The sequence below is a fragment of the Equus caballus genome, chromosome 2 (assembly GCF_041296265.1).
Source record: "Equus caballus isolate H_3958 breed thoroughbred chromosome 2, TB-T2T, whole genome shotgun sequence".
Classification (NCBI taxonomy): domain Eukaryota; kingdom Metazoa; phylum Chordata; class Mammalia; order Perissodactyla; family Equidae; genus Equus; species Equus caballus.
In genome coordinates this window covers 71,575,468-71,647,556 of record NC_091685.1, presented here as the reverse complement: position 1 = coordinate 71,647,556, position 72,089 = coordinate 71,575,468, and the positions used below count along the sequence as shown (strand labels likewise).

The window sequence follows — 72,089 nt, the reverse complement described above, 5'->3', positions numbered from 1 at the left end:
AATAATAGGTAATTCAAAAGCCATTTTTATCAGGTTTAGGAAATGAGTGAGAGGCCCCCAGAATAAGTATAAACTTTTTCATAACATTTTACATTTCCCACACTGTGTTACTAACAATATTTCTGTTGGTGACTCATGCTGAATTGTGCAGTAGGAATATAAAGCCCTGGATTTCCTCAGATAATCCACAGAGCAGAAAATCGATTTTATGACAAACAAGGTCTGAATGAAAAGAAAAATCAGAGTGTAAATAATTATTACCATCTAATTCATTTCATCGTCTGCAGAACTCGCTTTGGAAGGTATTGATATATCTCCATGTTCTATACCTGCAGACCTCCATTATATATCTCCACATTATGCATAACATGGTTACATACCACCATTTTATTTGTGAGGAAACTAATGGTACAGAGAGGCTTAGTAACTTGCACAAAGCCACACAACTAGTAAATTGGCAAAGCCATGACTTGAAACTAAATCCGACCCTCTCTACTGTACTTCACTGGTTCCGCCAAGTCAGAGCTGAAAGGGATCTGAAGATGACTTAATCACGTGACTGCACGTAGCTGATGAGGACCCTGGGGCCAGACAGACTGTGGCACAGGTCTTGGTCACACCAAGCTGGTTACTGGCAGAGTTGGAGCCAGAGTTGGCAGTCTCCTGACAATGGAACATTAATACCTCAAGACATTGAATGGGACCAGAACTAAGGAAATGGGAGTGCAGGTCCTGGAAATGAGATGGAAAAATACTCCACACTTTACGGAGCCAGCCTGGTGGCTCAGTGGTTAAGTTTACACGTTGTACTTCCGTGGCCTGGGATTTGCTGGTTTGGATCCCAGGTGCAGACCTATGCACCACTTGTCAAGCCATGCTGTGGCAGGCATCCCATGTATAAAGCAGAGAAACATGGGCACGGATGTTAGCTCAGGGCCACTCTTCCTCAGCAAAAAAAGGAGGATTGGCAGCAGATGTTAGCTCGGGGCTAATCTTCCTAAAAAAAATACTCCACACTTTATTCACTGAAGTACTAGCTGCAAAGGAGTCACAGATTTGCATTTTAAAAATATTTCTCTAGGGCTGGCCTTGTGGCTTTGTGGTTAAGTTGACGTGCTCCACTTGGGTGGCCTGGGGTTTGCAGTTTCGGATCCTGGGCTTGGACCCAGCACTGCTCGTCAAGCCACGCTGTGTCGGCATGCCACATAAAACGGAGGAAGACTGGCACTGATGTTAGCTCAGTGACGATCTTTCTCAAGCAAAAAGACGAAGAATGTCAACAGATGTTAGTTCAGGACCAAGCTTCCTCATAAAAGAAAAGAAAATATTTCTCTAGCATGGTATAAAGCATGGACTTGAGAGGATCAAATAGATGAGAAATGATAACGGTGTGTCCTAAGCTGGTGACATGGGGAGCAAAGATAAAAGGGATGGACTAATGAGATATCTTTAAAATATTCTTTAACAAGTGGAGAAGAGGATGTGTGGCTGAAGGCCAACCTGGCATTAAAAATTGGATCTTCCTAGCTGTGCGTAGTGGCATTGTCAGCAGCACGTCTTACACTTTACTGTGTGGCTTGTCTAATGTTCTGGCTTCTCAGATGGACTGGACGTTCCATCCATCTTGCTCACAATTATAACTTTAGCCTTCTGCAGAATGCTTGACACACAGTAAGCACTTAAATACTGTTCAATGAATTAAATGAATATTTCAATCTTCCAAAATGGAAGGAGAATGAGGCAGTCTGTGGATATTTAATCCTTTAGTGTTAAAGCTTCATCCTTCAACTCTTTTTGAATGGGATGATAGCTAAAAATATATATTATTCAAACTCAGGGTCTTATAAACACTATACTGACTAGAAACTTTTGTTCCTACATGATTCTTACACATCCAGTTGTTTGGGTCCTTTCATTTTCTTGGGTTGTTAGATCCTTGGGAGCAGCAACATGCTACATTTGTCAGATAAACAAGATAATGCTATTCTACCAAGACTGTTGCCAACCTCCTAGTTAAGAATAGGTCACGTAATTCCAGCAGCCTCAGAAAGACAAGATGTAAAGAAATGTTTCTGCAGCATGCAAACCGAAGCCTCATTTTTAGAATAATTCTAAGGAACAGAGAGTTCAACTCTTTAGGTTTGATAGAAAGTATTCAGCAATTCTGGGTAATTCAAGAAAGGTCCACAGAAGAAAATGGTTCTTGTTCTCAGGTACCATATTAATATGTCTTATCTGAAATATATATTTTGCTATTATAAAATCTGTGGTCTGAAAACAGATCGACGGATGCTGGAAAGAATAATTTACAAGATGAAGATAGGGGTAAAGGGCAAGAAATATTGATCAAAGAGAAAGTGTTACAAACAAAAGGATTTTCCTGAATAAAAAAAAAAGATGGCATTTAAACTCAACGACTAACCAATGGTTTGGTCTAGTAGCAAACCTTTATTTTCCACTGCATTAGATGCTAAAATCAATCTTGGGAAAGCATCGTTGTTTGCACAGTCATTTATTATAATTTAATTGTTCCTTATTACATGCTCAAAAGTACTTTAGAAATTGCAGCTATTACAGAAAATTCATTATATCTCTTTGAGTCAAGCGAGGAATAGATTTAATATATTTTTTTGAAACATTAAAGAGCAAGAGCAGTAAGAGTAATATAAACGTTGTGTTTTGTTTTGTTTTTTTTGGTGAGGAAGAATGGCCCTGAGCTAACATCTGTGCCCATCTTCCTCTATTTTGTGTGTGGGATGCCCCATGGCTTGATGAGTGGTGTAGATCTGCACCCGGGATCCGCTCCCGAATCCCGACCCCAGAAGCTGAGCATGCTGAATTTAACCACTATGCCACCAGGCCATCTCTAATTTAAATGTGTTTTAATGAACTGGAGAGCTAAATGTGAACCAGAAGAATGGATGTAAGCATAGGATTAGCACATCTAGTGCTTGTCCCTGACTTTATTTAGGACTGCCTGCATCTGTATCATCTCAGACTGAAGGGTATCAACGTTATGTTTAAAGACTCTGAAGGGAAAAGATTGCCCTGTGTCCACAGTGTTTTCAGTCTAGTAAAAGTGAAGTGATTGTGCGAGACTGTTAGAGACGACACGGCTGAGGCATAGGGGATCCTCAGGCTTATCAGGCTTATCCTCAGGCTTGGTACCTCCCTGTCTTAGTCCGTTCAGGCTGCTATAACAGAATTCCATATACTGCGTGGCTTATGAACAACCAAAGTTTATTTCTCACACTTCCAGAGGCTGGGAAGTTCAAGAGTAAGGCACCAGCAGATACCTGGTGAGAGCCCACTCACTGTGTCTTCACACGGTGGAAGGGGTGAGGGAGCTCTCTGGGGCCTCTTTTAGAAGAGCGCTAATCCCATTCATGAGGGCTCCACTCTCATGACCCAATCACCTCCCAAAGGCTCCACTTCCAAATACCATCACCTTGGGGATTAGGTTTCAACATGGGAATTTTGAGGGGACTCAAATACTCAGTCTGTGGTACTCCCATAATGAAGAAGGATGTGTGTGAGTCTGCGTGTGTGAGTGTCTGAGTGTATGTGTATGTGTTTAACTCAGGCCCATGCCCCTGTCCAGAGAGCTGACTGGATTAGGATTAACAGCTCTGTACTACAGAGTTACCATTAACAAAGGCTGAGATAATGACAGAGGCTTGGAATTCTCTAAAGTGAATAAACTAAAACTGCCCACACGCTGAGGACGCATGAATGTCTTACAGGAATAATAGCTGGCTGTCACTATGGGCTTCATACCGTTCTATGCAATTAACGTGTATGACCCCATTTCATTCTTATGAGACCCCTAATGAAGTTGGTATCACCTGCCTGTGAAAAGAAACAAAACTGAGGCAAAGATAAGTTGAATAACTTTCCTGAGACTCTGCAGTAAAGCCAAGTTTGAACCAGAATAGACTGGCTTTAGAGTTTTTAGGTTCTGAGACACTGCTTTATCTGTCTCCCAGGAACTCTCTGAAGAATTAAACCAAAGAGCATTTGCGAAACAACAGTGGGTAGAATACTAGAAAGGGGTCATGATAATTTGGTGTCCCAGGATCCAGCTGTAAATCTGGGAGCCGGCTAGAGGGTACCTCGCTGATTTTGAGCACGTTCACAGAGTTGATGGCACATGAGGAAGAAGACGTCAGCTGTGAGGAAGCCTATGCAATTTACTTGGGGAAGACGTATAGAGCCACTTCCAATTTCTTTTTTTTTTTTAAAGATTTGCACCTAGGCTAACATCTGTTGCCAATCTTTTTTTTTTCCCTTCTTCTTCTCAAAGCCCCCCAGTACATAGTGGTATATTCTAGTTGCAGGTCCTTCTGGTTGTGCTAGGTGGGATGCCACCTAAGTGTGGCCTGATGAGTGTTGCCATGTCCGCACCCAGAATCCGAACAGGTGAAACCCTGGGCCGCCAAAGCAGAGTGCACGAACTTAACCACTCGGCCATGGGGCCAGCCCCTCCAATTTCTTTATTGGTAATGAGATATAATATGTTTTAAGATTCTATGAGCATGGGGCGGGAGACAAAACTTCACCAAAACACTACTTATATTTCTGTTCTTAGCTTAGAAAATGCATTTTATAATGTGCAAGACTTTGTTGACTTTGCTAACTTAGCTGTGAAGTTTTAAATATGATCACTCTATCATTTATGTTGTATCCCATATGTGGAAAGTATTTTTCTAGTTTTCAATTTTGAAAAAAATGTATATTTCATCCATCATTTTAGATATTTTGGCATTTTTTTCTCTTCTCTGTTCTTAAAAACACTTTTTGAGATTGCTCTTGAATAAAGATAATTCATGTCTTATAAATATCATTCAAATAATTAGTATTTCAGGTGTCAAGTAATATCCTAGGGACTATACAATCACAGGTCTCAAATGTGTTTGGGTTAGACTATGATAAAGAATATAGTGTTGTGGAAATAGCACTCTGCTCCAAAGGATATTTTGATTAGATATAGCTGTTTTATTTCTTGCCCATAATAACTGGTGTTGAAAATATCTAACTGGAAGATAATAGTTGGTGATGAAAAGTTTAAGTAGTAAATTTTGGTTCTGTCAGTTTTCCCTGGGATGAGGCCTCTACCTCCTATATTGTGGTAGTTACTTATAAAGAAAAGTCTTTAAAGTGGATCCAGAAAATAAGCATGTCCTGTTTAAAATACAGATGGCCTGTTGGTAAGCTACCTTGCCGTTCTGACATCTAGAGCTGTTTGCAAAAATTGCAAACTTCTTATCTCTTATGGTTAGTGAAAGGGATTTTTAATTAGTGAATAAAATATTCTGGTTAATATTTACTCTGTTTTAAGTATGGTTTGCTCTTTTTAACTGTTAACAATCACTAATAGTTCATTGCTGGTTTACATTTCTGGAAGGAAGGAAGGAAGGAAGGAAGGAAGACTTCTTTCTTTCTTCTGATGTTTCCCTCTCAGTGAAGGAAATTCCGCTCATTATAAAACTTCTCTCTTCTTCCTGCCCTCTCATTCACTTCTCCCCAGAGAGGAAAATGATTTAATCTCCTTGGTGCATTTGGAAGGAGAAAGTGGGCACATGTAACCCAGCTCTGTCCTCTCCCCCTTCCTCAGGGGAGAATCTGCCCACAGGAAGCCGACATTCTTCTCAGCTCTTCCGTGCTATCCGGACAGGCCCGAAGGATGCAGTTTTGTCTGTGATCAGACAGGTAAATGTATTGTAGGGTCCAATATGAGGAAGTCTACTTGCCTGCAGACAGAATCTATGTCCTTCAACCTAGGCTTTATCAGTAAAACATGGGCTATTCTGGCTCTCCATCAGATCTTCTGTCTTATTTCCTAACTGGTTCCGAACTCATTGTAGAAGAGAGGTTCCAGTGATCAGACCACCTCACAGACGCAAACATCACTGCTTCAACCGGCTGAGTCATAGGACGTTAACAAGAAGCGCAGCTTGTGAGCGCGTGATAAAGGCGCTCGTGCTCCTCTAGGTGCAGGCGCCAGGGGCCAAGAGGAGGAGTGGCCTTCGGTGAATCTGCAGGAATCTTAGAGGGCAGACTGCTGAGGGTGCGGTTTTTATTCCAAGCAGGCAAGGCTGAGGCAAGCATTTAATTATAGGGAAGAATCTTCCTGTATGGCCTTTAGCTATTGGGGAGCAAAAAAATGTTTACTGTTTGACAACTGCAAGGCAGCTGGTTTTTTCACTGGCTGCAAAACACTCCTGAGATTCCACCTTTAACCAACATGCCAGATCTAGGTAGGGGGCGTGCGTTGGCTGCCCCAGTTTCTGTTCTTTCCTTGTGTTGTTTTGACTTTCTTCACAGCCAAGAGAGGGAATGACTGATATTGAATTCATGTGGCTTGTCCACAGCAAAAGAAGCCAGGCACAAAAATATATACCGTCTGATTCCATTTATATGAAGTTCAAAAACCAGGCATAACTAATTTATGATGATAGATATCAAAATATTTGGTATCTTTAGGGGTTAACAGCTGATTGGGGGCTCAAAGGAGCCTTCTGGAGGGTTGGAAATGTTCCATATCTTGATCTAGGTATTGGATACTTGGGTATAAACATATATAAAAATTCATTAAGGTGTGTACTTATAAGTTGTGCACTTTATTATTTCTCAATTTTAAAAGAAAGCATTATCTGGACACAGATGCACACACTTCTCAGTGCAAACAACTTAGCAGCACGTTCCCAGTCGGAAGTATTTCCTCTTTTGGTTCCTTAGTTCCCAGAAGATGCACAGACTATTGGGGGAAAGATCCTGTTAGGTTCTATAACACCCCACTGTTTCCAAGTTTACATTTGAATGTTTATTTGTTTATTTATATTTGATGCTTTCCTAGTCCCTCTCAGCTGCTCTGGAGACTCGCCAGGTGTAAGTGGATAAGAGACTCACCAGGTATAGGGGGATGACCCTCGCATGCTCCTGGGTGTTTACCATGCAATTCGGTGAATCCAGGGTCAGTGCTATAGGTGTCCCATCCTCTACTAGGGTGTGTCCTCTGTCCAGCCTGAGGTCTATTCCTGCACCTGATATAAAATATATGTGCTATATTGAAAATTCCTGTCCATATACAACAATCATCTAAATCAGATCTTGGCAAACCTTTCTGTCTAGGATCGGATAGTCAATATTTTATGCTTTGTGGGTTACATGAACTGAACTCTTCATGAAAGCAGATATAGACAGTATATAAACAAATGAGAGTGGCTGTGTTCCAATGGAACTTTATTTACACAATCAGGTGGTGGGCCAGATCACATCAGTCAACCCCTGGTCTGAACTAGACAATCATCCCGAAAACTTGACAAGGAAGAGTTTATTCCATCTTTTGTTTTGTTTTTTTTTTTGCAAATCAGGAGACTGAGCCTTGGTGAGTTGCATGAGCTTCCGATGTTATCCACGGAGTAGTGAGTGATTTCCAACTAGAGCTCATATGAAGAATTATATTCTTGCCATTGACATGTTAGAGTTAAGGTCTGTGAGAAGGAGGGCCATATCTAGCAGAGCTTAGCATTCAACGAGGTGCTTAATAAATATTTTCTCATTTGGGCAATTTTGTGTAACTTTAAGTCTTGAAACATCCTCCTATTCAAGCTTCTTTATGAGATTATATTCAGGCAATAGGAAGTGTATGGAAGAATAAAAAATCAGATATCAAGGCCTAGATTCTGGGCTTTTCCAAGCCAGCTGTGTGGCTCTAAGCTGTTTACTTAACCTCTCTGGATGAGGCTTCATGTAGGACTCATTCCAAGATATCCAAATTTTAAAAGAGAACACCGAAAGAAGGCAACATTCTAATTCAATTTTCAGTGGAGCCAAATGGTACACAGATGAAGGAGATAATTGAGAAGAGCACCTCAGGTCAAACCATCAGTATCCTCACCTCATTTATTAAGATGTTCATGTGACTGTAGCCACAGTAAGTGACTTGAAAGACCTGTCAATCACACCCCATCCTTGTGAAGCTAATAACAGGATAGAGAGAGTTTTTAGGCCAAGGGATAAGATTAGTCACTGTTAAATACTGTCCTACCAAAGGATGCAAATATGCATTTCCTTCCCCTCAGTGCTTCTGAGCTCTATCCAAGAATCGCTAAACACTCATGTGTTCCATATTTAGATAAAGGAACTGACAGGCAATTGTTTGACTCATTGCCTTATTGCCTTTGCTTGGATTTTATTAATTAAACCAGAATTCACAGAAAATGTCCGCCAAATCATGCTGACCTGGGGGCTGCATGCGAACAGTCCGCAGTTACTCCTTTGCTCTTGGGATGCCCTCTCAGAGTGCATGAGACGTAGCACAGGTACTCAGGAAAAAGGAAAGAGAAAATGACGTTTTTGTTGTGTAGGTTGTCTACTCTTCTCTTGCTGCAAAAATTATTTTAAATTATTTACTACCACGTTACCCTCCAATTTAAGAGAAATGCAACACCATTTGTTTTTCCATGCAGCTTGGCCAGTTTTCGCATCACAGTGTCACCCAGGATCTCCAGGGGAAAGTGAGACACAGGAAGCTGAGTGGCAGAGGGTGGCGAAAATCCACTTTGCCTTCTTCATGATTTCACTTAGGGCCTCATGCTTTCGCTTAGGGTCAGCCCTGCGAGACACAAATCTTCCTTTCTTGCATATTACGATTATGCTTTCTGGAAGCAAATTCAGTATCTTTGTTCTCTCCAGACTATTCCCTATCTAAGCGATCCTCCTCATGTATAAACTGATCATGTCAGTAAGCTACTTTAAAATCCTTCAGGTGTTCCTCATTGCCTACAGGAAAAGGTATACACTCCTGAGCTTGGCGTACAATCCTTTCATGATCTGGCTCTCCTTGACTTTTTAAAATATTCTCTTTCCACATGCATCTTGAACTGTAGCCTTTCCAAATGGGCTCTAGCTCTAAGTGTCAAACTATTTCTAGTCTCAATGTCCTTGCACATGCTGTGTCTTCTCCTTAGGATACCGTTTCTCTGCTTGTCTCCCTAAATAAGCACCCACTCTGGCTCAAATATCGCCACCTTTGGGAAAGCTTTTTGACCTTCTTAGCAGCCAGAGATAGGCATTTTCTCCCCATGACTTATTTATTTTATAACTGGAAGTTTGTATTTTTTAACCCCTTCACCCGTTTTGCTCACCCTCCACCACATGCCTCTGTAACCACCAATCTATTCTCTGTGTACAAATAGGAGCTTTTAGAGGTCAGAGACAAAATCTCATTCATCTTTGTATTTTTTATTCTAACACAGTGTCTGGTGTTAACACTTCATAAATATTTGGTGGATAAATGGAGGAGTGAGTAGTTAAATGGATAATGTGGTATAACGATCCGATAGATGCCCAGGGCTCAACCTCCATTCATCATTACTTATGACAAAAGAAACCAAGGGGGCTGTTGGCAATTTCTAAGACCCAGAGCTCCTCTCTCTTTTGATGAATGTCTAATGAGATGCCAAAGGGAGTCACAGCCATTGCTCAAAAGCTGGCTTGGGGTTAGCATAGTAAAACATGCCCTCGTGAAGTCTTAGTTTGTTCATGTGTTTATTTAACAAATATTTATTGGACCACGATTCCTAACTTGAAACTTGAGGCCAGATAAGTTTCAGAATTCAGATTTTAGAATGGTAATGTACCATATAGTATGTAAAATGGAGTCTAGGGCAGCACTATGGAATAAAGCACATTAATATTTCTGTGGAAAAGTGTGCTTACACTTACACTACGTTGTGGGATAAATGAAAACTATGAACAGGCTTATGCCAGGTCAGGTGAGGTTTTGACTTTGAGTGAGCTCAGATCAGATCAAGTTTTGCGGCCAGGTGTGTTATGAAAAACATTCTGTTTTCAGAGTGTTTTGAGTTCTGTAGCAATGTTCCTCTGAAAGAAATTTCCTCTGGAAAAAGAAATTTAGAAAAGTATCCAACAAGTGTATACTCCATCAGTGATTCTCAAGATGGTTTTGTTGAACAAATATCATCTCAAAGGATATTATTAAGGTCTGGAGAAAAAATCAATTAGAGGAATTTAAGACATAAGACAAACCTTGATATTGCATGTGTTATTCTTAACCAATGGCAAAGTAGATCTAATATGTAGGATAGAGGGCTTCTAATTTCAAAACAACTGTTACTTGCAATCTTTACTATGGGGAAAAAATTGGTGCAGGGCAGGGCAGGGGGCAGCGGTAAAGGAAGAAAAAGAAGTAGCTAAAATTAGAGGTTGTAGGTGTTCCAGGGTCTGGTAATTAAGTTTGTACTGTACCTGCAAATGCTCTAGGGTTGTTACTTTTTCCTATGATTTAACACTGGACATTCTTCTATCTGTGCAGGATGCATTTCTTTATAGCCAAAAAAAAAAAAAAAAAGAAAGAAAAGTACATACAAGGAACAGCTGCTCTGTATAAAGGGTGGGGGACAATATTCTCTCAATAAAATTTAAGCCTCATTGCCCCTATCCAGATGGTGTCTAGAGTTTTACCACTGACTGAAACTTTCATTAAAGCTGTTAAGAAAAATACATATTTCCATCAGTTGTTCTGGTTCCTAAACATCTTTAAACCGTTCATTCCTAGTCTCCAACTCTGTTAGGCTTTCTGGGGAAATTAAGATTCTATAGTTGGGCTACGTTTTGAGGAGCTTTATTAGACCCTACCAAGACATCTTGTTAAAAGTTTCACAGAGAGGAGCATGACATGCATGGAAATGCTGTGTCCTCACGTGGGTTGGGAGTATGGGACAATCTGGACGGCTCAGAGTTCATCGAGTCCTAATCTCTCCCTCTTGCTTCCCGCTTGTCCTTGTTTTTCTGTCCCAGGTTGCCCCACCCTGCTGCACCTTTCTCGGCCTGCTTGCTCCATCGTGTCAGCCTCAGGCTCTTTCTGCATTTGGTCTCTGCTTTGATCAGTAAAGGCTCACTAACACAGAGACCTTCGGATTGGCCTGGAGAATGTCTTGGATCTTTTACCGAGACAGTATTTTCCTCCTTGCACCGCCCCTGCACAGAGTTGTCAGTCTCCCTTCTGAGCTTTCTCTTGAGACCAGACATGACTGATTTTCCTTGTTTATGTTCATGTGGGGTCAACCGCGACAAGGAGAGAAGGATATTTTCCCACCACACTGACATTTAGAAGGGGCAACAGGGAAGAGAGATGCTACCACCTTTGCCTAAATATTCAGACAGAGAAGAATAAGCAGTATACTTTTTAAATTTTTGCCTCTTTAGGCTTCTACCTCCTCTTCACTTACTGTGGTGGTACTGAGACTAATTCTGAGGGAAAGAAAGGATGATCAGTGTTCATAGTGCTAGGGAAAGGGCATGTACGGAAAGGGAATTTTTACAATTTAAGCATTATCTCCAATTAAGGGATGAAGGACTTTGCCCTCATATAAAAGGATTTCAGGGATCAAAGTAGGTGGAAAATTGACTTTCACAGGGCTGGGAGATGTTGATAGAGCTACAGACGTTCATCTGTGTGTGAGGCTGGCCCCTGAGGACAGCATATCTCTGTGGGGTCTCAGCAAAAGTCATTGGTGGAAAGCATCATTTTCTTGGGAACAAGCTCATGCTCAAACTCTTTCACGGAAGGTCTCAGTCGTTATGGAGCATTTATTAAAACCTTAGGCCTCTCACAAGCAGAGACTTGAGAAATAGGCCATTTCGGAGTTATCATAGCAGCAGCCATCTATTGAGCACATACAAATGCCAGGTCTTGAGCTAGAAACTTACATGGATTCTTTAATGTCATCCCCATAACACCTCCGTGAGATGGGGACTGTTAATATCCCCCATTAGACAGATGGGGCCACTGAGGCCTATTGGAGTTCAGTAGCTAATACAAGGTCGCCTGGCTGCTAAGTGATGGGCAGGCTGGCTGGCTGCAGAGCCCCACACTCAGCCCTCTGTGTGTGTGGTGGAGGACAGTTCGGAACCACAGCTTCTCACCCCATCATGGACGAGCTGAAGGTGGACAGGAGAGGGAAGGGTGGTGGCTGGAAGAGAAGTTGACTTTGGTCTTTCGACACACTGAGGTGCTCTCAGTCTGTGTAAACAACTGTCTGATAATAAAAATATGTAGATCAGTGATAATCAAAATTTAAAATAGCCCTGCAGAGTGGACGGAGAAGTGAAGGGAATGGATGACCCTTTCTCTAGGTTTTGTTGATCGCTGTAAGCTGAGCTACCTGTTTTCAAAAAAAAAAAACCAGAAAGCCAAGGCTAAGGTGGGGCCTGAGGCCTGGAGCCTGGTACATAAAATCTGACCTAGTTTTCTTTCGACATCTTAACAAGTCTGGGAATGTAAATAGTTGAACAAGAAAAACAGGATCCAAGTCCAGGTGAGGCTGGGAGCAGCCAGTGAAGGAGGTGAAGCAGAGGTGAGAGCTAAGGCCTTCCCAGCACTGAGGGCTTTTTGTTATAGACAATGGTGCTTTTTCCATTTTATGTGAAGTGCTATCATATTGCAGTTTCTGTTGTCTCTTTCAGATAAGATTGCTGCTCCTAAGCCCTTTAGGAATCGAAATTCTGCCCTACACACGGGTTGAGGAAATTCTGGGGAAACTGAGGACTGGCAGAAACTCAGTAGGACTGGTCCTCTGAGGACAGCTGGTCAACCTGAGCTGGGAGACTCTTCCGTGGCCAGAGGGTGGAAGAAGCCTCTGCTCTGGGCGGGGCAGAAGTGATGGAAGATGGCTGGGAAGAAAACCAAGTTATTGTTCTGATTCTGCTAAAGAAAAGCAGCACAAGAAAACCAGTTCCTTGGTTTCGATTCTTTCCAAGTTTTATGCATTTCACAAATGCAGTCTATTCACGCATTTCTCGTACAATTTTCATAATTGAAGACTGAAATCCCCATTTGAGTTGGAGTCGATGTGTAGCTGTTAGGCGCTTACCTGTTACATATTTCCTGTCAGGAAGTCAACATCACTCTGGGACAGACAGTAAAGCAGTAATGAGCAAACATTTCAGTGGCTTGTGACAGAGTTGAAAGTCCGTAAACTTTGGCATCAACCTCCCTGAGCTTGGATCTTGTCTCTACAAATTACTACTTCTGTGTCTTCACAGAAGACAAATCTCTCGGAGGCTCACTTTCCTCATTTTAAAAATGGACATAAAGTCTACCTTAAGCAATTGTGACGAAGATGAAATGAGACAAATAGAAGTGCCAAAGTGTTCGATAAATACTAAGTATCGTCATCTGTGGGCAGATCTCTGACAAAAGCAATGTTTATCTACAGACTGCGACTTCTCAACCTAGAGCCAGCAGAAGGAAACAACGACATGGATATTCTAAAAATTATTTATATTTGATGAGGAATGCGTTGTACGTTTCCTCAAGCTGACTTAGCTTGCTAATTACCTGTCACTCTGACTAATATGGGAATTAGCTTGTCTTTCTCGGCAATCTCTGATGGCTTGTTTGGTAGGGACGGTGGCCCACAGCATTCTGAGTGGTTGGGAATAAATGTGTTCAGGGAATTCAGCTACAGTGAGAGGAAGGCCCCTTCTCCTCACATGGATGATCTGTATAAAAGAAATCCTTTGGAAGCTGTTTTTCTTTAGATGTTCATTGCTTACTTTTAGTCTTTCTCTCACTTCTCATGGGCTCTGTAATATTAGCAGGACCAAAATAAGTTTTCTCCCCCGACTACCGCAAATTGCAATTTGATTGTGTGTCTTTGATGTTATATAGCATATTGTGTCTCTCCCATAGGCACCTGAGATTCTGTTTTCTCAGATTTCAGTTTCTCTCTTCTTTATATCTTCCAGGAGAAAAATAAAACCATAGCAGAATGCTCCCATCGATCCAGCATCCTTTAAATGTCTTCGCTTTTGCTTCTTGGCAGTGTGACCTCTGATCTCAGCTATGTGACCCTCAGGGTTTAGAACACCATTATCATAATCAAACTAACACACTTCTAATGCTTTAGATTTTGAAAGGCACGTTGTTTGTTTTCATTTTAATTGGAAGAAATACTAGCTACATAATGCCCTTTAATCTTAATAATCAGCAAGCAAACAAATAAAGCCTGGAACGTTGCCCTGATGGCCCAGTGCTGGTTCCTTACTCTCTAACACTAGGGTTGTAAACTCTGCACAGTGCACTTGGGACACCTTGTAAATCACAGTAATGACCACAGAGCAAGCTTTTCCCCATCACTGGATTGTTCAGCACGTGCACCCCAAATAAATTGATTTTAAGTTTGTATTAGCCCTGCAAGCCCATGTTGAGTAAGTAATTTACACAACGACAAGTTGTACCTTTTAAGTAATCTTAGAAGGCCAACAAATGCTTTGTGTGGAAACAGTTCACCACCACCATAGGTGGTAACATATCTTAAGTTGAAGGGAGCCAGGGGAACTTATATTGCCATCCCTCTGTGACCAGATACCGGTGTCCTTTCTCAAGCATCAGCCTTAGGAGAGCCTTGTGCTCAAAAATGGGAGGACTTCCATTGGGTGAGTGACGGGTTTAGTGACTCTTGACATTTTGAAATTTTATAAAAGTGCTTAATTAAAGTGCTTATATTAATATCTGTTTTAAAATTAAAATAATTTGAAATCAATTATTTGAAAAATAATTCCAAATAAAATGATATGAAAATTAAAGTAAAAATATTGCAAAAATAAATATTATTTTAAAATGTTTAAAATAAAAACTATTTTCAGATGAAAATAGTGAATGTTGGGGTGTGAGGGGGCCTGAAAAAAATGCATCCCCCACGGGGCTGGCCCGGTGGTACAGTGGTTAAGTGCGTATGTTCTGCTTTGGATGCCTGGAGTTTGCTAGTTCAGATCCTGTGTGCAGACATGGCACCGTTTGGTAAGCCATGCTGTGGTAGGTGTCCCACATATAAAGTAGAGGAAGATGGGCACGGATGTTAGCTCAGGGCCAGTCTTCCTCAGCAAAAAGAGGAGGATTGGCAGCAGATGTTAGCTCAGGGCTAATCTTCCTCAAAAAAAAAAAAATCATCCCTCTTCTCAAATGGAGTTCTGACACAATAGAGAAATACGACAAAAGAGTAAGCAGGTGAAAGTTCCAAATATCAACTGATATCAGAAAATGTAGCACATGTCTGTGAAAAGTGGGCTTCATCATACTGAGCCCCATAAGGACAGACCTAACCATCCAGTCTCAGACCTAGCTCTGTAAAACTTCCCGCAGGAGGAACCGAGCCAAACCCCAGCTCTCCTGGGGCAGGGGGGCACTGGGGGTGTAGTGGCTTGGGAGGTGGCTGGGCTACACCTGGCCAGCGAGTCCTTCCACACCCACAGAGGGACTCCCTCTATTCTCCACTTAGAGGGAAGTTTCAGAACTGGAGAAAAACCCACCCCTCACCTTTTAGTGGTTAACTCCTTAATTTAAGATTTAGATGAATGGTCTATCAGGGGATGCAATTTAGTTTTTTAATTTATTCCTTTTACTTCTTAAAGAGATGAAATGTCATGTGATATTCACCAGACCTTATTTTCTGGTGCCTGGGTTTACATCCTGGCTCTCCCACTCACTAACCGTGATGTGGGGCAAACAACCTTCCTGAGCCTCAGCTTTCTCAATCGTAAGAGTTTACCCACCGTATACTTTTGTTGTGATAATATAGGAAAAGCACTCAGCCCAGTTTTCGATGCATAGTAAGTGCTCAATAAATGTTGCTTATATTATTATTGACGTTTGTTTCCAGCCTTTGTGGGTACCTGGATGAATATACAGACCAGTGCTTCTCATGCTTCGAAGCTCAGGCACATCACCTGGGCACCTTGTTCAAATGCTGATTCTGATTTAGAACACCTAGAGTGGGGCTGGAGATTCTGCCTTTCTACCACACTCCCAGGTGATGCTGAAGCTGCTGGTCCAGGTACACTTGGAGGAGCAAGGTGCTAGATGAAGTAGACTCTTCTTCGTTTTATCTTATTTAGGTAAAGTAAAATTCTTTATAGAATCAGCTGTCTCTCTCTAATTCTGCTATCCTAAATACTTTATCTAGTTAATCAACACTTAACTAGATAGTAACAGGTTTTGAGATGAGTTGGGGATCAGGCCTGCCTCTAACATTTGCAGGATTCAAGGCAAGATTTCAAATGGAGGCCCACAAGCTGTATGTCTAAATAGTTAAAAGTTACAAATCAAACTAACAAACTTAAATAAAATCTGTGCTATTTACAACAAGCGCTTGGAAAGATGCTCAACTTCACTAATCACGAGGAAAATACAAATCAAAACCACAATGAGATACCACCTCACTCCTGTTAGGATGGCACTATTAAAAAAACAGAAAATAGTGAGTGTTGGTGAGGATGTGGAGAAATCAGAACGCTTGCGTATTGTTAGTGGGAATATAAAATGGTGCAGCTGCTGTGGAAAACAGCATGGCGGTTTCTCAAAAGAATTAAAAACAGACGGGGGGCTGGCCCCGTGGCCGAGTGGTTGGGTTCGCGCGCTCCGCTGCAGGCGTCCCAGTGTTTCGTTGGTTCGAGTCCTGGGCGCGGACATGGCACTGCTCGTCAGACCACGCTGAGGCAGCGTCCCACGTGCCACAACTAGAAGAACCCACAACGAGAAATATACAACTATGTACTGTGGGGCTTTGGGGAGAAAAAGGAAAAAATAAAATCTTAAAAATAATAATAATTCTTAAAAAAAAAAAAAAGAATTAAAAACAGAATTACCATATCCAGCAATTTCACTTCTGGGTATATACCCAAAAGAATCAAATCAGAGTCTTGAAGAGATATTTGTATACCCACATTCATAACAGTATCATTTACAATAGTCAAAAGGTGGAAGCAACCCAATCGTCCATGGATGGATGACTGGATACACAAAATGCGGTACATACACACAATGGAATGCTGCAACATGCATAACCTTGAGGACGTTAGGCTAAGTGAAATAAGTCAGTCACAAAAGACAAGTGCTATATGATTCCACTTATATGAGGTACCTAGAGTAGTCAAACTCTTAGAGACAGAAAGTAGAATGCTGGCTGCCAAGGGCTGGGGGAAGGGGTAAATGGGAAGTTGTCGTGTAAGGAGTATAGAGTTTTAGCTTTGCATGATAAAAGAGTTCTAGAGGGCTGTTGGGCAACAATGGGAATGAACTTAACCCCACTGAACTGTGCACTTAAACATGGTTAAGTTGGCAAATTTTATGTTATGTGTATTTTACCACAATTTTAAAAAATGTGCTATCCTACTACCTGTACAAATACACATTGATAATAAAAAATTTAAAAATGCTCGCAAAGTTATACTTTTTATATAACTAAAAGCCAGCAAAATTTCAAAGATGATGGAATTTCAGTATTATTGCATATGTGGATATTCTATTAATGGACCAACTATGTTTGGAAGTTGGGATGAGTAGTAAAGACATCCATAATTGATAAACTATTACCTGTATATTTCATGTAACATTTTTTCCTATCTTCATTTGCTCAAAATAACTGATTATTTGGTTTTAATCAAGATTTCAGTATAATTTGTATCCTGTTGACAATGGTGCCAAATTAGACAAGCTTTCTCAGTCATTTTAGTTTTTAGGTAGCCTTTATTTTCTCATTAATTTTATTCAATTTGGAGAAACTTTGCTCTGCTGAAATGATAGCAACGTGGATTTGCCATAAAATTCTTAAGCAGTATAAATTTTACATATCATGCACAAATATTGTAATGGGCTCACATATGATAAATTATCATCACAGAAAACATTATAAAATATTTTAATTTCAACATATATTGTTATCATTTAGATTGTGATTTCCACTGCCTCTTAAAACAATGTCTAAACCAAATAGTAATGTAAAGAATTGGTACCATGCTTCATGTGTGTTTCATTTATATTTACATGTATATGTAGACAAATTTAAGAGTAATATAAGCTTTTCAATACCGCAAATGTCCCTCAGCGTCTGTGTGCAACTGATAAGCATACTGTGCTAATTCACGTATACCTCCAAAAACTACAAATTGGAACATAAAGAAAAGAACACTTGATATTCCTGGATGTGAAGATCCATGTTTATGGAAGAATGAGGAAGAATGAGAGTGGAATTTCAGGTTACAAGTTACACTGTGCCACCACTGACCCCCAGATGTTGAGTGACGGAAGTGCTGAGTGCTCTGGAATACATCAATCCATGTTGTGGGCAGGAACTGTAGGACCTCCCCACTCTTTTTGTATGTCTGTGGCATGCAGTTCCTTCTTCCCCAGGTCTAAGATTGACAATGTTGGCAATTAACTTTTTTTTTTTTCAGGTACTGTCAGGCTGCCAGGGGTGAGGTAGTCCATTAGGACAAGGAACCAAACTGAAAGTAACAGTCAAGACCCTACTCCATTGTGCATAAATACCACATCGTCCTTATCTATTCATCCCTTGATGGAATACTACTCAGCTATAAAAAAAGATGAAATCTTGCCATTGGCGACAACATAGATGGACCTTGAGGGTGTTATACTAAGTGAAATAAGTCAGACGGAGAAAGTCAAGTACCGTATGATCTCCTTCATAAGGAGAAGACAAAAACAGCAACAACAACAATAAACAAACACATAGATACATAGATTAGATTGGTGGTTACCAGAGGGGAGGAGGGGTGGGAGGAGGGTGAAGGGGCTGACAGGGCACATGTGTGTGGGGATGGATGGTGATCAGTCTTTGGGTGGTGAACATGATGTCGTCTACACAGAAATTGAACTATAATGATGTACGCCTGAAATTTATATGATGTTATAAACCGACGTTACCTCAATAAAAAAAGAATCTTTTGTAACTTGATAAAATCTATCTTTAATAAACCCTAAGGAAAACAAAAACAAACAAAGAAACAAAAAAAGACTTTACTACTGCAACTGAGCTAGCAGGAGGCAAAAAGAAGGTGCTGGCTCCCCTGTGTTCCATTTGCCCTCAAAGAACAGCTCCGAGTGAGGGTCAGGTGGCATGTGGCACAGATAGGGGGACTGTCTCCCTGCTCATGAGCCCTGAATAAAAGGATTTTGTGGAGCAGGAGGGCCAGGAGAAGGGAGAGGAGGAGGGGCTGGGAGTGGAAATGTGCCTCAGCCAAGGGCCCCCGAGAAGGAGGTCTTGCTGGAGGCACCTGGGAAGTAATAAGGAAGCCCCTAAATGGAAGCAGCTAGAATGCAGCTATGCATATAAGCTTGGCTGGACTGGGGTGGAGGAAAGAGCAGAGGGTGTCCTTAGTCTGTGACTTAGCTCCCCTCAGACAATTGCAATGCACTGGTGGTGCACCCAGTCTGGTGTGGTGAGGGCAGCCTTTCGGGTCAGCCTCGTGATGGCCCACTCAGGCCTGAAACATCACACAGGATTCTGGCCTGGAGTCAGACTCCTCGGTTACTATGTTACTGTGTTCCATGTGTTATTTCATTTCATCCACGCTATGAAGTAGACATCACCTCCATTTTCACAGATGAAGAAATGGGAGCTCAGAGTAAACAACCTGACTAATGCCACCCAGCTAATCAAGGGCAGACCAGCATTTGAATTGTCTGTTTGACAGTGAAGCCTACCCTCCTTCCTCCTGGACATGTTGTCTGGTGCAAAGTTCAGGGAGAATATTAAATTAATAAAGTATTTCCCCATCATCAAAAAAGATTATACTCTCCTTGATGAAACAGGGCATACAAATAAGTTGTAAAGAGATTAAGTTTAATTGAATACAAAAATGTCAGTCAACTGGTTTAGACTATGATTCACCTGGCAATCTCTCCTATCCTGCCACCCAATATGGTTTGTGCTGCAGAGCAGAGATCTGGCACGCCACAGCCTGGGGTCAAGTCCAGCTGTGCTTGTCTGTTCACATACCGTCCATGGCTGCTTCCTTGTTACAGTGGCAGAGGTGAGTAATTGCAAGAAAGCTTGTATGGGTCACAAAGCTGAAAATATTTACTATCTGGCCCTTTATGGAAAAAGTTTACCAATCTCTGGTATAGAGTGTAAAAAATGAACAAATAGAGAAACGAACAAATAACGAATATATAGCGGAACAAGCCATCTGCTATACCAAATATGTCCTCAGTTTAGCCTTTTACAGGAAGAACGAAATGCCTTAGTTGTTACAAAAGTTCTCTTATTTCCATTATGTGTTACCAAAATTATAAGTAAATACATATTTTAAGACTCTGGCAAAGATATATAGGTCCTAGATTGGTTTGTTTATTGATTGATGCATTTCTTGCCATTTCAAGTAGAGAGTTTCACTGAAAAGTTAAAACCAAAAAACAAAACTTCAGCATGCCTTACGCAAAATATGTCTCATTTTGATGAAATTATCAGCTAACTGCAAAATGAAGCAGGATATTGATCCTCACAGCCGGAGTCCACATCTGTTTATTTTGCACATGGGAAAATATTTGTGTATAGATTGCATTCTCTTGGCTCTTCATAAACAATGTCCTTAATTACCTGAAGGCTTTACATTCTTCAGCCTGTTGACTGGTTTTCAAATTTCATGGAATGATTAGCTTGAGTGAAAAAACAGGAAGTAAGGCAACAGTGTGACACAGAGGAAGGTGGCTCAGGGAGCCTGGAGTTCTAATGTTGGCTGTGCAGCTCCCTGGCTAAAGCAGACATTTAACCTCTCTCTGCCCTCATTTCCTGTAACCTGAGTTTGGACACCCACATCTTGTGTGTGTGGGAGTAGGGCGTCCAAACTTGACTCCTACCTACCTTCCATCTGAAAACTCATTGTACCTCTCCATAAACTTGGGATACTTAACAACAGAATTAACCCAGTTGAGTTACTAATTTCAACATCTGTTTAGAGACTGTTCTGAAAGCATATCAGCCTCTTCTTGGCAATAAAGTGAAGTATTCTAGGGGGTTGGTTGTGGTGAATCAGGAAAGAGGGAGGCCATGGTGTGTTAAGTACTAAAATCTCCACCTTGAAAGGGTCTATTATTCCCTATAGTCTGGTTAGGAAAAAGAAATATGAGGGGAACCTTTGGTCTGATCTGCAGAAGTTCTAAATTCTTTCCTGGAAGGATCTGCTCTACTCAAATGACCAACCAGAACCTGGCTTGAATGTCCAAATCACCCAAGATAGCATTTCTAAGCAAGCTTCTATCAGACGTGACTAGGCAACCTGAGGCCCATTGACTTCACTGTAGTTGTCTTCTCCACTGAGAGTCTGGAAACTTAGTTCCCTGGAGTCTGTGGGTACCTAACTCGAGACTCCCTTCTGAAGTGCTGTGGTCTCTGTTCTTTCTTTATAGTGTCAATTTGGGCTCTTGGTTTTCCCTTTACAGTTGTTTGTTAAACCCCCAGCAGGGTTTCTAGTCCTGACTTTTCCTCAGGCCCAAGGGGAAACTGGCCTCATTTGGCTGGTTCCTGTGGACTCTGGTGGTTTTTCAGTTTTCTCTCAGGAAACTTCTTCATAAAGCAGAACTTAGTCTATTCTCTACAGGGAATTATTTGGGAGTTGCTAGTTAAGTGTTTTTCAATTCTTGTATATCATTTACTTTATTGACTGCTTATATTATCTGTTGCTGAGAGAGATATATAACTTTTCTATGAGACTATGGAGTTTCCAATTTCTCTTTGTAATTCTGTCAATCTTTGCTTTGAAAAACTTGAAGCTACATATTAGATGCATATCGGTTCAGGATTGTTATATCTTCCTCGTGAAATTTTCCTTTTTAACCATGATGTTATAAATCTTTCCTTTTTTTTTTTTTTGTCCAAAAGTCTATATTTAACACTTGCCTGGTGTATCTAGTTTTTTCCCCTCTAGGTTTAATTTATTTTATTTTGCTGGTATAAAAAACATCATGGTGGCCACAGCGGAGTCCTGAGTGCTCTGCAGTGACACTAGGTGTGGATCTTTAAGACGATCAGAGAATTCCTGATCAGGAGACTGAGTGCTGTCTCTTCCCAGAGGTCAGAGTGCGAAAGCTGTGTCTTGGAGATAGTATTAAAGGCAACTTCATCTGAGTTACCCAGGGTGGCAGCAAAATACCAATGATCAGCAGTAGCCTGTTTGGCAGAGGGACAGAGACATTGCCTCTATGGGGGGAAGGGGTCAGGTGCACAAGTAGAGAGTCACAGTGCCCAGCCACTTTGCAAGGAGAGAGTAGGGTTTGCTGATTTGTTTTCCCAGTAGTCTTGTCTCAGAGAGATAATGGACACCTTGCCCGGATGATGACACCATAAATGGCAGTTGCCACTTCCTTGTGCGCATTCAAATCTAGATCAGTGAGTCACTATGGTTCCCAATAGCCAAGTTTACCTTGGAACTGGTTTGCTGGTCACCATTTCCATTTCTTGAAAGGGTGCCATCTTTAGTACCTCATCCTCAAGTAGTGGCCTTAGGAAGAAGTCAAGGAAGGAAACGGGAGAGATCTCCTCCAGGAACTTCATCACTGTGACCTTGGTCAGATGGCCCAACTTGGAGTCCAAGACCAATTTCTGGCCCTATCCTTGTCCTCTCTGCTGGTCTTAAAGACCAGCCTCATGTGTGTAGTCTTTAGCCTTTGGTGATTTCTTGGAGAAGACATAGTGTACCTTTTTCCGTCAACTTATTTTTAATCTTTCTGTATTCATGTTTTCAATGTGTCTTTTTAGCATATAACTGATTTAAAAAATTCAATATAAAAATTTCTGAATTTGAACTGCTGAATTTGTCCATTCATGTTTATTATGACTACTGGTATATTTGGCTTTATTTGTACTACGTACTGTGTGTTTTTGTTTTATCATTGCTTTATTTTTTTGGCTGGTTTTTGTTTCTCCTTTCCTTACTTCTCTTTCTTCTTTCTTTCCCTTTTTACAGTTTTGATATTATACATTCTATTTCTATTTTTATGGCAATATTTACATTTTTAACATGCATAATTGCCTTAACAAAGTCCAAAGTGGTATCTCTACCTTTCTTGAAATCTTATAATGTTTTAATTCTACTTCCCCATCCCATTTTCAATAGTATCGATGCCTAGTATTTCAGGTCTACCTCATTTTTAACTCTCCCTTCTATTTTTTATTTTTTTTAAAGAAAATACTAACCTACATTGACCTCATGTTTACCAACCACTTCGCTCACTTTTCCTTCAGCTCATTCCTTCCTTCTTGGTGCAGTTTTCTTCATCTTTCAATTCTCTCTGGAAGAATCTGAAAACGGTAAGTTCTTTCAACTTTGTTTTTCTGAAAATGTTTGATATTGCACTCTAATTCATAAATGATGGCTTTGTTGGGTCCAGAAATTTAGCATTTTGAAGATATGAATGTTGCTGTTGGGAACGAATCATCATACTTTTGCAGGTAATCTGTCTTTTGCTCTTTATTTTGGTTACTTTTAAGGTTTTTTCTTTATCTGTGATATGCTGCAGTTTCACTACCATTTGTCTGAGGATGGGTTTGCTTTTATCTATCCTGTTCTGTATTCAGAGAGCCCTTTAAATCTGATGACTTATGTCTTTCTTCAGTCCTGAGTTTTTTTCTTCTGAAACTCAAAGTTAAAAAGATCTCTCTCTCTACGTATATTTATACGTACATACATATATACACATGCATATGTATGTCTATGTGTCTCTCCAATTCTATACTCTATAATTATTAAACTCTTTTTTCATATTTTTTATAACTTCATTTTCTGTGCTGAATTCTAGCTAATTTCTTCAAATCTATCTGAGCCATTTCACTGCTCCATTAATGTCAGTGATTATGTTTTTACAAATCAGGCACTAAATAAATGTTAGCTACTCTTATCCGTCCTTTAATAGCTTTTAACATGCTCACTCTAGTCTAGTTCTAACAGTCCCTCAGGTTGTTCTAACATCTGGGGTTCTTGGAGGTGTTAATTTTCATCTGTTGCTTGCATCTGCTGACCCTCCCTCAGGGCGGATTGCCTCTTTGTGAGCTTTGTCATTTTTTAATGTTTGGCTCATTTTTAGTTAAGTGTGTTTTTATGTGGGAAATTCAAATGCTTTGAGTTTATTGAACAATTTAGGGTTTGCTTCTATTGGTTCTACTTGGGTTATCACTCGTTTGAGGTAACTTTTTTCTTTTTTTGAGGAGGATTAGCCCTGAGCTAGCATCTGTCACCAATCTTCCTCTTTTTGCTGAGGAAGAGTGGCCCTGAGCTAACATCCGTGCCCATCTTCCTCGACTTTATATGTGGGATGCCTGCCACAGCATGGCTTGACAAGTGGTGCACAGGTCCACACCCGGGATCCAAACCAGCGAACCCTGGGCCACCAAAGCAGAACATGCGCACTTAACTGCTGCGCCACTAGGCCAGCCCTGGTTTGAGGTAACTTTTTACATTAATTTCTCAACAGTGGAAGCTAGACCTACCCATGGTGCAAGACTGCGTTTTTTTACAGAACATTTTTGGCACATTGTTTTGCATTTTTTATACACACATACGTGTACACATACATATATGTGTTCATATGTGTGTGTATCTGTGTAAATAAAACATATGCAAATATATTTTATCAAGATTTCAAGATTTTGTGGGATTTGGAGTCCTTTACTCTGTATGTATGCATGGTAAATTTTAGTTTGCAGCCAACTGTTCAATATTTGGTCTTTCCTTACAATACAAACAAGACCCAGCAAACTTCCAAAACTAAAGGAAAAACTCCTTATTTTCTTTATCCTGAGGATGGTGATGCATTGGCCAAGGAGACATCATAAAAAATAAAACAAAACAAAAAAGCCTGACTACTCAGGCCAGATATAAATAATCAAGAGGCTTTCTTGCATGAGGCATTTAGCTAAGCCTTATGTTCATACACAGTGCAAACACAGTTGAATTTTTATTTTATCTGTATTTAGAGCTTTGAGGTAATGAGAATAATCTAAAATGGTAGGCTTGCTGAAAATACTTGGCACCGGGATTTACTTAGAATTTTTTTTTTATTGCTGTCAAAGTAGATGTTTCTGAATCTTTCTTAGGGATAAAAAATGCACTTACATGCAAAGATTTCTATAAATTTTCAAGGGGTCCATGGACCTCCTGGAGCCCACCCAAGGACATCAGGTTAAGACTCTTTGAATTATGTGGTATTGGGGTTACAGTTAAAGTAAATTCATCATTTTTGAGCACCCCTGTTAGAGATTCTGAGGGACTTCCAGTCAGGCACCCGTATTCTCCACCCAGTCTCTCAATAATTTGATAAATTAAAAAAAATGTGTGAAGTCTAGAAAAATCCTCTTTATTTAAATAAAGGTCAGGTTGGAGGATATGGATTAACAGGGAGCCAAATGTTTCTCCTAACTGAACCCCAGGATTAGCCTAATTTATCTACCTGGACCCTGGCAGTCTGGACCAGGGCTGATGTCTCTACCTGGGTAAGCACTAAGTACCAAGCACTTAGGGTAAGTACTAAGGCAGGGAAGCACTAATGAGTAGGAAGGCAGGGAAGATTGGAAGGCTAGGCTCCCTGTGAGAGAAAGAAAGGAGCGAAGCTAAGCTATAGATCGGATGTATTTTCCAAATGTACCAACGGCAGAGGAAGTAAGTGGTAGAGAGAAACTTGGAGAAAATCCCTCCCTTTGGAGACCAGGAGGTGGCAAAATATTTCCCCTGGGTAGCGCTGACTGCAGATGATAGGTGCTTGTGTGTATATAAGAGGGACTAGATGGCTTAAGAATTTGCTATGAAAACTCCTCAACTGGAGTCATTTATACCCAGATTACCTCCCAAGAATTATTGGTGCTGGCAGCGCAGCCTCCTTAACACAAGAGGCATTTATGGAGGCTGGTTATGAGGGGCTGGTCCCTGGTACCACTTTGTCTCCCTGGCAACACGAGTCCACCTCAACAGCTCAAAACACAAGTTTCCCAAGTCCATTGTCCTTGGAGGGGAATTTACATGCAATTTACAGAATACCTGAAGCGCTACTCTTTGTTCCCTCACGGTTACATTTTTAAGAAGTTTACAGTAAGATTCAAGAAACTGACAAAAATCACAAAAAGGTCAAGTCTGTCCATCTTAAGACATTATCCTTTTAGTTGATGCTAAATGAGGTGAATCCATTGCTTTTGGAAAAAAATCTATTCTGACTCACTTTCCTGAAATCTTAATCTTTTTCCTCATGTTTTTTGACTTGTACCCCTTTAAGTCACAAACCCGTGACCGCTTTGCACTTTGCACTACTTCTCATTGCCCCTGTGTCTTAGGTCATTCATAAACTTCAGTCCCTTTCTCCTCTTAGATTCTTTCTCATTTTCCTAGTTTAGTGAGTCGTAAAAGCCTATAAAAGATATTATTTGCCTATTAAGAATCTTTTAAGATATGGTGTTCTTATATACACACCTTTGTGTAGCTGCTATGAGTCTGCAGTCTATGGCTCTAATTTCACTTGAACTGGGATTAGTGTTTCTGGGGCCAAAACAGCTCAGCTGTCTCTGTCAGGATTCAGTGGTTACAATCCAGGCTTTGAGTCCCTCTGTCAGGATCTCTTCTGCTCATGCTCAGCAGTAAACAGTGAGTTGTTAGTATTAATACTTGCTTAGCAGGAAGCTGAATGACTTTTCTTGGATTCCAAGCCCGTCTTTTTGTTTCATTTCTGACAGACCTCTAATTTTTCTCTGATTTCTAGCGTGCTCCTCAAAGCAATACAGGAAATTAGGGAAAGATGTTAAATATAAATTGTGAGCCAGATATTGTACTCTATTTTTTTCAGTTAAGTCTTAAATAACCTTATTTACAGATGAGGAAACAGGCTTAAAAAGAAAGTGGAGGAGCCTGGATTTGAACTCAGAACCATCCAACACCAAAGCCAGTTCTTTGCACTGCTCTGCAGTGCCTTCTTGTTTTTATCTTTAACAATTCTTTGAGGCTGGGTCTCTCTTTACCTCAACACTATGTCAATCAAAGCAGGTTCTAAAAATTACATTACATAGTGCCCATATTTTTATCTGAACAAACTGTGTGGGAGATATTTGCCACCAAATGTTTCAAATCTGTTCAACTCATTTCACAAAGCCTTGTTTACTGACTTTCAGAGTCTGGGAAGGAAGCACAATTTTGGGGTTTGATTTTGTAGAAAGGACAGATTTATATTTATTTGGTTCCTATGATTCTATTTGGGAAGTTACTGTATAAAATGTAGTTATATATAACCACCGACTAAAATATGGGGTTGTTTCACTCTACAATCCTATAATAATTTTAAAAATTTGTCTTTTAAAGAAATGATTTATCATACAATCTCAATGTAAAAAATTCAACAATATGAGACATATAGAGTAAGATACAAAAGTCTCCTTTCATCACCATTCTGTTAGGTTGTATACCTATTTCCAGATGTAACCACTGAAGCAGTAAGGTATTTACCATTCCAGCCCTTTCTATACACTTGCTCAGGTTTTTATATACTTATACATGCATATATACTGTATTTATTCATTTAAGATGAAGTTAGACTTTGTCTATTGTTTTAGATTTGCTTTTTCTCACTTAATAATATGTCTTGAAGATATTTACATGTAAATTCAAATAGATCTACCTCATTCTTCTTAATGGCAACATAGTAGCCCATTCCTTATTAATACCAAAATTTCCTAAGGTGTATTCCATGGTGAAAAATTAGGCAATACAAGATTAAATGCAGTTAACTAGATTTCTTTACTATGGACTATCAGAGCCTTCAGTATGGTAATGTTCGTTGTAAATCTCCAAGAGGACTATCCAGGATGGAGCATTTAGCAAACTTAGTTTACCACTTAATTTATTTGATTTCAAAGCTTCTCCAGGGAAGATGTGCCTCTCATGGATGATGCAAATCTAGGAGGGTAGGCTCATACTAAGAATGCCAGATCTCAGTAGGCTGGACCCAGTGGGTGCTGTCAACAGGGTACAATTTAACGGGAATAAAGATGTTACACATTTCTTTTAAATATCAGCAGCACAAGTATAAAATAAGGATTAGTGATTTCTAGAAAAAGGGGAGTCTTTACAATAGTATATGAATGCAAGTTCAATATAAGCTATCAAGCAAATTTGGCTGCTTAAAAGCTAATGAAAATTTAAGATGGATAACTGGAATTATCGTGTTCAGATCAACAGAGGTAATTATTTCACTGTACTCCTGTTGACCCAGCTTCAGTCCTTCAGCTTCTCATGGGGAAAGCTCCACCTCTTAGCATCAAGAGCCAATAAAATGCCCTTGCCCTTAACCCTGACCCATCCTTGGAGGAGGAAGGGAGAGGGCAAGGAGCAAATAAAAGCCTGCAGATAAATGAGAAACCCAACGCAGTACAGTATACAGACATGTTAGAGTTCATAAAGGGTGTTCCCAAGGACTCATTTACTTCTCTCAATGCAATGCTGTGGATATTATTTCCTTCATTTCACAGAGGAAGAAATAAGCCTGAGAGGAGTTATCAAGATTAGATATATGCCTTGACACTACTTCTTTTGATGCCACGCCGAGGTTACTTCAACTACAACCCCATTGTGTTTGTATACGTGTGCTTTTGAACATTCTTTCTTGATTACCAAATGCTTCCCAGCTCCATTGTCTGAGTCTTTGCTGCTCCCCGGAATAGTCCATGTAACAACTGTGCTCATCTAAATAGAGCTAATCTGATTTCTGACTACTCATCCACCCCACACACTCTTCTTTTTTAACATAAATACTGAAGTGATTAATGGCAACTGGGTTTGAATCACTGCACTACTTTTCCAATTTATTCTTCTACTCCAACCTGGTCTTGGCTCTTTGCCCCTCCAAAGGGATTTACTGCTGTCCATTGTCCCAGATCTTGCTTTCAGAAGTCATCCCCATCACTTAGCAAAAAGTCACTCACTTACTTATCTGGGGTAGCTGAATACTTATTCTTTTTTTTTTTTTTTTCCCTTTTTCTCCCCAAAGACCCCCGGTACATAGTTGTATACTCTTCGTTGTGGGTCCTTCTAGTTGTGGCATGTGGGACGCTGCCTCAGCGTGGTTTGATGAGCAGTGCCATGTCCGCGCCCAGGATCTGAACCAACGAAACACTGGGCCGCTGGCAGAGGAGCGCGCGGACTTAACCACTCGGCCACGGGGTCAGCCCCATAAATATTTATTCTTCTGTATGCTGCTGGCTAAGGGTAGTCAACATTAAATGGTCTGGCGTGGTCTTTGGTGGTGTCCACCCAATTGTTCATGGCATGAATAGAAAATGTAAAACTTAAAATTAAATATCTGGGTAATGAAGAGTAAATTTGAAAACATCCTACTGCCAGGAGACTAAACCTGCTTCTCTATGAGATGTAGCTGTTATATAATGATCATTAAGATAATATAATGATCATTAAAAGGTTGATACAGTGCCAAGGTGGCTCTTTTTGCCTTTTTCATCTGGTTAATGGAAAACATAAAAATTTCTGGTTCACGGGGCTGCCCCGATGCCAAGTGGTTAAGTTCATGCGTTCTGCTTCGGGAGCCCAGGGTTTCATGGGTTTGGATCCTGGGTGGGGACCTGGCAACACTGACCAAGCCATTCTGAGGTGGCATCCCACATAGCAGAGCCAGAAGGACCTACAACTAGAATATACAACTATGTACTGGGGAGTTTTGGGGAGAAGAAGGAGAAAAAAGAAGATTGGCAACAGATGTTAGCTCAGGTGCCAATATTTAAAAAAAAAATTTCTGGTTCACAAACAAAATTTGCAAACAAAATGCAATTTCTAAAAGTAGGTTAAAAACATCCCTTTCTTTCATGGTTCTAGATCAACCATTTATATTTTTAAGTCAAAATTTACAATATACTATATTCAAAAACAGATATATTGGTTCTTCAATTATATAAAAACATTTTATCCAACACACCACATGAAGGAGTATTACTATATGGAACTTTCGCGTAAACCTCATGGAATTGGAGTTCAAACCTCCAAACGTACAGGAGATTTTTTTGAGAAATATTTAGTTATATTGAAAAAAAAGAGAGAGTGTTGGAAGATCATGATATGGATATCATTTCATGAGAACAGATTGAAAACTGGCTTCTTCTTGAGGCCAGCCTGTTGGCGCAACGGTTAAGTGCACACATTCCACTTTGGCGGCCCAGGGTTTGCGGGTTCGGATCCCAGGTGCGGACGTGGCACCACTTGGCGTGCCATGCTGTGGTAGGTATCCCAAATATAAAGTAGAGGAAGATGGGCATGGATGTTAGCTCAGGGCCAATCTTCCTCAGCAAAAAGAGGAGGATTGGCAGTAGTTAGCTCAGGGCTAATCTTCCTCAAAAAAAAAAAAAAAAAAAAAGAAAACTGGCCTCTTCCTTCTTTCACAAACTATTCATATAGCTCTGGTGCTTGTGATTGACATTGGCATAATTGATGTACCAAATCACCTTTACAATATTTACCCAAACATTTCAGGTGACTTACATAAAATCTCTCAGTCAATGGAGCAATGTGAGCCCATAATTCATTATTAAATGTTACTTTATGCTTGGTGCTATGGAGGAAACAGAGAAATTTAAGCTAATGTCCCAGAGCATGGGGACTTCTAATATAGTTGAAGAGATAAGGCCATCTGGCAACAAAGTAGGAGCTTGTTATGTAATTGTTAAGTGACTCAAAGAATTTCTCTCCACCATGCAAGCATGCAAGTAACACATGTGGTGCAAACATTAATCGAGAAGGAAAAGCAACTTTGAGTAGGAGGTGAATTTTGAGTAGGAGGTGAGTTTTGAACAGGGCTTTGAAGGATGGGGAGGATAGGAACAGCTGGAAAAGACCCTGGAAGTCATCCAAGGAAGTGAGAATGGCGGGAGAAAGGGAAGGGAAAGAAAAACAGCCACTAAGTCTTTACAACATTCTAGACTGCATCGATGTATCATCTCATTTAATCCTCATAACGTCCTATGACGTGAATAATATTCTGCCCATTTTTCAGAAGACGATATTGGGATGCAGATCCGGATTTCAAAATCTACGCTTTTTCCACTACACATTTCCTCTGTGAAAGCCTTATGGGTGAGATGGCACTCCCCAAAAAACAATGTGCTTACTTGAAAAATGCTAAGATAGAAACCCAAGGAATTCAAAAGCATCTTCAAAATGAAACAGCCATGTTGGGTCACTATCAGTTCATCTTGTTGCCAAGAGGCACACCCTTCTCATCTATAAATCTTTTCCCTATTTAATAAATGTCATTGAGTTTGGTAACTTGACTTATGAGGTCTTTATTTCCTCAGGCCGATTATTTCCAAATTTATGAATTAACAATCTGGTCAATGCGGCCTAAGCAATTAGGAAAATGTGGTTCTTGACCTCTGCCAAAAACCCTCACCTTCCTATGACTTGGCACATTCTCTCTTCCTGAAAAGAGAGAGAGATATTTCACCAGTGCTCAGGGTAGCTCTGGGATTAATGGAAGTACAGAATGGCTTTAAGTAATTAGTTAGGACCATAAATTTCTGTTTAGCTCACATATGTAACTCTTAATTGGCTTATATTATACGGAGATGGATGGAAATTTGAGGTTCACAGATGCCACAGAGATTTACAGGATATAGACAGACTTCACTGAACGACTGGATCCCGACGCTCCCTTCTTTATGGTCTTAATCTTAACCACCTTTGTTTCATTTCAGGCCCACTGACTGACTCCTGCCCTGGGAGCCAAAGGCCTCTAATGGGATTTCAGCTTACACTCCGCTTTAAATTTCTTTTCTTTTGTGACCTTCAAACATTAATCTTTGAGACCTTCAAAACTAATCTTTTCTTTGAGACCTTCAAAAATTAATCTTCTTTATTGTTACCAGGAGCAGCATTTTGCATTAGTCTGTGATTAGTTTCTATCTTCAGAGTTCTACATTGTTTAAAATCACCGGAATGCTGTAGCATAAAAACATTTGTTGTCAAAGCATTCTTTGAGGTGGTATTTTTTAAAGCACAATAATGTTATTAATTTCATTAAAAAACAAACAAAAAAAATTTTTGGTGACAGCTTATTACTGTCAAAAAATTGTGAACAGAATAAAGTGAAAAATCACCCCTGCAATCTGGTAAATATTCTTCCGTAGTTTTTTATGCAAATAACAAAATTTTACACACAAATGGGATCATATTTTCTTTTCTTTTCTTTTTTTTTTTGAGGAAGACTAAGCCCTGAGCTAACTACTGCCACTCCTCCTCTTTTTGCTGAGGAAGACTGGCCCTGAGCTCACATCCGTGCCCATCTTCCTCTACTTTATACGTGGGACGCCTACCACAGCTTGGCGTGCCAAGCAGTGCCACGTCTGCACCCAGGATCCCAACTGGTGAACCCTGGGCCACTGAGAAGCGGAATGTGCGAACTTAACCACTGCGCCACTGGGCTGGCCCCCATATTTTCTTTAATTTACATATATCTCTTAATAACCTATCATGAACATCTGTTTGTAGCAGTATGTAAAGATCTATCTCATACATTTGAATACTGTATAGTATTTGATTGTATGCATATATCATGATTTATTCCTATTCACAGAAAAGTTGGCTGTTTCTAACTTTTAGCTTTTTGAAAAAACAAATGTCATAAATATTATTTTATATACATCTGTTTCATCTACTTTTTTGGTACTTATCCTTTGGATAAATTTCCAGAATTTGAATTTATGGATCAAAGAGTATGCAAATTAACTCTTTTGATATATAGTGCTAATTTACCCTGTAGAAATTTTATCCCAATTTATATTCTAATTAACATTATGTGAGAGCATCTATTCTCACACACTTTTTAGCACTTGACATTAATCAACCATTAAATTTTGTCAAAATAATTGGCAAAAACTGATACCTCGGTTTTGTTTTTATTTGTATTTTTTTGATTATTACTGATGTTGGACATAGTTTCTTTTGATTAATGTCCATTTGTATTTCTTCTATGAATTGTCAATGTATATTTTTCCCCATTGCTTAAACAAAGAGATTTGTCTTTTTCTTGTTTATTTCTAAGATCTCTTTGTATATTATGGTTCTTAATTCATTGCTACATACGTTGCAAATATTTCCTTCACATTGTCAATTGTCAACTTTGTTATTAAAATATGGCAGTTTTTACATTTGATTTTTAATATATCTAGAATTCATTTGATGTAATATAGGACTCTAACCTACTTTTCCCCCAAATTGTTCGATTTCCCCAGCGTCATTTATTGAATAATTCATTATGGTGGATTGGTTGCAGTAATGGCCCCAATTTGCTCACTCTTCCCTATGTTCAAGCCCTTTGGTAATGCCCTTTTTCACTGAAACTAGGCTCGGACATATAACTTGCTCTGGTCAATGAGACAATAGCAAACATGATACAAGGAGAGACTTAAAAAGTGCTTGTGCTTTGAGCCTTGCCTGCTTGAAGAACTCTGCTGCTATATAAATAAACCCAGGTTAGCTTGCTGGATGATAAGACACATGCGGCCAGCTCTCCCCTGCTCCTCCCAGTGAAGCGTGAACCACATGAGTGAGGTTACTCAGAATCAGTCAGCTCCAGCTGACCGTCTGCTGACCACAGACCCAGGAGCAAGCTCAGTCAGTATCAGGCAAGCCCGGCCCAGACCCAAAGAATACCCCAGCTGACTCCAGCCCCAGTTGCCAAACCACAAAATCACGAATAAATAAATGGTTCTTATTTTAATCAATTGCATTTTTGGGTGGTATGATTCTTAATCAAAGGTAACTGGTACGTCCATCTTTCCCATACTGATGTGAATATTACTTTTCATACTCTAACTTCTCATTTACATATGTGTCTATTTCTGGGTTCCTTTTTCTGTTTCTTTGATCTATTTGCTTCTTCCTCTGGTAACTTCACACTTTGAAAATTATTGTAGCTTTATGACACGTTTTACTATTTGGTAGGTTAATTTTTCCCCCACTGCCATGATTATTCTTTTTTATTTAGAAGAAACTTGTCAAATTCTCCATAAAGTCTTGTTAGGATTTTATTTTTAATTGTATTACTCCTTTGGAATATTTTGAATTTTCAGTGCAGAAGTGGGTGAAGTATGTTATCTGCTTTTATGTCCTTCAGCAACATTTAACGTTTTTCTTCATAAAGGCCCCACACAATTTCTTGTTATATTTATTACCTGCTGTATCAGAGTTCAACCAGACAAGCAGAACCAGTGGGAGATAGATCTTACAAGATTTGTGGTAAAAAATTGGTTTTTGTGATTGTGGATGCTAGTTGAAGGCCAGTCCAAGTCAGTAAGGCCATCAAAAAGGGCAGGGTGGAGCTTTTGGGTGTGGGCTGAAACTACTGCCCACAAATGGAAGTCCTTCTTTCCAGAAGCCTCAGTTCTGCTTTTAAGGCCTTAGACAGATTGAATGAGGCCCACCCGGATTAACTAAAATAATCTCTCTCACTGAATATGGATTTTAGTCATGTTTACAAAATACCTTCCAAGTAACACCTAGATTAGTGTTTGATTCAGTACTGGGGATATTAATCTAGCCAAGTTGACATAAAAAAACACCATCGCATTTGTGTTTTTTTGTTCTAGGTTTTTCATTATGTTCTCTGTTAATTGATTTTCAATAGAAAAACAAATGATTTAAAAATATTTTTCTTGTATTTGTACCTCTATGCTTTTATTGTTTAATTGTTCTTTCGCGTCTTCAAACAAGAATAATATTTCCATTTCCAATATTTTTGTTTTTTACAATCTTTTCTTATTTTGTTGGTAAGAACTTTCAAGGGCCAGCCTGGTGACACAGCGGTTAAGTGCGCACGTTCTGCTTCGGCGGCCCCAGGTTCGTTGGTTCGGATCCCAGGTGCGGACATGGCACCGCTTGGCAAGCCATGCTGTGGTAGGCATCCCACATATAAAGTAGAGGAGATGGGCTCAGATGTTAGCTCAGGGCCAGTCTTCCTCAGCAAAAAGAGGAGAATTGGCAGCATATGTTAGCTCAGGGCTGATCTTCCTCAAAAACAACCACCACCAAAAAAACCAAAAAAAAAAAAAAAGAACTTTCAGAAAAATCTTGAAGGATAGAATGATAATACTTCTGCTCCTATGGGCTTGAGGGCATTATGCTAAGTGAAATAAGTCAGACGAAGACAAACACTGTATGACCTCACTTATACGTGGGATCTAAAAAACAAACTAACAAATGGAAAAAACCCACACTCATAGAAAAAGATCAGATTTGTGGTTATCAGAGGTAGGGGGTGAGGGGAGGGGGAATTGGATGAAGATGGTCAAAAGGTACAAACTTCCAGTGTACAACACGCAACGTACGACATGTTGACTATAGTTAACACTGCTGTATGGTATATGTTAAAGTTGCTAAAAGAGTAGATCCTAAGAGTTGCCATCACAGGAAAAAATTTTTTTTTATATCTATATGAGATGAGGCATGTTAACAAAACTTATTGTGGTAATTATTTCACAACATATGTAAGTCAAGTCATTATACTCTTCACCTTAAACTTATACAGTGCTGCATGTCAATTATATCTCAATAAAACTAGAAAAAACACTGACTAGTGACTACTGTTCCTAACAGAATGACCCAAGAGACAGTACTATTAGATATATTTGATTACTTTAGTTCAATAAAAAGCTCTGATCATAGAATAATACAAAAAAAAGAGACCTGTTTCTTGGATTTCAGACTAAGTTATTCAGAGCAAACTTCTTTTTGGAGATGAGTTAAAAAATCTGTGTAAAACGTGAAAGCGTCTTCTCAAAAGCTTCAAGCAGCTAAGAAGATAGTAAGGAATTAGAGAAAAAGAACCGAGAATTTGAGCCAGGAGGCTATGTCCATTTTTGCCCCCGGACTCTTTCCTGATCAGGAAGATACAGCAGAGAGCTGTTTTCAGGAGGCCCATGGGGGTAAATTGTAATCCAGGGCCTGCCAACGCTGGGTGCCTTGCAGACCACCCTTCGCTTGGCACTGACTCCTCAAAACAGGACTGTTGTAGTAAGGACAATCAGAAAGAATGTAGTCCTTGCATGGATTTCGACCCAGATTCCGGCAATCTTGGTGGCCAGCAAAATTCCAAGCCTTTACTTAGGTTGAGGGGACCCAGATTGCTAATGCCCAGGTGCTTGGCAAAAGCAATTCTTTAAAAATTCTCTTTGGAGAAAGATTACATCATTTCGGTCTGAAATTATTTCTACAAATAGTTTTACAAGTAAAATAGCCAGCATACACTCAGGAAGAGACCCACAAGTGATAAGACTCCGTAAACCAGAACCAATAGTAATAACCAATAACAGAAACAAATTTACAAAGACTCTTGATAATGGAATTATTGGGCAGAGAATCATAGAGAAACTTCTTACTTTGTTACTGCTTTGGGAGAAAATTACTTTGGTGTCTGCTTGTTCATCATGACATTTGTTCCTGGTTTCCTATAAATGCCATTTACCAAGACTTTTGGCATGAACTTTGTGGATTTCCTAACATTAAACCATTATTGCATTTCTGAAATAAATCCAAATTGATGTTAGTGTTTTAAAAAAGATATACCTCTGATTTTATTTGTTAATATTGTTATATTTATACTCGTAAGAGATATTGGCTTTTTTTTTGGAGCCATCTGTCAGATTTTGGTATTGGGATCTTAAAAAGAATGGAAAAAACTTTCCAAAAAACTTTTTATGATGTGTATTTGTGTTGTAGGTGGTCAAAATTATTAAGGATTGTTTATTTTATTGGTCTATTTAATTTTAGATTCTGCTCTTTTTGGTTTATAATTGCAGATGATTTTGAGCATCTTTGCAATAGCATTTATTTTCTTGTGAACCGATTATGTCCTTAATCTATTATCTTTGGTTAGTTTGTTGGTCATACTCATAGATTTTTAAAAAGCTTTCCACATATTAAGGAAATTAACTCCTTCCCATTATAAGTGTTACAAATATTTCCCCCAGTTTTTAATTTTACTTTGATTTGTTTATTGCATTTTTCCCAATAAAAAGTTACAATTTTAAATCAATTTTATCAATCTATTTTATCTCTTCTGTGTTTTATGTTTTGCTTAGGAAGGCCTTCATCATTCTAAGATTATTTTAAAAACTCCCATAGTTTTCCTCTTTTATCATTTCAATTTTTTTTGGAGGAAGATTAGCCCTGAGCTAATATCTGCCACCAATCCTCCTCTTTTCTTGCTGAGGAAGACTGGCCCTGAGCTAATATCCAAGTCCATTTTCCTCTACTTTATATGTGGGATGCCTGCCACAGCATGGCTTGACAAGTGGTGTATAGGTCCGCACCAGGGATCTGAACTGGTGAAACCCAGGCCGCCGAAGTGGAGTGTGTGAACTTAACCACTGCGCCACTGGACCAGCCCCTATCATTTCAATTTTTGATGTTTAAATTGATAGTCTGTTTGGAATTTATTTTGAAGCAAAGAATGAGGAAGAAATCCAATTTTTCTCCTGAGATGGCTATAATAAATTGTAAAACATGATTTAATAAATCTTTTTACCTCAGCTGATTTGAAATACTGCTTTTTATTCCCATTTTTATTTTGATCTATGTCTTGACTTTCTGGTCTGTTCTATTGATCTGTCTTGCCATTGCCAATACCAAACATTTTTAATTTCTCTAGATTTAGAATACACTTTAATATCTATATTTTCTAGTGGTTTATAATCCTGACTCTATTATTATATTTACTTTTTAAAGCACTTTTAGGTATATAGAAAAATTGAGCAGAAAGTACAGAGAGCTCCCATATATCCTCTCTCCTCCACTGCTTTACTCCACACAGCTTCCCCTTTCCAGCAGGGTTCCCTGTGTGTTGTACAGTTCCGTGGGTTTTGGCAAATGCAGGATGTCATATGTTCTCCATTACATTACTTTACAGAACAGTTTCACTGCTTTAAAAATCCTCTGTGCTCCACCTTCCTCCCTCCCACCCCCAGCCCCTGATAGCCACTGATCTTTTTATTGTCTCTGTAGCTCTGCCTTTTCCACAATGTCATATAGTTGGAGTCATATATGGTTTTCTTTTTAAAAAAATGTATTTTTTGCCTCCATTAAAAAAAATTAAGACTACATATTTTTAGAGTAGTTTTAGGTTCACAGTGAAATTGAGGGGAAGGTACAGAGATTTCCCATATACTCCCTGCCCCCACACATGACAGCTTCCCCCTTTTATTATGCGTTCTTTACTTCTTATTTCCCCTCTCTAGATGTCTGGAAATTATATATTCGAAATCTATCCTACTAGTGGATGCACTTACATTTTAATAATCATTTTGGAATTTCATTCCTCGAGCAAAATAAAAATTTAAACTATTTCTGAAACCTCCCCATCGCTATAAAGATGAGAGTTTTAGTATTCCTGACTTATTCTTTCTTTTTCTGTTTCTGCAATGTTCAGGTTTAGTTGAAATCATCTGGATTTTTACTTCCAGTTTGAAATCAAAATGTTTAAACATGGTCTGTTCTATTTAAGAGTTCTTTAACAATCGCTTTCAATGTTACCAGTACATTAGCTAATATTTAACAGTAAGCTTTACTGGGTTCACAGTTCACTGCTTTTTCTTTTATAACAGATCTTTTTGTTTCTTGAGGTTTCTATTCTGATTCTTTTGTTATTTCACCAGTCTACTTTCTTGAGTAGTTTTGTTAATAATGGGTGTAGAGAGGAGCGGCTGAGTCCTCCGGTGCTGAAACTGACTTTCTTCTGTCCTCGCGGAGGAGCCATCCTTTCGCCTCAGAATGCCGTCGGTGTTGCTCCAGTCTCTCAGCATTTACGTAGCAAATGCGGATTTCAGCCTTAGCCCAATATCTTTGCTATGAGATAACCTGTTCATTCTGAAGCTTATAAGATTTTCTATCTATCCTTTGAATTAACATTTTTCATCAGGACATGACTAGGTATGTGTTTTCTACCATTAGAATTTCCTTCAATATGCCAAGCTCCTCCCTGCCTTAAAGACTTTACTCCAGCTCTTCCTTCTTTTCAGAATGATTTTCCTCCGCACATTGCAAGGCTGCCTCCTTCCCATCAACAGGCCTCAATTTGAACCTGTCAGATCCTTCTCTGATCACCACCTGTAAAACATCTCCTAATCATAGTCATTCTTGATCATATCTATTATCCTTTTATTTTCTTCATACAGTTGGTCATGGTCTGATAGTCTCATATTTATTTGTATGTGCTGATTGCTTTCCCCTTCCCACGATAGTATAAGCTCTGTGAGGGCAGAGACATTTCCTGTTTTATTCACTGTGTATCTTTGGCTCTTGAAATATTGCCTAGCACATGGGAGGAGCTGAATGAATGAAGGAGAAAAATATGAAATAGCAGAAGCTGCTTTCGTTTTTTCTGGGATTTTCCAAGAGGTTTTCCATGCAATCAATCTTCTTTCCTCTATTTAATTTTATAACCTCCTAAAACTGCCCTCCAGTCTTCTGGTCTACCTCAGGGGTTTTGTTGAGAAGTAAAGTAACTACACACACACACACACACACACACGCACTTGCAAAGAGCAAATACTTGCACACAGAATGAACTTAAAGGAACTCTGGCATTGCGGAGAGCTGAATTATTCAGCTGATTTAATAAAGTTCACAAAATCTCTGGAGTATTTGGTAGAACTCCTGTCCTCTGTTTCACATTATTTAAATTATCTGAAATACAATCCAGTTCCTATTTCTGTTTACTGTCTTGTCACAGCCACAGAGTATTGAATGTTGCTTTTGTTGTATCTTGTAAATATGATTTGACAGGTATCAAGATTATTTTGTAAACGGACCTGTTTTTGTTAGAGATGTAGCTTAATATGATTTGGTTTGACTAATATAACCAGGCTTTGTCAATGGAAGTTATCCTCTGAAATCTAATATTAATATTAAGACCATGTTCTTCAGCTATTATTATCTGGAACCTGTGGTTAAGACTAGAAACTTGGACTCTCCACTCCAGTATTTTTGCTTTACCATATCATTATCTTGTTTAAAGCACCAGAGTTGAAATTATAAGCTGTTATAACTAATGTTTTCCAATGAGAAAATTTTATTTTATTGGTACATAGTAGATGTGCTATAAATTTGTTGAGTCTATGCATGGATGAATAAAAATAAATACTAAAAAGAACTCAAACAAATGATTACTTATGCTTTTGTTATTAAATCTTTCTGGAATGATTAGGGATGTCTTTGAAGAAATAGAAGGAAGAGAGGTGAAGAAGGGTGGGCAGAGTGGAAAACTGTCATGCTTGGATAAATATAAGCAATGACTTTATGCTGAATTTCTGCAAAATTCTCATCATTTGTTGTTAGTCCACTCTATAAAACCAATTTATTATAGAGATTGCTGAGCAAAAAATGTAATAGCTGCAAGAAACCTGGCAGTCATTAGCGCTATTCACCAAATATTACCAGTTCTCTGTCTTCTGGGCTCTGGTAGAGTCAGATTTCCTTGTGTCCTTGTGATTGTGTGGGCCTGTGTGACTGCTTGTGGACAATGAGTTGAAAGCAGAAATGACAATGACAAATGTCATGGCCAAGCAGAGCATTTCGTTAGTAAGATGAGACCTCCCAGAGCTCCCTTTTCTTCCGGCATGATTGCGAGCAGGGTTCCTGATGGTTGCTGCTCCATTAGCCTGGGTCCTGGAGGGAAGACGATTTGGAGTTCCCAACTGAGTACCAAGAATCACGTATTGATCATGTGCTGTGAATTAGAAATAAATCTTTTTTGTTTAAGACACTGAGAATTGGGGTAGTTTGTTAGCGCAGCGTAACCGGGCCCGTTCTGACTGATACACAGAATTTATGTAAACTACTCCAAGTGAAAACTTGGTTTCATCTTTTGCTTTGAATGCTATTTCTGGGCCCATCTCTCTGGCACTCAACTCTCTGGCCTGTTTCTTAAGGCCTTCCAACAGCTTTTGGAGTTTACCTCCTCATTCCATCTTGAATCTTACTGCCTTACCCAGCTGACAGGCACAAATACAACACATAAAGCTTTTATTACAAATTTAAGATTTGAGGTGTGTACTGTCTCTTCATCTCCCACTTCTTTCATTTCTTCATTTCTTCATTCATGAACCATATATCGACCATTTGCTGTAAGCCAGTTTTAACTACCAGGATAAGATGGCAAACAAAAAGTCATAGAAATTACATTCTACTATTTAGAAAGACAAAAATTAATAAAAAATTATACAAACAGGGACCAGCCCGGTGGCCCAATGGTTGTGTTCGCGTGTTCCACCTCTGTGGCTCTGGGTTTGCCGGTTCAGATCCTGGATGCAGACCTATGCAGCACTTCTCAAGCCATGCTGTGGCAGGTGTCCCACATAGAAAGTAGAGGAAGATGGGCACAGATGTTAGCTCAGGGCCAGTCTTCCTCAGCAGAAAGAGGAGGATTGGCGGCATATGTTAGCTCAGGGCTAATCTTCCTCAAAAAAAAAAATTATACAAATAAATGTTAAATTACAACAGTGATAAGTGCTATAAAGAGGAGGCACACATTTCTATCTATATCTATCTATCTATCATCTATCTTCTAGCTAATGATAATGATAAAGCAAAGTGGCAAAATGTTCATAATTAGATAATGTGGGTAAGTAAGAATGATGGTATACAGAAATTTTTGTACTATTCCTGCAACTTTTCTATAATTTCTGTGAACTTACAGAATGGAATTCTGTCAAAATTAAAAAGGCTTTTTCAGGCACTAACTGGTATGGTAGCACATACCTTTGCTGGCCAGAATCACCTGGGTTGGTAACCTCAGTTTAGTACTTGATTCAAACTCTTAGCCAAATTATATGGTCTGGCATTGCAGTTCCTCTTTCTGTGTCTGTGCTAACCATTGTCCCAGGTAGGCCTCTCTCTAGAGCTGCTCATATGACATGGATGCTGGCCGGTCTGAGTGATGGCTGAGAGGGAGAGAGAGAGGGAGGTAGAGAGAGAGAGAGAAGCAAGACAGAAGCTGCAGTCTTTTATAGCCTAATCTTGAGAGTGATGTATCATTTCTGCTCTATTCCACAGGTCCTGCAGGCTAACCACGGAACAGTGTGGGAGACGACTAGAGAAGGGTGTGAATACCAGGAGGTGGGAAATGTAAGGACGATCTTGGAGACTTGCTACCATGTAACATTCTATCATAAGCATTTTCCCACATTATAAAATATTTCCTATGACATTATTTTAACAGAGCAATAATATTGAATTTATTAACAATTTTATTAATCAAATTAATGTTTTGATAATAATTAATTAATACTTAATTGTATTATATTGCTATGGGCCTTCAAACTCAGGTACAAAGGGACATTATAAAGTTATTTTAGGGGCTGGCCCCGTGGCCGAGTGGTTAAGTTCGTGTGCTCCGCTGCAGGCGGCCCAGTGTTTCGTTGGTTCGAATCCTGGGCGCGGACATGGCACTGCTCATCAAACCACGCTGAGGCAGCGTCCCACATGCCACAACTAGAAGAACCCACAACGAAGAATACACAACTATGTACCGGGGGGCTTTGGGGAGAAAAAGGAAAAAATAAAATCTTTAAAAAAAAAAAAAAAAGTTATTTTAAAAAAATCAGGCCAGAATTTATGGATCCATCCAAATCAGTGCTGTCTTGCTGTCCTTTAAAGTGCTTGCCTTAGGAACCCATGAACTTATTCCAGATGTTGCTGTTGTCACAAGCATGCCTGGGGTTCTTCTTGTGAAACTACAGCTAGAGTCTTACAATATATTATTTTCAGTAAATTCAAAAGTAATGAGAGTCAGTTATGTTAACACCTAGAACATAAGTTGAATTTTTCTTGTTCTTCTGCTGTTCAGTTGCAATACTGAGCCAGATGTATTAGTCAAAAATGTGTTTTGAACACTCAACTGTAGCTTAACAAATGCTATTTCTTTGCAAAATCAGTCACCATATGAATGAACTACATATGGGACGAACATTGTTGATTCAGAGATTTCAGCTCTGGGGCCTCTGAATGTGCCCCACTTCCCACCCTTACCCTCACCCCAGCCATCTGCCCAGTGAGTATCCTGAAGCATTTTTTCCTTGTCTACTTCTTAGAATAAGTACTATATTTAAAGAAGCTTACATCTGCCAAAGTATAATATTGTATTTATGTTAGCCATCAATTTTGTTGGCAAAAGGAAATCATGGACTATAAAAGCAACATTGGGGCAGAATCAAGTCTTATTTGACTGTTTCGCCGCGGTGCCTGGCTTACAGCAGGTAATTAATTCATGCTGGTTGAATTAATGATGCATTGAAATTCTGGTGTCATAAAAAATGACACTTAAGCTAATGGTACTTACCTGGTAGTCTAAATCTTAAAAGCAATCATGCTGACACTTGGTATCACGGTTTCCTTTTTTTCCATCTTATGTTGTGACATCACAGAATTTCTTCATTTTTCTGAGTCTTGTGGTAACATTAGTTGGGCTAAAATAGCATACTGAAAAACACAGACATTTCCCCACCCCAAAACTCCCCAAATAAAACACAATCACCACCGCAACAAACCAAACACCCAATTAATATCAGACCTTTTAAAAAGCTGGAATCTTATTCTAACTTTCCTTGAAGCTGTAATAGGTTGAGTTGCACCTTTGCCACACTAAAAATTATTACAGTTATTGGTTTTCTCTAAGACATCCAGAAAGATGCATGTGTGTACTGTACATGTAATCATAGTCTTTTCAAACAATTGCTCTGGGGACAGGATGAGGCAGTGGGGACATAAGCAAATTGCTACTATTCTTCCAGAAAGCCAATGTTATATTAGCAGTTCTATTTTGGAGGAGGAAAAAATCCAATTTCAAGGCTGGCATAAATATTATGCTCATCACTCACTCACTTCCTTACATAAGTGGCAGAAAATTCTGTGATTTCATGCCAAGCCCTCCAACAAAGTCATGGCACGGCTTTTTGCTTTACTTAGTTTCTTCCTACTTTAAAGAAATAATTTATACTTCCCAAAAGAATTAGAGGCAGCTTTCAATGTTGAAACATTGAGAGCAGACCATTAAAAATAAAAACAGAACAAATCCTAATGAAAGAAATAGAAATTCCCAATAGGAGTTCTATAATGAGACAAGTCATTGGACCTCAGAAACAGTCTGAATAGTATGCATTTAATGAGGCTCTGGTGAAACCATGGGGAAGCAGCCATTCCCTCAATGCAGATGAGTCGTTCCTGTCAGCATCATCCTCAATCATTGGCTAGCTCTCTCTCTCTCTTTTAAAATATACCTTTACACTCACGGAAAAGTTGGCAGAAAAGAACAAGAAGTCCTGGATACCTTTTACCAAAATCACCAAATTGTTTACATTTTCTCCTATTTTCTTGCTTGATCACTCTCTCGCTCTGTCCCAGCCCCGCCCTCCCCCCCGCCTTCCCCTCCCCCCCACCTCGCTTTTTGGGGAACGATTTGAGAGTAAGTTGAAGACATCACACCCTATACCATGAAATGCTTTAGTGTTTCATTTCCTTCAAACAAGAAAAGGACAGTCTCTTGCGTAATCAGTACAATTATCAAAACGAGGAAAATTAACAATGATGCTATAGTTACCTGATCTATGGAGCTTACTCAAATTTTGTCAATTGTCTGACTAACGTCCTTTAGAATAAAAGAAAATAAAAGTTTTGTGAGCCAGGACCCAATCCAGGATGGCATATTGCATTTAGTTCCATGTCTCTTTAGTCTCCTTTAATTTGGAACAGTTCCTCTGCCATTCTTCATCTTTCATGACCTCAAAAATTTCGAAGAGCATTTTGAAAATGCCTTCCAATTTGGGTTTGTGGTCAGATGTGGGTTATGATTTTTGGTAGGAATATCACAGACATGATATGGTGTCCTCCTTCATGTGGCATGTCAGGAGGCACACGACGTTGGTTTGTTCCAATTCTGGATGTTAACTTTGAGTAGCTTTTTGAAATTCTACCTTGTCTTCTGTGATGCGAGGCAAAATGATGGCTTCTGAGACTCTTGGACTCACAAATTGACAGTGGCTGTACTGGTTATTCTTCATTTGTCCCCATCTGTCGTTTATTCTCTTCCCTTCTTTGCTCTCTTCCATATACTAGAGGTTGATTCCTGAGGACCACATCATCTGGGTCCCCCTGCTTTTGGCTTCGGAACAGATTCAGCCAATGGGAAATACCAACAGGAGATCATATCTTTAGCAGTGGCTGCAACCCTCTGTGACCACACCTCCTGCTCTCCGCCAGCTCGCCTCGCCCTCTCAGCCCAGGGGTCATGGTGGCTTCCCGCTGTTACCAGTCTGAAGGTGCCTCAACATGCCTTGTTGGTTCCCTTAACTGCTCGCACCTCTAAAAGTAGTCTTTTGTTGAAGATTCTTCATTTTTTTAGATCTGAGTTGAATTCTTTTTCCTGCTATGACTCTTCTTGGTCCAGCATTCACTATTTGTGGTATTTCTGGGGAACTTATCTGGAGAAAGAGACAACCTTTAGAAAACTGTTGACGGAAAGGCTGTGATATGACTTATTGTTAAGAAGAACAAAAGCCAGTTTGGATCATTTACGACAGGGAGGCACCAAATGGAATCCTGAAGAGCTGCAAGACATATTTCTTTTCCCTCAAAGTGCTTAGAATGGAACTGGGGAAGCAGATGGTCCATGACAGAGGAATTTGGAAAGGAGATCTTTGAAGACTGGAGCAATGAAGGAGTTTTCTTGGTTACAGCAGAGGAAATGCAAGGAATTAAAGTGCATAGTGTCTTCTGTTGGCCAGGCATGTTACCCACTGCTTTGCATTGGTCTCTCTCTCGTCTCATAGTAACCCCTTTTTACAGGTGAGGACACAAAGGCTCAGACGAGTCAAGTAATTTGCCTGAAGTCATAGATATAACTCGTGAATGTGTTGGAATTCAAACCTAGTTTTGTCTGAAATATAAAGCTCATGTTCTTTTAATTATAAAAGCAATCAGGAACAAGAAAGAGAGTTTTATAAAGGAGAGATGGTGTGAGAAATGTCAGGGAAGTAGAAATGTTCACGATGTTTGGAGTCATTAACTGCTGTGGAAAAATAAAAAGCACACAAGAAGGACCAGAGTCTAGTGGAAGCATGGGGTTTGCCCAGGCCAGCCTCTGGTTCTAGAAACCAGGGTGAGTGCTATTGCCTATGGTCAGAAGCCAATGATCAACTGACATAGTGTAGAGGAAAGGTTATGCAAGATGAAAGTTGGCCATCCACCAGAGGGGGATTGTCCAGACATCTCATTAACGGTTGGTGAAAATATCTTGAATATAACAATCTGCCATTTTTGCAGCCATTTAATTAGAAAAAAAACATTTAGATGAGAAATAGTTAAATGTTTTATCATCACATATCTCGAGTTAATAACAGATTAAAATTTAGTCCAAAGGATTGTGTACTATAATTAAATATTTGACTATATAAACCGTAAGTACTTGGGTTTACATGGCATCTTTCCTCCAAAGACTTAAAAGCTGGCAACTAGAGACAGGTAAGATAATTTTAAGTGGCAGAGCAAAGGCCAGTCTTAGAATTAAACATAATTAAACCAACACAGATATAGCATTTTACAGTTCAAAGTGCTTAAAATATCCATTATCCCCTTTCTTCTTCACAAGGATTTTGTAGGACAAGTGCTATTAATATTATCACCATTTTACAGTCATCCAGCTCTGAGTTACTATTCTTCATTGAATGGGCGGATCAAGTCTCTCATGGCCTGTGTTGAGGCCTGTTGCCTTCTTCTAGGCGCCTTCACTCTCCTCCAAGTCACCGTCTTCACTTTCTAACACCTACTTTGTCATAGTCTCTTACTTTCAGCCGACCATCTTTCCCAGCTGAGGTATTAACTGATATTTAAGGTCATAGTTGATAATCATTTAGGATATCTCCTTTCCTAGGGGAATCTGAGTTTTAGTGGAGAACTCTAAAACGAGGAGATGGCTACTCAAAGAAAGGAAGCTTTAGCAGTTCAATCACAGGTGATTTGGTATAACATTCTAGGGTAAGGAAATCCTATGTACTACATTTAAGGACAGTCTGAGCATGACCAGAAGAAGTGCAGAGAATGTGGCATAGACCCTCTGTGAGGTAAAGATGGAGCGGAAATGCTTTTGGTTTGCTTCTTTTTTTTCTGCAGACCTATTTGCTTTTCTGTGAGTATGTGAGGGATCGGGAGGGGGTGGTTCCTGGAAGCATCTAAGCCTGGTTGTGCGTGCAATGGGTTTGGCCTTAGCACCCCATACTCCTTTCTCTTCTTAAGAGAACAACAGAAAAGATGACAAATGGATGGCTTCCACTGTCAGAACCTTATAATGGAGAACTGTTACCCTACTTACTGCTCCCAAAGAGTAATGTAGAAATGAAAACTTGGAAGGCCACCTCCCAAATCCTGCTGCCATCTGCCTCTCCCACAAAGCAGTCACAAGAAAGAAAATTTGGTTTTTGCAAAGCATACCCTTTGTAATGTATATCCGTCCTCTTGGTTCCAACAGATAATTTCTCTTAGGTTAGGAGCACAATGTTGATTTATTGGGTTTAGCATAAAATTTCTGGAATGGACAGAGAAAAAGTAAGAGATGTTAGGGTTTTTTTTTCCTCCCTTATTTGGTAGGAAATAACACTCAAAGGTCTTAGGAACAATGATGATAATTCTTCTCTCCTGTCTTTGCAAACCTGAGCAAAGAAAAGCAGTGCAGAGCTACTCTCTGTCCTTAGCTCCCAAGAACCTCAAATCATGAGTCTCTCTTGGACATTGCATGGGGCAAACAGCCATTTCTATGGATGGAAAGCAGGTCATAACAAAGGGGAAATTAGAGACCAGACTTTTGAGACGTATCTCTTTCCACACATAGGAGAGTGAGGTATTTTCTTCCACCCAGCAGTAGTAAAAGCACGGAACAACTCCCCATAAGGGTTTGCAGATGGGATCAGTAGTTTGTTTCCTTCCCTTACTTGGGATGGGGGTAAGTTCCTAAAACAGAGTGTATTCTTTACTGCTGAACTCTTAGGACATGTGCCTTTCATCCTTCATTCTTCAGCATCATGAGTGAACACTCATTCTTCTGACATTGGTCAATCCAGTTCTCAGGTCCAGCCCGGATGGTCTGCATTCCTAACTACTGTTTCTACGTCTGATATTCAGTGACCCAGAATTGCTGTATCCCAAATTCAGGCTGTGCAAAGCTTGAGTCCTTCCCTTCCACCCTAAAGCTAAAATTTAAAGTACAGAAAAAGGTAAAGAAAGATTAATTTAATATAAACCCAATGCAGAGGCAAGGCTGCTCATAGCTTTGCCATCTGGAGTTTTGGTAAATTAGATTTAGATGATCTTTTACAAACTAGAGTTCACCTTCAAAGAGGCCAAATGCTATTTCCTGTCAGTTTTCTTAATTACCTGTCAAGCATAATTCCTCCTCTCTCAGCCTAGAACTGATTACAGTGAAGGAGGCATAAGCCACGGCTGATCCAGCCGTCATTTATAGCAAAACAAAGTGGCTCAAATCGACGCGGTGCTGCCGTCAGCCAAATATTAGAATAGAATACTTGAGGGGCAACTGCTCTCTCCTTCAGAAAACTGTGCAGCTTTAGAGCTTCCTTATCGTCTGGGGTTTCCAGATCCACCCCCCCCCCCCCACTAAAAAAAATCCCGTATAAATGAGCAAATTCCATCTATCTATATGCAAGGACTGTGAGTCATGGAGCCCAGAGAAGTGCAATAGTCCATTGTGAGGGTGAGAAGACGTAGGTGTTAAACAAGATCACAAAAGAACCCCAGTCCTCGCTTTCAGCTCAGCCCACGTATCCCGGCTGTGAATCTCCATGGCACATTCAGGTTCTTGCAGTGGTGCTCATTTTAATCTTATGATTTAGAGTTTCTGCGTATTCATTGAAATGCTATGGGAATAGGTGGTATGCAAAAGCAGAAAGCAAGAGCAGGCTCAGAGAGCAAGCATATCCTCTAGTGGGAAGGATTTGTAGGGAAAGAGAAGAGAGAGGAAGAAATATTAGTGTCTTGAGAATTTCCTCTTGTTGCTCTGTGTGCAGAGTGACTTCCACAAACACAGGCCCAGACGGGGGTATAAACCAGCTAAAATATACTTCTGGTTCCATTCGTCTCTCACTTCGAGGAGTTTTTGTGTTGTTTCTCTGCGGGGAGTGATAGTACTGGTTAGGATCTCTCCCTATATTAAAACATTCCAGTTCCTCTCTGAGAAGATACGAATTATTCTGCATTGTGTTCTTCCATTCATCTACTTTTGATAGAGGGGAGTAAAAATAAAATAACATCCAAGCATTAAAAATTGGACATACGCACACACGAATGTTGATGCCGGAAACTCTGAGGGAATCAGACAAGTCTGTTTACGGTCCTTCCCACTCATCTTGTTCACGCCTGACTCTTGCCTCACTGGGAATGGCCTTGAGCCAGTGCTGCACACAAATGCCACCAACCCTTACAAGTTCAGCTTTGGTCTCTATCCTCCACAAAGCCGTCCAACACAACCTTTGGGCTCCTTTGTGTCACTATTGCACAGATTCTATATTTGTTTCTTTCCTGGTTTTTTTCCACTTAGAAGGTAAGCAATTCCAAGTTTGGACTTTATCTTTAGTAAATGTCTTCTATAGTCACACAGCAGACAGCACAGAGCACGTAGTGGGGTCCTCAATAAATCTCAGAAGAAGGTGGGAGTCAGAGAGAACAATTAGGGCTAGGAGTTTCCTGCTAGAAAGAAGAAGAGGGGGAGGAAGGGATGTAAGGATGTGGAAGGGTGGGGAACTCCCCAGCTGACCATTTGCTTATGAAATGCCTTCACCTGTTCTGGGAGAGAGTGGGATACATATTTGTTTCCACGCCCAACAGCTGAAGGGTAAAAATGTCCCAGCCAAAATCTCTTTCGCAGGCATCTGTCTGGACTTTGACCATTTGGGTTGCCATGCGCTGGGGCTGAGTTCTCTCAGGAATGGGCTGGGGGACACGTGTGCTGCTGTACCCAGGGATCCCCTGTTGGGGAGGCATTGAGAAGACAGCACTGGTGTCAGCATGGGGAGGGTAGTTCACTACCACCCCTCCTCTGAAGGGAGGGTCAGAGGCTCCACCCGTCACCCCTCCACCCCAACTCCTCCCAGGGATATCAGAGTTGGGAAGGCTTGCTGACAGTGTTTTATTTCTGAAAAGAAACAAGAAAGAAATATCAGGGATCTATGTCCAGAAGATACCCTAGAGAAACAATGGTCTGAGCATTGTCCTTTGTCCTGGAAGGTGTGTGTGTGGGGGGGGACTGTGAATCTGAATTAATCTTGCTCCAGGATGAAAAAGTCAAGGCACAGCATCTGTGGGCATGTTTTATTTACAGAGAAGTGGAAGCAGTGGGGCCGTGTCTTGGACAGACTGTTCTAGTCTTCTTTAGTCAACACAGGCTGGTGATTTCAATGGAGGACTCAGAAAGCTGTCCTTAGCAGAGGAGATACAAGGCTCGTGTTTCCATAGTGTGGACGGAAGGAAAACAACAAGCTGTCAATGGCCAAGTAGCTATAAGACTGTGGCCAGAGAAACAAGCTAAGGCAGTGTTGGTCCTAGGATGGGTTTCTAAGAAGCAGGTACTGGGCAAGCCAGAGGGAGAATTGTCTTCTCTGGGCACGGAAGTGACGCAGAGAGTATAGTGGCTTTGGAATGAAATGGATCATCTCATCCCCTGTTCAAAACTCCCCCAATGCTTCTCATCTCTTTCCATGAGGATCTAGAGTTCTTTCCATTGGTTACGCCTCCAGCCTTATCCTCCATCCTGCTCCCTGTTGCTCACTGTTTCAGCCCTGCGGTGTCTGTGCTATTGTCACTGCAACAGGCTGCAACCACTACTACCTCACGGCCTTTGCTCTGCTTGGAAGGCTCTTTCCCAGATACCTGCATGGCTTTTCACTCACTTCCTTCAGGCTCTGCTCAGGTGTCACCTTCCCACAGAAGCCTTCCCTGGGCACCTCAGCCAAAATCGCACCCTTGTTCTGTCGCTCTCTGTCCCCTAAGTCGGCTTTGTTTTTCTTTGTGATAATCCTCACTCCCTGCCTATACATCTATACCTATCTCTCTATACCCATCCATACATATTTGTCTATCGTCTACTAGAATATGAGCTCCCTGCTATATTCTTGGGTCCTAGAACAGTGCCTGGCTCATAGCAGGCTCTTATCAAACATTTGTGGACCAAAGGACTAAAGTGAATATGACTTTGAATCCAGGCCCAGCTATTTATGGGTTGTGTCATCTTGGGAAAATTCCTTAACTTTTTAACCTGACTTTTGCTATCTGTGACCCATGCCGATTACACCTATCTCAGTAGATTGTGGTAAGGATATAGCACAGACAAGCCCCTCGTATGGTGCCTGGCACATGGCAAATGCCCAATAAGTGATGGCAATGATTTTTAGCTTGGTTTAGGATTTTAAATAATCTGCTTTGTCATCTACAGCTCTGAAGCGTTTTCTAGCCTAAATCCTGTCGGGTGACTTTTCTTGAGCCAGCAGTGCAGGGTGGTGGTGAAACTCCTACGGACAAGTACCATGGAAATGCCAGTTTCAGTGAGATGCTCGAGGGACAAAAAAAATCACAGGCTTCATTTTTCCTTAAAAATAACACACCATCTTTTTCCCAGGGGAGGGGAGATATTTTCACCTTCTTCCTTGTTGTTTCAGTTTATGGGAAGAGCATGTGAGTGAGGGTGCTTGTGTGTGTCTCTTGCAAGTTCATCTGTAGTCGGCCCCTGGGGAATGCTGGATCTATGACACACTTTATCCTTCTGAGAACAAAACCTTTCCCAGGTAAGTGCCCTTGGAACATATATGTATTTCTGTTTTATTTGATTCTTGTTTGTGTTGGAGGATGGTGACAGCTGGGTGATATAATAGAAAGAAATCTAAGAATAAAAAGAACCGGACCAATCTTAGTGCATTTTCTTTTTTCTCTTTAGAGACAGACAGTATTTGAAATTGTGGTTGTGGAGACCTGGTTTATTTGTCTATGTAAAAAAAGAGACTCATGAAGAAAATCTAATGGATAAGGAAAGCAAAATTTATGGCCGCAGATATACTGGGGTGTGCCAGATAAGATTAATATTTTGTTTCCTGAAAAATGTTTTCTATCATGCAGTGTTGCATGGTTTGTGTTTCTTTATTTGAGAGTTTCTATCTTGGGACATTAGTCACAATAGTTTTTTAACACAAAAGATAAAAAGAAAATCTTGGAGATATAGTCCGGGGAAAAACAAGTACAGAGGGGCAGGCTTGCTGTAGAAAACATTCCTTTATGAATAATTGATCTTCAAAATTTTTTGAAACTAGAGAAATAGCATATATAGAGTTTCATGCTTTATGAAACATCAGTGAGAACATTATTTACTAAAAGGGTTTGAGCATAAAAGTATAATTTTTTCAGGCACTGATGATTAAAACTTTTACTTATTTTACTAATTTCTCACTTCTTGGACTATTTAATTTTAAAATTTATTTTCTTTTTTCTTCTGTTTCCTGTCTCCCAAGATATAGGATTGGCTTATCTTTTGTTTACGAAAACAATATCTGGTGGAGTCCTGGACTGAAATTCAGGGACTCACTGGGCACCTCCTCGCTGTCCTAGCTGTAATTGTAAGGTCAGCCTGGCCCCTGATTAACTGTGTTACTTTGGATAAACCACTGCTCTTCTCCATGCTTCCTTTTTTTTTTTTTTTATTTTTTATTTTTTATTTATTTTTTATTTTTTTTTTATTTTTTTTAAAGATTTTATTTTTTCCTTTTTCTCCCCAAAGCCCCCCGGTACATAGTTGTGTATTCTTCGTTGCGGGTTCTTCTAGTTGTGGCATGTGGGACGCTGCCTCAGCGTGGTCTGATGAGCAGTGCCATGTCCGCGCCCAGGATTCGAACTAACGAAACACTGGGCCGCCTGCAGCGGAGCGCGCGAACTTAACCGCTCGGCCACGGGGCCAGCCCCTCCATGCTTCCTTTATTTGTTCTATAGGAAGAAGATTATAGCTAATGAAATTATTCATTGAAAGGTATTTGAATAGCCCAAACAAGAAATGATGCTAAAGCAGCATATTACTGAAAAGATAATTCCTTAATTTTGTACTTGCTTTAGGGAAAGGAGGACAAAAGAAAGACTTGGCAATTGGATTCTGTTCTGCGGTATAAGTTCCTGGTGCCCTCAGAAGACAAAAATGGGGTTCCACGGACCCAGCACCAACGGTTCTTTCTGTCAGAGGATCTGGCTCTGCTGGTCCCTCACTCCACTGGCCCCTTGGAGAAGGTGTGCCTGATTCTCAGGGAAAGCCCCAGGCTCAGGTCCTGGGAGTTTTCAGATGGCAGAAACCGTGATGACATAACAATTTTCAATTTTCAAGTCTAAATTTTATTCTAGTGTGATCGTCACGGTGGAAAGTCAAAGCAATTCATAAGCATGAAGTACAAGATAAATGAATAGATGATGCTTGCTCATATTTTTGTATGAAAGCTGGAAGCCAAGTGTTTAAGCCCACACAACTAACATCACTTTTGAACACTATACATATCACATGTTGTTAGAATAAACTAAAAAGCAGGCAATTACTGAATGTAGTATTTTGGAACGTGATGGCCGTTGAAGAGTGTTTGGCATAATCCTGACAGTCATTGCCTTGATTTTGTTCTTCTTATTTCTCGTCTGGATGATTGAAATAGGCTTGCAATTGGACCTCTTCCTCAGCAGCCCTCCCATCTGTCCTCCGCGCTGGTGCCAGAGAGATCTTCACAAAACACGACCTTGATCAAGTCCCACTTCATTTAAAATTCTGCACTGCCTCCTCAGCACCATCAGACTGGAGTCCAAATTCTTTAATGAAGGGTTCAGTGAGGACTGGTCTTTAAAAATTTGTTTGAATTTGGAAAATGTCATTGGAAGGGTTATCAGCAATTTTTGCTGTTGTGTTTTCTATTTGTTTGTTTTTGCTTTCTAGGCATAGAGATTGGAATTTGTCTTTGGGAAATCCCCTTTGTTCAGAGACACCATCACGACAGTCACCTTTAGTTATGCAGAAGAAATAAGAGAAGTAATAAGGACTTAAATATTATTCTTGTGGATGGGCTGAAGTTTATGAGATACCCCAGTGGAAAATGCTCTATTTAATAGTGTAATACTTACAACTAAAACTTATTGAGCTAAGTGCTATGTGCCAGATATTCTTCTAAGATTTTTTTCTAATTGGGGTAACATGGGTTTATACCATTATGTAACTTTCAGGTGTACATCATTATATTTCAGCTTCTGTATAGATTACATCGTGTTCACCACCAAAAGTCTGGTTGCCATCTGTCTAAGCTTTTTGTATTAATTGATTTAATACTCTCTTACAATCCCTTACTATTGACGAAATGGAGACACGGAGAGGTTCAATAACATGTCCAACGTCACGTAGACAGGTAGCTGGTAGAACTGGGATTTCAATCCACGTAGTACAACTGCAAAGCCCACATTCCCAAGCACTGCGTTCTGGAGCCTCCATTAGCAGGGCTAGGCCCCTGGAGAATTCGAGACGCCTTTCCCACCCACCAACCTGGATATCGGATGGATCTTTCTTCTAAGCATTTGGACGTGAGAAGTGAGATCTGCAGCTTGATCACGGCTGGAGAAACACGGTGCTTTAATCTCTTTAAGCTGCTTTGGAGGAAGGACTGGAAAAGAGCAGTGCATCCAGGACTGAGGCGTTGGCGTCCCACATTGATGCTACTTAAAAATGAGTCACTCAGATATTAAGAAATATCCTGTGGACACTTTTTTTGGTCTTATGTGGTCACTCTTATTTCACACTTTTGAGAGTAAGAGGTAGGGTTTTATTTGGAGGGGTTGACTGTTCCTACTGTCAGCCATTCTGGGGAAGATAACCCACAGGTAGGCACTTGAATTGCTAGAGAAAATGTTTAGGTTTGGGGGTGTTCACAGAGTTGGACCTAGACTGAGATGTGGGGATTTGGGGGGTATCCCTTTGGTGGAGGTAGAATTAGCCGGAGAACTGAGTGAGGACTTAACGATTAGATTGGGCCTCTGGGCTCTAAGATCAATCCTTTCTCTTAGTGGTTGTAAATGAATCTATTTAATGTGCTTTCCCCCCATTCTTTAACCTCTAAACTTTCAGTAAAGTTTTGTTACGGGTCATAATTAAGTATGATGATGTGTGTCAAAATCAGAGAAGAGGTGTCAAAGATCACATCTGTCTATCTTCCTCTTTCCCTGATCTTTTCCACATGGAACAATTGGATTTGCACTCAACACAGCATGTTTTTTCAGGCCTCTGTGCTTTTCCTCATACCAGACTTGGAAGTTGTGTGGTAAATTTTATATGTCAACTTGGCTAGGTCACAGTACCCAGATATTTAGTCAAATAACAGTCTAGACGTCACTGTGAAAGTATTTTAAAAAAATGATATTAACAATTAAGTCAGTAGACTTTGAGTAAAACAGATTATCCTCCAAAACACGGGTGGGCCTCATCTGATCGGTTGAAGGCCTTAAGAGAAAAGACTAAGACTAAGCTCTGTTGAGGAAGAGGAAATCCTGCCTTCAGACTGTCTGTAGACTGGAGCTGCCATACCAGCTCCTCCCTGGGACTCCAGTCTGCTGGCCTGCTCTGCAAATTTCTGAGTTGTCAACTCCCATAATCGCTGAGCCAATTTCTTAAAATAAATCTGTCTCTATACACACATCCTCTTGGTTCTGTTTCTCTGGAGAACTCTGACTAACAAAGAGGCCCTGTCCTCTAGCTCCCAAGTCAGTTTTCTTTTCATTATATTTTGCTTCCTACAGTTGGGGCTTGCAAATTACTAAAAAGTGTAAAGGATTTCTTCATGGCAATGTTCGTTAGAATGGAACTAACAACTCAAAGAAATTCTATTTTCAAATAGTCTTTCCACATAAGTAGTGCTTGGAGATTTGCATCTAATCAAGTGATTTCAGAAGAATATGTAAGTTATCCTTCTGGCAGCTCATTCCCAGGGGGTTTTGGGGATGTGATCCTTTCGTTCTCTGGACATTTTTGCTCAACATCTGTTGATTATTTATTATGTACCAGGCACTGTGTAGGTGCTGGGAGTACAACAGTGCACAAGACACAAAAATCCCTGCCCTCACAAAGATTCAATTCTATTGGGGGAACAGACAACAAACAAGATAAATTAGTAGAAATATAATAGTCTAAGAAGCAAAGAATCTTGTACAGTTGTGCAGATTGTGCACTGCACAAGGGTGTTGTGACACTGTACACACCATGGGTTTATATATTTACTTCTACATTGTTCTTGCAGTTAGAAAAAGGTGTCTTAGAGAAGGACTTCTTTCTAATTTGCACAAAGGCACTGTATGGGCTAGCGGGAGCCCCCTTAGTAAAGAATGAGCTTGGTAGTAGGCTACTGTAGACATGCAGGTGAGATTTGATGGTGGCTTGGATTAGGAAGGTGGCAGTAGAAATGGTGAAAATGTTGTGGTCAAATTCTGTATATTTTTTGAAAGTAGAGCTGAAAGGATTTGCTACAGACTGGATGTGGCTTGTGAGGGGAGGAGTAGTGTGAAGATGCCACCACGGTTTCAGTCTTAAGCAATGGGGAGAATTGAGCTGTCCTTAATTGAGATGGGGAAGATGTCAGGAGGAACTATTGTGCTTTGGACATGCGAAGGCCAAGCTGTCTCTTAGACATGACATGCAGATGTCACATGGGCAGTTGGACATATGGGTCTGGAGTGCGAGAAAGAGGCCTGGACTAAAGATATAAATTATATTTTTTATGAGAGCTACTGTGAGCCATCATTGGTCTTTCAATGGCTTATGATGTTAGTAAAGGTAGGATTTCTACCTAACATTTGTAACAAGTTCCTCCCCATTTCACACTTCTCTGCCTTTTAATATGAACTGAATAAATACGTTAGTTTCAGCTTGCAATTCTGCCGCTGAAAATCTTGCAAAACACTTTGAACAAATTATTATTGAAAACACCTGCTCTTCTAAAATTATGAAATTAAGACCAAGTTGCTAAAATTTATCTTTGGAAAGAAGAGTAGACTCCTTGATAGCCTCTGAATTTTCTTATAGGGAATTTGAATTTGACCATGTATGATAACGTATTTGGAATTATTTTCTATGGCAAGAGTAAGAGTCACCATGGTCAGTATGTGCTATCATCAGTTACCATAGGAATCTCTCTAATACTAATTTTAGGAGTTTACAGAATTGGGAAAACAAGACTTTGTAAAGTAAAATACCAGGAATATTTTGTAGCACAAAGGAATCTATTGCTTATGTTAGTCAGTAGAACAATCTGTCAGGAATGGAGGGCAATTTACAGGAATCAGCTATAAATACACAGGGCTGCCAGATCTCCACTACCCTCAAGCCAACTACCTATGTGCAGATTTTCTGCAGTTTCATGACCTGTGTCCTTCTCTCATAGGCAGAAGGGAATTGCGGTCCTGGCACACACAGGTTGAGTATCTGTGTGTATCAAAGTGCTGCCTAAGGGCCATTCTCATTGATTTCACAACTATTTATAGTTTTGTAATGTTTTCACCTCTTTAGCCCACTACCTTATACAATCAAGGGCAGTTAAGGAAGAGGATGGCTGCAGGCAACTTCATGTGTTCCAGAACAACTAACTCCGTGGAGGTCATACTTTTCCGTGTAATAAGTAAGAAATCCAAACTAAGTTTTTTTTAACAAAAAATGTCCTGTCGGTTTCCGTTTTATAAATCCAAGTGTTCGTCTCCTGACATTCTTAGTTTTAACTGGTAGTTAGCTTATACCTTGAATTACAATATGGTGTTCGACTAGCCCTTTACAAGTTGACTTTTTTGAAAAACAGCTTTATTGAGATAGAATTCATATACCATACAATTTACCCACCCAGATTGTAAAATCCAGTGATTTTCAGTATATTCAGAGGGTTGTGCAGCCATTACCACAATTTAATTTCAGAACATTTTTTTCTCTGCTAAAAGAAACTCAACACCCACTAGCAGTCACTCCCTATCTTACCTTCCCTGACTTAGCTGTAGGCCACCACTAATTCACTTTATTTCTATGAATTTGCCTATTCTGGAAGTTTCATATAAATGGAACCCTACGATATATGATCTGTTACTATCTTTTTTCTCTTAAAATTATATTTTCAAGGTTCATTCATGTTGTAGCATTTCTCAGTGCTTCATTTCATTTTATTGCCTTATAATAGCCCATTGCCTGAATATACCACATTTTATTTCTCTGTTCATCAGTTGAGAGACAATTGGGTTGTTTCCACTTTTTGGCTATTACGAATAAAGCTACTATAAACGTTCGTGTACGAGTTTTTAAATGGACCTGTGTTTTCATTTCTCTTGGGTATATACGTAGGAGTAGAATTGCTGGGTCATATGGTAACTCTACTTTTTGAAGAACTGCCAAATTGTTTCCAAAGTATGAGTTGACTTTAAAAACACTACTTATACTGCTTCCATTCTCTTTAGACTAAAGTTTTTCATTAATTTATATGTTTTCTAGGTATCATATTGTTGTTACATATATACACACACTTTGCAAAGTTATACACTCGACTATGCTCTGAAAATATTGGAAAGGCAAAATTGCCTGCTTTCTCAGTCAAATGAACTTTTAGAGAACTGTTTCATTTTTCTGGAGGGACACACAATTAACACAGTTTAAAATTTTCAATTTGAATTTAATTTTATTTATTTGATTTTTGAATAGGTACTAGAGCCAAACGGTTCAAAATTCTGGAGGTACAGTAAGATAGCCAGCCCTGGTGGTCCGATGGTTGAGATTCAGCGTTCTCACTGCCGTGGCCAGGGTTCATTTCCAGGTCAGGGAGCCAAACCACTCATCTGTTGTCATACTGTGGTGGCTGCATGTTACCGTGATGCTGAAAGCTGGGCTACTAGTATTTCAAATACCAGCAGGGTCACCCATGGTGGACAGGTTTCAGCGGAGCTTCTAGACAAAGACAGACTAGGAAGAAGGGCCTGGCCACCCACTTCTGAAAAAATTGGCTGTGAAAACCCTATAAGGAGCTGCAGAGCATTGTCTGATTTAGCGCCAGAAGACGAGAGCATAGCGCAAAAAGTCCAGGCAGGGTTCTACTGTGCTGTACACAGGGTCACCAGGAGTTGGAATGGACGGGATGGCACTAACAGCAACAAAAGTAAGACACACGGTGTATTGTCTCCCTCCCACCTCTGTGCTGCAGCCGGCCACTTTCCCTCCCTGGAGGCAGCAGTGTTATCTACTTCTTATGTAGTCTTCTAAGGAAGGCATTTTAATGCAATTTTGACTTGAAAAGAATAAACTTAAAAAAAAAAGTGAATTTGTGAGATTGTCAGGGTTTTGTTCTAAACTTGATTGGTTTGGTTAATGAAAGTCAGAACAGCATACGCCTCAGTGATGACTTTATTTCAAGGTTGACTAGCAATAAAGAACTTACAAGTTTAATAAATGTCTTCAATAGCTGGAGGACATAATCAAAGCAATCTACTTCTCTTTAACTTTTATTTTTGCCCCGGGAGCCAGTCCTTGATCAACCACCTCCTGGTTATTATTTCACTTTGTCTACATTCCCAAGACACATAATCTGCTGATTTTAACTTCTCTAACTCTATTTCTGCTTTAAATGCTTTACTTTATGGAAATCATCTTCAAAATTCTCCAAAGCTGGCTCCTTCCTGACTCCCAAACCACATCTCATACCTCGCTCTTTTTCTCACTCACGAGTTCCAGGCACACGGACTTCCTTTCAGTCCTTATGAAGCAAGCTCCTTCCATCTCATCACCTTGTACTTCCAAATTCTTCCCAAGGAAAAAATGCAACAGAAACTGTGTGTGGTCTGCAAAACCTTAGATATTTACTGTCTGGTCCTTTGCTGGAAACTTTGCTGACTTGGTCTAAAATAATGGTTTTCAAAGTGAATTGTGTACATTCCAAGAGGTAGACAAGATAGTCCAGAGGGATCTTAACTGTTTATTCTTTTGCAGTTATTCATTGGGGACATCTTATAAAGCACCTAAGTTTTAGTACAGTAGTATGTGCATGTAATCTGTAAATTAATATATACATTTATGTATTAGGGATGTACTCAGAAACTTTTTAATAATGACTTATGATAAAAATTGTGGAGGCAACTGGTACTAAAATATGACATTTATGAGGGTGGGAACCACATTCTCTACTTCCATATTCCCATAATCTAATACAGACTTAATATAATATTTTTCAATAAATGATGGCAGCAGACTTACCATTTATTGGGTACATATTATATTCCAGGCACTTGGTACCCAATATCTTCTTTAATAATCACAACTACTCTATGACCTAGGTCCTGTTAACCTTATTTTATGAATGAGGAATTTGAGGCCCAGAGAATTTAAACAACTTCTGAAGGTCACAGTGCTAGTAAAAGGTGGAGGCCAAGGTCAGCAGCCCATCTGACTCCAAAGTCAGTATTTTAACCACTAGCGGCTCGTCTCTAATTTCATCCCTTTTGACTCTTGATGTGCATCAGAATGCAGTCACATTTTGGGATACTTTGTGCCCTGAATGATGAAACCATATTGGTATAGAAGGGTCAATCAAGTTTCCCACAGCAGTCAATGGAAATGAAGAGGGGTGTTTATATTTTTAGTAGGATAAATTACTTTCAGTGGTTTCTTGCAAGCTCTTAAAGTTAGAATCACAATATATGAGTTTAAGTATGGTTCTGCAATTTACTAGATACATCATTTAACTTCTATGAGCTAATTTCTCATCTATAACTTGGGGCTAATTATAATATTTACCCCAGAGTTTGTTTTGAGAATTGAATGCATGTGAAATGATTGCGTACAAAGGTCTATAAAATATTAGCCCTTCTTCTTTAGTCATATGTAACTGTGTAGGGGCATACTTTTTCTGCTCTCATAGTTTTGACTACTACTGTAACATTTTTTGCATAACAAACCACTTGAATAACTATTCAAAGGAAGCAGCGTGATTCTGGCATAGGAAGGAATCAGAGCCTAAATTTGTCAATCTGTTTCTAGCTTCTTATATATTCTAGTTCACTTGCTCCTAGTCACAGGGCACGTGACTACTACCTGCAATGCAGATTTAAAAGAGAAAACAGTAGGTTTTATCAGCATCTCCTTTACCCACATATCGGAACATGGAAGGAAATAACGCCTTAATTGTCACACATATCAACATTAGAACTAAATTGGAAGTTACTATCTGGGTTTTGCCAGTGCAACTCCTATTTATCAGTCTTAAAAAAAATCCTTCAAGATTCTTGGTTGAAAACCATAGCTCTTTAAGCTGATTTTATATTAAATTATAAAATAAAACCCAAAGCATATATCACATTTTCACTTCAAATAATGTCTTTCACTCATTTTAAAGACTGAGCTCCCAGGGCCTTAAGCAACATCTGAAATAACAACTTTACAAAGGAAAACAAATCACATCAAATCATTCTCACAGAGCTCTGACATTTTTGCCATAGACCCTTCATCTTTTTCCTTCTCCACAACTAAGTGTTTTTGGCCTTTCTTCACAAGGCCCTTTTGCTGTAGAAACAAGGTCATGCTTTTCTCTGATTCTCTACCTTTGCTTTGCCTTCATTTTTGGGGACTTATTTAGAAATTCCTAATACATGGAGTTTGTTTACCAAAGCTTGTAAATGTTTTTAGTTCTCTCTTTCCTCTAAACGCTTGCACCAATTATTGCCTGATGGTCCATTTAGCAATGAATCGTGTTCTGCTTTGTGACACATGTTCTCTTTTGACTTGAACCATTATTTCATCGCTATTTAATTTTACGTGAATCTGTCTTCTTTTTTCTAACTGCATTTCAGAGACTTTAAAGATGAGGCCCACTTGTTTATTTTTGAATCCTACCACATGGAACAGGATATTTGACAAGAGCAGGCCCTTTGATATCACACCTGAGTTTCAAACCCAGCTCTGCTCTTTATTACTTGTGTTACTCTGGTCTACTTAGTTACCTTGATGAACCTGTTTTCTCATCTGTAAATGGGACTGAAAATACTACCCCATGTGATTATAAGGATTGAATTGTATGATTGTGTGATGGGCCAGCGTGCAGCATCGCACATCTCCAGGGCTACCATCCACGTGGTGGGCTATGAGGCATGTGGCTCTGCCTGGTTTGTGGGTCTGGTATGTATTGGGCACCCAATACATGGCAGCTATTATTGCTCTCACTGAATCCCAATCGCTTAATTTTTAAAGTATAAAGAAAACAAGCCCAGTAGAGGCAACATGGAACAGTGTGTAAGCTGTTGGCAGCAAAAGAGCTACCTTTGGCTCAGGCTTCAAGGACCCACACAAATTTTAATTCTCCTTAGGGACAAGTCAACTGTTTTGTGAAGCTACAAGTTTATTGTCTCAGTAAGTTTCCTTTGAATCTCAGCTCTAATCTCTGTTCCATATGAGATGGGGAGGTGGGAGAGAAAGGAGCTACTGGGTGACTCTGATCCTCTGACCTTGGAGGTGCTCATTTCTAATCTGTCCTCATGGGTTTGGTGATGTCAGCCTGTCTACCAGGGAAAGCTGGACACAGGCTTACACAGAGGTTTGGGCATTTTCAGACATTTTGGGATGTGATGGTGCTCAGATTCTTGATCCAGTCCTCATGGTTAACAGTTGGTTTAGTTCATCATAGCAAAAAGGATGCAATTTGGGTCAGATAAAAGTAGGAAATGGAGGAATTTAAGGGCTGGTGAATGAAGAATCTGAAACTCCAGATAGATTTTTAATAAATGTTGAGGATATGGCCCTAAGGTTTAGGAAAGGTGTTCTTGAATAATTCTTCAGAGTCACAGAGTAAGTGACATTGGTTGAGCAGGCAGAGTGGTTACATGGTATTAGATTAATGTCACATCACTGCGTTGTATGGAAGCAGCTGTAATGTTATTAGGCAGTTGTTAAGAGCAAATTACATGAAAATATTAACTGATTAATAGAATCATAGGAAAAAAAAGCTGACGGCACTTGCAGAGATGATCTGGTCCTGAAGCTCTCTGTCTTTAGGCAAGGGAATGTCTAAATTATCTAGGACAGATGTTATTTGCATCTCAAAGAGCTCAATAAGGATAGAGGGGCCTCCACATATTTTGGTAGCCCACGTGATTATTCTATCACCCCGAGAGTAAAAAAACTCATCCTTATCCAACCTAAAACTCAGATGATTAATGAAGATCTGTATTTTCTTTTTTCACAAATAACCCTAGACTGGTGCTTGCAGTGATGGTGTCATGTGGATGGATGTCAAAGAGCAAGCCCAACTTTTCACCTCGTACTGAACATCTTCTTTTATCTAGGAGAAGTAGTGCGGTTCATTCACTCAACAGATATTTACTGAGCACTAAGCTCTGTGATAGGAGCTGAGGATGCAACAGAAAGTAAAATGGAATCTGCCCTCAATTCATGTACAGTCTGATGGTAGGGGAGCAGACAAGTAGAGAGGTGATATTTATTAGGTAGTGTGGTAAGTTCAATAATGTTTTTTATAAACATGCAAGTGTTTATCACATGTTGAGAATTGTCCTAAATGCTTCTGGCACGTCATCTCATTCATTCCCACAACTCCTCCTTGATCATGAACTCATAGTTGTACAACAACATGTTAAGTGCAAGCTTTTCTTCCTGGTTGCAGCTTCCTTTATGGCACATCCTAAGTTCTTCCTGCTGACAGTGTAGAGTAAATTTATGATCAGTCCTGCAAGATTTACTCGTGAGATGTAGAGGAAACAATTCAGGGTTTAGAAATTTCTTTTCTCTCTCCAACTTTCAGGCTTTCAAAACTATTACATTTCTGTGGGGCTTAAAATCCTATTCTAGAAGTCAAAACTCTCTTTCTCTTTGCATTTCGACAGTAACAATTCTAATTCTCCCTAAGGCTGATGGAGTCTTCTGGTTGAAGACGGGAAGTGTCCTATGCAAGAAAGTGAGGAAGAAAACGGAATAAGAATTTATTTCAACATATCATCTTTCTTTTACAATATAAATGCACATACACAGCTACTTACATAGCTATTAACTCCAGGATTCAATGCACATCTTCGTCCAAAGATATTTATATTTTAACTGGAGATGATTCTTAAACCCACATAATATGGAGTACTTCTAATTCTGGAATTTCAAACGTCAATGTACCGGGTAAGGTTTTTTATTTTCTCTCTATCAATTTTTCTTCTTTGCAGAACCCATTGAGCTAAGGACTTCTATACAAAGTTGTTCCTTTATGTAAATTAGTACATTTTCAACATTTATTATAGCTTTTGTGAAATCTTCACAGGCACGTCTTGCTCTTCTCCATTTCTGCATTTGACTCCCTGCATATCTATACTACACATATGTATGATTATAGTTCTCTAAAGTAACCATTATGCTGATGATAATGATCCAGAATGGTCATAAAGATAGTCTCTGATTACATTTAACAGCAAATACAAAGACACACTTCTTCCTGCTTAGGTATATTTTATGGCAAATGGTATGATGATGAAGAAGACAGCTGTGATGATCAATTTGGTCAGTTTGTAGTAGAATAGAAATTAAGCACTGGAGAAAGAAATGGTTCCCTATTGCCTTTATTGTATTACTGGTCCATCACATACTGCTCAGGCTCCTAAGCTGAGGACTTACCAAAGTCTTAACCACAAGAATGAGTTTGGATCCTGGAGCTAACATTTGGCATAGATGCAAATGCAATCACAATGTGTGTTAGTTAGCAAGACGGCTGTCTGGTGGACATCCTGTATTATGTTCCCTCCCCTTTCTTCCCACCATGGCTTTGAAAGGAACTTGCTGTGCTGGCTGTTAAGTCCTCGAATACATTCTCTTCCTGAGCCTGGACAAACGGTATTAAGAGGGCCAAATGGAAGTATATTCTTTCCGGTTCTTTGGAAGTACACTCATTGACCTCTCTCAATCTTTGGTAGAATTTTCTTCCTTCCTGGATGAACAGGAACAGATTTGGGAACCACTTGAAGTGACACAATGTGAAGACTATGGCGGCTGCATGTGTGCCTGGGTGCCTCTGAGAATGTGTCAGGGAGAGCATGGTTAGGCAGTGTCTCTCTTCTTTCTGAAGTCCAGGTTGCATTTGTATACACACGTTTCTCTGCCCCTTTCTATCTTTCTCTGTTTACTTTTCTCCCCATCTCACATCCCCTCCCCAACACCCCATAGCCAGGTTACAGGATGGAGTGAATTTGAGTTTGCTTTCCAGGCAGCATGAGAAACAGTAGATGTGCTACAGGGTCAGGGAGGAAGTCACAGTGCACACTGCACTATACTAAGAATAAATGGATAAAGAATAAAGACTGTATTCACGACCCTAGAGAAAAAACAAAACCAAAAATCCTTTCATTTCCCCTCTGAATGTTTCTGAATTTGTTCTTTCTTTCTTTGGTGGGAAGGGGTGGTGCCATGTACAAATAGATCTGCCTGACTCTGAGTGGTGCTTCAAGACTCTTAGCTATTTACCTGGATTCTTGAGGTCCAAGGAGCCTGCAGTCTTGTTGGTGTGAATAGCATCAGGAAGAGAGGGGAGATAGAGATGGAGATAGCGAATCAAAGAGAGAAAGAGAGAATGCAGGGTGGTGGGAAGGGAAGTAGAAAAGGAAGTGAGTCATCGTCTGGAGTCAGAATGTACAGCTTTTCTGGTCTACAGCATAATTCCACTTTGGCCAGGTGATCACCAGGCTGACGCCAGCTATAATTTCTCTTTTGAAGCACAAAAGGAAATGAAAGCTTTAACAGCACTGAGAGGCTGTGAGTTAGAAATAGCAAACGAGATGCTCCTGTTGCTGTTGGAGCCTCCAGTTGTTCCTGAAATGTAATTGTGACATCCCCTGAGAACACGATGCACTGTGGCATAGCACTCAAGGTGCTGGTATTTCAGTTGGCAAAGTTCCCGCCCTGCCTCAGACTCTTTCTCCTGCCACCCAGACTCCAGACGGTGACAACTAAATATTGCTCTGCATGGTCATTTGTCTGAAAAAAAAAAAAAATAGCTTTAGAACTGTATCAGCTTTATGGTTCAGCAATTAGGGCATTTAGGTAAAATTTGAACCTAGCCATCAAGAGATCTACTAGAAAAAAAAATTACCTAGCAAAATCAAATTTCAAGTCAGGATCATTCACCATAAGGAAAACCACAAATTCAGCAAAAGGGAAGGCAAAACTGAAATTCACTTTCAAAGCTAAATATGGTAGTTCAGACCAATTTTGACCTCTAATTCATTGGAGGTTTAATAATTTCCTTTATGTCTGGTTAAATCTGAAGCTAAAGGTCTTGGCTTGTTAGATTTTTCTTTCCTAACATTAAGTTTTTATAAGTAGAGTTACATTACTAGTTTAAATGTTTCCCACAGCTGGAGTCAAAGCAACACTGTTTTATTAGTCCTAGATTGGAAAGATTAATTTCTTCTTGTGAGGGCGAGGAGGAAGCCAGCCTTCATGTGAGTAGGCGGGAAGGGGGAGAGGGAGGGACGGCAAGGAGGGCACGGCGAGGAGGCCCAAGCAGAGACGTGGGAAGGAAGCAGCCAGACAGACCTTGAGTCTCTGTAATGGTTCTGCTTAACAATTTCATTTTGCCCCAGGGAGGAATGAACTTTCAGGAATAAGCATTTCTTGGGCACTTCCTATTTGCAAAATAGAGAGAGATAAAGAGAGGCAACAAAGAATAAAAAGAGAAAAAATATGTACATAATGACAATGACCACTTAGAAGGTCATGTTTGTCACAGGAATGGGGCAGACTGAAGTGATTCCCTACTTTTTTGAGATGAGCCACTCTTTTTTTCCCTATTGAGTTTAACTTTATTAGATTAATTAATAGCAATTAATAATAAATTATTAATTAATTAATATTATTTATTAAATAATAAATACTAAATTAGTCAATAAAGTTAAACTATCTATTTATATGAGTCAATTCCGACTCCAAGGGACCCTATGTACAGCAGAGTGGAAGCTGCCTGGTATTTTTGTGCCATCCTCTCACCTTCCAGCGCTGTATCAGACAATGCTCTGCTGCTATTCACAGGGTTTTCATGGCCAATTTTTTTTCAGAAGTGGGTGGCCAGGTCCTTCTTCCTAGTCCATCTTAGTCAGGAAGCTCTACTGAAATCTGTCCACCATGGGTGACTCTGCCGGTATTTGAAATACTGGTGGCACAGCTTTCAGCATCACAGCCACATGCAGCTACCACAGTATGACAACCGACAGATGGGTGGTGTGGTTCCGTGACTGAGAAACGAACCAGGGACCACCATGGCAGTGAGAGTGCCGAATCTTAACTACTAGATCACCAAGCCATTAATTTGAACATAGCTTTTATGTGACATAATCTCATATATCACAAAGTGCAATTAATATGAAGAGTGGTTCTGGAGTTAGCGTCCAATTACTTCTCACTAACACCGTAGCTAAGTGCTGCTAAGAAAACATATCTGGCCCTGTTTGGGTCCTCTATTACTTTTGTCCAGCTGGTACCGTGACATTTATTGATCTTTCGTACTATTCCCTGTCACATCTTGAGTGGCCCCTTTTTAACATCAAACCACATGTAACAGTTGTTTGAATCATTTGTTGACTGAAGAAATGTATCTATTTATATAAAGCTATTGTGAAATCTAGAACGCTTTTCTTGATCAAAACACTGACCTATATTTGAAAGTATTGTAGTAGAAAATATATGTGTAAGATGTAGCATTGATTTGGATTAATGGTAAGGACTGGGGAGCATGTAGATTCTAAGACCCCTGTCAGGCCCCAGGGGCAGCCACTCCTACTGGGTTTGGAGGAAGGAGAGAGTCCTTTTAGCTGGACGCCTAGGGAAGACTTTATTGGTGAGACTGCATTTGAACTGTGTGTTGCCAGGTCTCCCTGTTCCTAAACTTTGCACCGTGAGAACGTAGCTGACGGCATTACACTGTCAGATTGCTGAGTAGTATCTAGGAGCTGGTGCTACTCTCACTATAGTGGCCTTTGGAAAAAGGATGGCTGTTCTACTGGCCAAATGTGACTCCAGCTGGCATTTGAATTTGAGTGACACGAGGAGCTTCTCTGTCTGGAACTTTGGAATGCTCCTACTAATCTCTTCCTAAATAGAATTTGCACCCAATATTGACTCTCGACTCTTTAAAGCAGGAACATATCCCCACCTCCACAACATTTATATTTAGCCTGCTAGAAAAGTCTATTAAAAAAAACCCAATATCAAATGTGTTGTTCAGGATAAGATAGAGAGCTCTTTACCTGAGGCTAGAGAGTAGGTGATCCTTTGGGGTCACTGATTAGCCGGCACTCAGGACTGACCAGCATCCCTAGCAGGTCCATGTGACCCTATCCCCTGTCCTAAGCTGCTTGGTACGAGGTATATGCTTGACCTTAAGTGAACTGTTTTCATTTCTTGCCTGGGAATTTGAAATTTGGACCTGAGAGGCAGACTCTGGGAGTTTTCGGAGCTGAGTCATATTGATGGCAGCTTGCTAAAAAGAAGGGCCCTGGACTTTAACTCACTCTTGAGTTCCATGGGCTACTCCAGTGTCTTCCCAATAACTCCTCGCCCTTTTTTTTCTCTTAAGCGAAGCAGAAGTGGGTTCTGTTATTTGCACTCAAAGAACTTTACTTATATAAGTGTTTTGGGGCGGGGAAGTGGACTGTCTCATTTTGGACCCTAACTTAAACCCACTGACAATTTTAGGGATTCTTAAAATTGAGAGTTTATAGCCCATGCATGAGTTATGAACTTGTGGGATTTAGACTAACCCAATGGGAATTTGAATAAACACTTACACAGTCCATGGCCAACATTTTGTTTTCTTAGAGGTGGCTGGGGAATCACTGTGCTTTCTTTTGACCACTCCCAAGTTCCATAAGACTTTCACACTTGCAGAGAGTTCCTTCCCCTGACCCCACGGACAGCTCATATAACAGCTTGGCATCGTTAGACTTCACCAAGCTTTTCTGGCTTAACGCCACTTTTAAAGGGGACAGTCCTTCTTATTTCCTCTCCTAGCCATCAGGGCTATTTTTAAAAGGAATGGGTAAAAAATAAGTGCTCTTTTTATATTGCACTTATATATATATAAGTGCACCGATTTTATATTGGTAAATGTAAAAAATAGAAATGTTATTTTTTTAAAAAAAGGAGTATACATTTGTATGCATATTGTAACGATACCCATGTAGTAAAAATAAAAACAAGTATTTATGTAAGATTTAAGAGGAAATAGATGGAAATGTTAATTGCAAAGGAGGAGTGGAATTATAGATGTTATTCTTCTTGCCATTTTCTCCAGTTTTCCAAATTTTCCGTAATGTGGTGTCATCATGTCTATAACAATTTTTGAAGACATAGATGCAGGGAGAATAAATAAATACACCTAGTCCACTTTAAGATCAAAAAGTAAAGAGAGAGAGAGGAAAGGAGGGAGGAAGGGAGAGAGTAAGAAGTGGAAGAAGAAATCTTAAGAATGTCTAACTTTCTTATTGTTCTGTCTTGTCAGATTGTCAGAGAAAAATACCCTTGTAAAACAGTTGTGAAAATCTTTCAACTTTGGTTTTTGGTCTTGAAGTGCTAGGAGGTTTTTGTGTTTATTTTCAGTTTATGAATGACTGAGTGATGTTTGTGTCAGCATTTCAAAATCTGGAACAGAAACTAATGCACTTTTTTCTTTGATGTAACTGTATGATGTAACTGACACCCCTAAGGATGGAGCAGCTGCTTCTCAGAGAACTGCTCCAGGTTTGGGATTACAAGCTTATTTGACCAAGTTGTCCACTTTATCTATTTGTCTAAAATAGCATTAGGTTACATGAAAAATGGCAAAGATACATAAGAGAAATCTCCTTGTAGATTCAAAAGGAAGTGAGAAAAAATTGGTATTAATAAGGAACCTCTTGCTAAGTACATTATAGGCTCCCTCTTTCAGAATTTTACCATAAATATATTGCCTCAGGAAATGTTTTAATTATAAATTAAAAAAATATTGAACATATATAAGGTACCAAAGTTGCTATATATTTTATTCACCAAAATACCAACACCTTCTTTAACCTGGTGGGCACATATATTTCCATACCAAACACAAGAGGATCTAACTCAAAGCATGTAAGAAACAATTAGTAAACTTAGTTCAAGAGGAGTTAGAGCTGAATTGGCCTTTACCCATGAGCTGGACCAGTGCTGTCCAATACAACTTTTTGAGATGATGCAAATACTCTGCATCTGCGCTGCCAATACCGTAGCTACTAGTCTCATGTAAATCACCTGAAATGTGGCTGGTATGGCTCAGGAACTAAAATTTTAATTTAATTTAATTTAAATTTAAATTAAACAGCCACATGTGGTTAGTGCTCTGTATTGGGCGGTACAGATCAAACTTATTTGGCAGATAAAGAAATCAAGAGAAAGGCTAAGTGAGAAGCCCAAGACAGCTGTCAAATTTCAACCAATTTTCACTAAGGAGAGATTAGGGAAAAGAAGGAAGATGAGTGAGTTGGGTACATTAAGGTTCTAAGATTGCTCCCTGATCAATCTTTATTTGGAACCTCTTGAAATACCTAGAAACCACCAACCAGCAAGGGTTGTGGGTAAAATTATCCAAATAAAGTAAGCCTGTCAAGCCCATTCTGATTCTCACACTAGTAATAGATTTGATGGGACTTCGCAGTTTTCAAAGCTTGTTCATGTATATGATATTCTTTCATTTGCTATTTTCAACAACCACGTCAGGTTGGAAGAGAAAATATTATTATCCCCACTTTATATCTGAGACTCCAATATGCCAAATGTTTAGCTCTGTTTTTGGTATCTAGTTAGTGAATCTGCTGGAAAAGTAGGTTTTGACTCTTAGTTCAGCCTCTTCTTGTTACACCTGGTTGCCTTTCATCTAAGTCCCTGAGGGGGGTTAAGACTCGGGAAGCTGTCTTAGAAAACATCCTCTGGCAAAAGGCTAGTGGGAGGCTGTTGTAGACTCTAGAATAAAAAAGATACAGGATTGACAACAGTCTGTTTAATTTACTAGAAGTATAACTTGGGCAAGTTACTTAGCCTCTTTAAACATCACTTTCCTCATTGGCAAAAGGAGGATATTAATGGTACCTAGTAGACTTCTTGTGCAGATTAAATGAAATGATTCCTGTAAAGTGTTCTGTGCAGAGCATACAGTAACCGCTCAGTGCGTCTAGCTATGATTCTGCCTATCAATACAGAAAGAAGCTGGCTGTGTTTTGATTCCTTCATTGCTTGGATCTGTTTCCAGGTTTAAAACAAGGAGGCAATGACCTGGGTCTTGACCTGCTTTAGAACACTACTGAATCTTCCAGGCTTTTCCCCACATTCTTCCTTTCCCCTACAATTCTCTACTATCTTTCCCCGACTATAAAGGCAAATGGAATCGAGTTTCCACCCCCGGAATCTCTCCTTCATTGATGTAACCTCCATGTGATTCTAGGGGAAACAGTGAAGGCAGACACCGGAGTGGTTGGTGGGATATTGGAAACATTGATTGAACTCCTGATGCCCATTGTAGGAGCAGCAGTGTGAAGCCCCATGCCCAGTTCAAAGGAATATATTTTGACAAAGTTTTCTAAAATTTGACTCTTTATCTCCATGGAAATAATTTTACCCCCACAGTCTTACCATTCTTATAGCTATATAAAAATTGTCATTATCAAAATAGATGGGAGAAATCAGCCTAAACATAAAGCCTTTGTCCCAATTCAGAGGTTATATCCAATAACCTTCGTTTCTCCTTTTATAGGTATTTCATGACCTATGGCCACATCCATGACCTCATTTCAGGATGGACACCAAAACATCTGGGTATCAAGGACGTCATTTGGATCCACAGATTTCCTCCCTAATGGTCAGCCACAGTATGGGAGAAGAAAACCAAAATTGTGTAGATCCTACATATAAAATAAGGGAAAGTTGAAGACAAATTTCTAAGTTAAAATGGAGTGCACATGATAACCTGTTGCCTTGTCTAGCAAGAGGAAATGCATAAGACTAGAAAACTGTAAAAGCACCGTCCAGGGAGGTAAATCTCTGCTCTGTAATCTCGGTGAGCATAGCTCCAGCCAATTCCATTAATCACCATCCTTTTAAGAGCACTCCGAGTCAGTACATCCTCCCCCTGTGG

At 39.8% G+C, this 72,089-nt stretch overlaps 1 long non-coding RNA gene across 1 annotated transcript; it reads left to right on the top strand.

The window, feature by feature from the left end:
* The first annotated feature begins 38,427 nt into the window (after window positions 1–38,427).
* Window positions 38,428–58,217, top strand: LOC106782848 (uncharacterized). Its single transcript, XR_001380200.3, has 5 exons — window positions 38,428–38,781; window positions 41,905–41,976; window positions 44,962–45,690; window positions 51,564–51,689; window positions 53,002–58,217. It is a non-coding gene; the product is annotated as an uncharacterized lncRNA (long non-coding RNA).
* Window positions 58,218–72,089: the final 13,872 nt, after the last annotated feature.